Source organism: Pinus tabuliformis, chromosome 5_1 (assembly GCF_031772625.1).
Source record: "Pinus tabuliformis cultivar Carrire ecotype Pingquan chromosome 5_1, CPIR1, whole genome shotgun sequence".
NCBI classification, from domain to species: Eukaryota; Viridiplantae; Streptophyta; class Pinopsida; order Pinales; family Pinaceae; genus Pinus; species Pinus tabuliformis.
Genome location: NC_142305.1, coordinates 303160128 through 303232216, shown reverse-complemented (window position 1 = coordinate 303232216; position 72089 = coordinate 303160128). Strand labels below are relative to the sequence as shown.

Genomic DNA, 72089 nt, shown 5'->3' with positions numbered 1-72089 from the left:
AAGCCTTGGTTGGAACAAATGCTCTGGAAGCCCTGGAAGGCTTGGATGGAGACTAATCTGATGATGGTTTTGTGATTTCCGACTGTGAGGTGGAATCATTATCTGATGGTTGAGGTAGATGGCCTCTAGAAGCCCTGGATGAGTTTTGATTGATGTGTTCTATGAGATCCCACATTCATGATTGGAATATGGCATGGGGGTGAATGGATGAAGAGAGATTTGGCTCACCCATTCTACAGTCAAGTGGAACGTGGAAGTCCCATCCTGGGTTTGGATTTTGCATCATTAACGAAAGATTATTTCTCCTGGTATTTCTATGAGTATTATGATGGATTATATGTGGTGTATATGGCTATGATTTCATTGATATTTCTATCCCTATTATGTTGGTTATGTGTATATTTTATGACAGTAGCTATGAACAAGGTAAACTTTGAAATGAGAATTGATACGATTACCCATTTTTTTGAGGTAGCAAAAAAATCATCCGATCTTGAAAAACGTTGATTCGGAATACATTTTTTTTCGGAGCATATTTTTGACACTTTAAATTTTCTTATGTATCAAATATAATTTTTTTTTTAAATGTTAGTGATTTTCATGTTGATTTTGAAACGTGTTGATGCAACATCAACCCCTTTTTTTAGATAGCTTATTTTTTACACTTAAAATTTTCTAATGTATAAGTGTGGATATTTTTTTTTAAATGTTATATTTTTTTACACTTTAATTTTTTTATGTCCAACTGTTTTTTAAATGTTGATTTCTTAACAAATTTTCTAATTGTCTTATTTCTCTTTTTTAAAATGTTGATTACTTAAAAATATATACATATATGAAAAAAAATAATAATAATAATAAAAGACAAAAAAAAATATTAAAAAAATGTGAAAAGAAATTATAAGGATAAAAAATTAAAAATTAAAAAATTAAAACTATAAAAATAAGTAAATAGAAATACAAAACATTTAAGAACTATTAGAAAAAAACTAAAAAATAAATTAATTAAAAACAAACCTCATTTACCAAAAAAATCCAGAAAAAAACTTTAAAAAACAAAAAAAAAAGCTATTATTATTTTTAGACATAAAAGATAAATCAAATTTAAAAAACAATACATTAATAATTAAAAAATAATAATAATAATAACAAAAACTTGATAAAAAAAATATTCAAGGATCGCCCCCCCGAGGGACCCGGGGGGAGCTGCACGCCCAAGGTCGTGCCCCCGGCCCTTGGGCGGGGCGGAAATCTGATTCTCAGTGCAGCTTCGCCCGCCCAGGTGCTGGGGGGGCATGGCCCTGGGCGGGCGGAGCTGCACGTTTGTTTTAAATTTTGTTTTAAAATTATTTAAAATCATTTTATTTTTTTTGGTTTTTTAAGGTTTTTTTTTAATAGTTTTTAAATTCTTGGTATTTTTATGGTCTTTTCAAATTTTATTTTGTTTTTATTTTTATTTTCAAATTTTTATAGATAATTGTTTTTTACATTTTTTATGTTTTTTTATTTTTGTTGAAAATATGTTTTTGTTATTATTCATTTATATATATAATTTTGTTTTTTTTTAACAATTTTATAATTGATTTTTTTTTTTTTTAAGATTAATTTTGTTTTTGTTTTTTTAATCTTTATGTTTAATTTTGTTTTTGTCTTTTTTATATATTTGATTTTTTTTTCTTATTTTTTGTCATTTTATGTTTTTTTTTAATATATTTTTATTTACTTTTTTTTCATTGTTTTTAAATTTATGTTTTCATTATTCTTTTGAAATTCTAATGTTTTCGGAGTCATGATAAAATCTTTCACACCATTATTTCAAAATGTTGAAAATTTATTCTCGATAATTAAAAAAAAAACAGACGTTATTTCAACATCAACACTTTTCATTTTCACGGTGTTTTTTGCACAAAAAATTGGTTTTCACTGCCATTTTTAAAACATGTTTAAAGTTTACCCTAAAAAAAAAGAAGCATTATTCCAGCATCAACACTCTTCATTTTCGAGTTGATTTTTCATGTTTTTGGGGGATTTTTTGGCTAGAGTTCTCGTTTCAAAGTTTACATTGTTTATGTATGGATCTCATCATGTTTTCACTTGTAAATGAATGAACAATGTATCTATGACCTAGTGGATGGAATGGCAGTTAAAGTGATAAGGAAACAATGCTTCATGGCGAATCTCAGATAAGTATGAGACCCTTATGCTCATATATGTTTTTTACACCTATAGATTACATATTCTAATATGTTTGACAGAATGCCTGTCATGGCTAGTAGGGGTCTAGTCAAGGTCTTAAATAAGTATTTGCTTTAGTACTCTCATTTCCATGTTATTTTATTGTTATGAAGGTATCACGAAATTATAGGCAGTGACCTGGGCTTTGGGCCTGAAAAAGTGGCTCAAATCCTAGGGTCGCTGTCATAACATTGACAAATTTAGTTTCTCGTCACTAACAAGTAAGCCTGTGAGAGTGACTTTGGGTTTTTGAACGATATCATGCCTATAGCAAGAGAACCACTAAGGCCTAAGTTGTCCAAAGTTTAGTGGGACCTAAGGGTAAGTTGTTTGAAGTGTTGGATTGGTTCCCAAGGGTCCTCAAGCTGATGTTCAATGTTTGTATGGTGTGTTTCCATCGGTTCCACTTCCTTAACATGACTTAGGAGGTCGAATCATATCATAGTGGCCTCTCATCGCATGTTTACTCCTGCTAGTTGGTTGCTTAGGTAGATGTGGGAGGAGGGTGTTACATAGTGGTATCATAGCATGGTTCACCCCTCCGACTAGATGGGTTGTGTGTTGATCATGTTTTCATGTTGGTTGCATATGTGTTCCTTATGCATGTAGTCCATGTTTTTGTTGCATTTGCATGGTGTTGATCATGGTTGTAGTGATGTCGCCATGTGAAGGTTGAAGGTGTTGTCGTGGAGTATGTCTTCATGTGTGTATGGTTGATTATGCATTGTTATGCACGTCAATGTTCACATGTTATCAAATGCACGTGAGGTGGTTGTTGTTGTCATGCATGAGGTCATGGTTTGTGTAGTTGATATGGTCATGCATTGATGACTAGACTCTAGCTAGAATGGTGTGTATATGGTTTTGCACTCATGTGTTATATGTCTATATGTAGTTGTTATGCATGTATAGTCTTGGTTATAGTTATGCATGAATAGTAGTAAAAAATGCCTTGTGAAGTCATTGTATGCAAATTTAGGTCATCATGGTGCTATTGCTCGTTATGATGCTAATGTGTTGGCTGGGATAGAACAAAAGATGCAAATCTTTAAAGTGAAGTTGCAACATTGGACCTCGAAGCAAGAGCATATCATCATACATGTATTGTATGTTTGGCATGCAAGTATGTAAGTTAAGGATTGTCATATGCATTAGGTTTATATATATTAGGTTTATGTACATGTTTTTGATGTTATGGTTACATAAATGATAAATGATAGTTCATTAGTATAGTTACATGCACATGTGTCATGAATGATAGTAACCTGTGGTTGCATGCATTGTTATTTTTGTTTTATGTTAGATAACTTGTTGATCATGTTATATGTTGTTGATGAGCATGGTATATGTTAACTTGATGGTTAGGGTTATAACATTAATATCTTGATGTTATATGTATCATGCTAAACTGGATTGGACTATGTAGATGCTTATGGTTACGATATTCAGGTATGAGCTGACATATTTGTGATGACTTTTCACACGTGGTTGTTATGCATGAAAGATAAATACTTATGAGTTTATGATGTGAACATGTTAGTTAGTCAGTGTTATGGATATCGTGATCTTATTTATGTTTGAGTTGACATGTTGTAAAGGTATATCTTGCTAACTATATTGATTGTGCTGACAAGATAGCCACCCCTGAGGTACACTAAGGTATGAGTTTGCTTATGTAGTATACTTGGTGCTTCATTCTTGATTATGTCGTCTATTCGATGTTGAGTGTTTGGTGTATATCATGTCATCTAGTTGATTTATTTAACATGGTATGTTTGCAAGTTGTTTGAATGTTTGATGAACTGCATAATGTGAATATGTGTTCCAATGATCTTGTTTCAAGACGATTGTACTAACATATATGTGTTGAGACAGTTGATATGTACTTGAGTATAGTAGGTGACAGGTAGCATTATGTCTAATGACTTTGAGTTGACTATGGATTATGATATGATTGTTTGTAAAGATTGATTTCAAATTAATAGATATGATTGTCTTAATATTGGAACGTGTGAGTGACATGGGTAAACAATTGCACGAAACATGCTTAGCATTAGTATGGCAAGGTAATAATTGTTGGGCATGGAATCCCCCCAAGGCATGTTTTGGGGCTTGAATCCTAGGTTTTGACCGAATCTTGTTGTAAAAGCTCCGTGAATTGTGGGCGCGGGGCTTGAATGTATAATAGAGTCACAGGGTTGTCCACCCTAGTTTTTGTAATGTAATGTCGACTGGATAGACCTGCGACCATGGAATTGTATAAATAGAGCGAGGCTCTAAGTGTAAAATAGAGTTAACAAAGGGAATAGAAGCATGAGAAGTCTAAGTGATTGAATCGAAATGTAAAGTGTGTCTGTGGGTCGTAGAGTAGGAGAAGGCTCTGCAGCTGAGTGCGCAGACCCCTGTAGCTGAGTGCGTAGGGCGGGTCGAGTCTGTAACCGTTGGAAGAATAAATAAAGAGAAGTTTTGCTATAATTTTGTGTATCTTTTCCTAGTTTAATGCATGATTGGATATAATTTGCAAGTATATTGTTTATTTACTGCGCAAACCTGTATGAATGTTTTATATTGTTAAGTATAACTTAAGACATTTAAGTAGGTGAAGGTGCTTAATTAATACTGGAAGATAAATAAGATCTCGGGTAATAGCGCAAAGTGTGGCACAGCCCCTGGTTAGGGTTGCGCGAAGGTAGGGTATCAGGCCGCGAGGAACGAAAGGTGCACGAAGCCACCTGTGCGTAGGAACAAACAAAGGACCAGTCGAACCTCTCAGACATCTCAAGGGTGCGGAAACCTAGTTCTAGCACCCTCCCATACTACTTTGGGTGAGACCTCAATCCGTGCTCCACAAAATGTTGCCAAAAGGGCCAGTAGTACAGGAATTTGTTTGGATAATTAACTCAGAACCTAGGTCAGGCCCCAACAAGCCAACAAATGGTTCCATTGTCAGGACCGAGATCTGCATAGAGATGTCTAGTGTCGTATCACTAGAATCCAGCAAAGAAAGGAATTGAAGAGTGGTTGGACAGAAAGATTCACAAGTTCGTGACGCAGGAAAACAGGAATCTGCGACTATCAAGGGAAGAGTGGTTAGATTGCTACTCGTATACAAAGATCCACAAAATTTTCTTTACATCCTTCCCTACTGAGTTGTATGAGTGGATCGCGAAGCTAGCAGATATCCAAGGAAGGTGTAAACTCGACAAACCTATTGTGTGGACTCCAGAATTGGTGCGCAGACTAGAAGCATCGGAAGATAAGATCGTGCGCGCGCTTTCAATCATTAGCTCGATTGAATCATAGGAGGGTTCATCACCGAATTCACGATAGATACTTCAATCATCTATCGCGAGGCAAAACAACGCTTCCTCAAGGGACCGCGTGGTAAGTACATTAAATCTTTGAACACTTGGATTAAAATGTTATTGTGTGAAAAATGGGTTATGCGAATAAATTGATGTTTAGGGCTACGCAGAGTGGGAGAATCTACAGAAATGAAGGTAGCACAGAATTAGAAACTAGCCCCTTGATTTCACCTCCGCGAGGGGGCAAAGGAGAGCTTGCCAAGGAGTGCAATCATTCTGATAAGTCAAAGAATTATGTGCATAGCACCCCCACCCACACCACCACCAGTTTCACCATCTTCTCCCCCGACTTCGCCCATACCACCTCCATCACCATGGCAAAGCAGTATGGCTAGCGCGATAAAGCTACCAGCGTTCAAAGGAGTAGGGAATGAAGATCTGGACCAGTTTTGGTTTGTGATAAAAGTTGTATGGGAAGCACAGGGTGTCACTGATGATAATATAAAGAAGGTGACGTTGGTCAGTACTCTATAGGATCTAATGTTGACCTGGTACATTAAGCATTCTAATGATAATTCGAATGCAGGGATATCAGATATCCAAACTGCGCTGAACAAAGAATTTAGCAGGCCAAAATCAGAGGCACATTCAATCATTAGATTCAAGGAAATCACAATGCTACCAGGAAAAACCCCGTGGGAGTTGGATCAAAGACTGAAGTGCACAATTTGCGAAGCGAACATGACATTAACAGATGGGAAACGCCGCGAATGGTTTGTAGCATCGTTAACATCACATCTACGAAACACACTGTCATAACAAAGGCTAACCACTCAGGTTGAGGCTTTGGAGGTCGCAATGAGATTACACGAGACTCCAATACAGGATCCTAACCTGGGAGTTCAGCAGATTCACGTGCAATTGAAAAACTTATGCCTTGAGATGCAGAGTTTGAAACAAGACAGGACGGCTTGCCCCAAAGTGCGTGACGAGTTATGGTGCATAAAATGCAAGGGCCAAGGGCACGACAAGGACCACTGCCTGGTGTTTGCGAATTACCTTGCGGGAGGAGGGCCAATGCCACTAAGACCGGAGGCACAAGCAGGACCAAGCGCGGCACCTGCATTGTGGTGCGCAATTTGTTAGGTAGGAGGGAAGCATGCTACAGATAACTGTCATCTATTACAGAAGTATACGCAGAATTCACAACAGTTGTTCTGTAATTTCTGCAGGTTAGTAGGGCATGATGAGCGCACTTGTAGAAGTTATGGACTGATGATGGATCAAACTCTTACCTACAAAGTTTAGGCCGAAACACAGGTCCTCGACTAAAACACAGGAATGGCGTGCACCGGATTTCAGGAGCGCGGACGAGGCCAAGGTGGAATGGGACTAGGAAGAGGTCGCAAACAACTCATATGTTACAATTGTAGAGGGCTAGGACATTATGCCCGCGATTGTACAAATCCAACGCAACCATCATGCTTGTATCGTACATTGTTTGATCATAAGACAGAAGACTATCCAACACTGATAGCGAGGTTGCATGATAAAGGAGCACTCCAACCTCCCTCAACTCAAAACCTACAAATGATGAGGTCTTAGCCGCGCGAGGAAGACCTTAATGTAAATATCATGCTCCGGAGTGGTATCACGATAGGGGATGACAAAGGCAAGCAACCCTAAGAAAGCACCTGGGTTCGCAAGGCTCCAACGAAGGAACCATAATTTAATTTGGAGCGCGCTAAGGAGACCTTCATGGAAGCTAAGAGGAGCTTCGCTGATGCCTCCACTTCAGGAAGTAAAGACATACTAAAGCCGGAAATGGACCCATCGATGCTCACTACGTTCTTAGAGACATGCATGAAGCTGTTGCACGATAGAAAGGTTGTAAAGGGGCTGCAAGAACTCATAACTAGATGCACTGGTACCGCTCCAGGAGAACCGTGCATAGTCCGAAAGCTTGGGAAGCACACGACACGAATAAGAAGGGAGATGAGATTGACAGTGCAAATCGGGGAATATGAGATGGATCAAGTGATTCTGGACCTAGGATCGGACGCGAACGTCCTGCCAAAGCATACATGGAAGCGCATGGGCAGACCTGCGCTGCAATGGTCTCATATCCAACTATGGATGACAAACCAACAAAAGCTCCTACCTATGGGGGGATTATAGGGAATCACAATAGACATCGAAGGAGCAAGCGCGCTAGTAGATTTCGAAGTGATAGAGATTGTTAATGACAACAATCCCTACCCCGCACTATTGGGAATAGATTGGGCCACTGACATGAATGGAGTGTTAAATCTAAAGAAGCGCAAGATGATCTTTGATAAAAAGTCTTTGCGCTTAGTGGTACCTTTAGACCCGGTAGGAGGATCATGCTACACAAAGCCAGTGCGCGACTACGACAACGAAGATGACTTGGACTGTATCTACAAAATAGCCGCACGGGAGCAGGACTGGGTAAATCCAACCACGGATGGTTGAATATCTTGGGAGCGCGAAAGCTCCTACACATTAGATTCTGACAAGGAGATAGAACGATGGCAGAATCGGTTACACGAGGTAACCACGCTCAACTATAACATGATGACAAGGTCGTTGTGCTGTGTGGCAACAGAGGTAAGAGATCTGCCTACATATGATGGGTTGAGCGAGGTGGACGACTTCCTGAACAAATTTGAAAGAGAAGTACTGGAACAGTTGCATTTCGACGCTCTGAAATGGGTACTACGAGCTACGCCCGCAAGATGGTGGGGTATGCACCAACGGAGTTTTGAGGACTAGAGGGAATGCAAAAGAATGATGCACATGTGGTTTGCGAAGCCTCAGATGCGATTAACAAACAAAATTGTCGGACGAACCAACCTGCGCACCCATCTATCCAGGTGGATACAGGAATATGGTACAAAACCTGCGCGAATGCACACTGTCCTCGCGATAGGAGACACGATCAGTAAACAGGTGCGTGTAAGGCAATGGCGCGAACAACCCCTCCGGTTGGGACCACGAAGTATGGAAAGACCAAGTGCGCAGAAGAATATCCACACAAAAGCTTTTAACGAAGTACGCAAAGCGCTAAACAAGGTCCACAATGTGAAGCGGACGGACTGGGACCTGCGCGTACCAGTGGTTCTATGAGCTTATAGGACAACGTGCAAGAAACTAACGGAACAGACAGCTTTCTGGTTGGTTTAAGGCGTGGAAGTTGTCATGCCAATGGAGTATATTGTACCAAGTCTACGCATAATAGCGCCCACAGGGATGACGGATCGCGAAGCCCTAGAGGAAAGGCTTGCACAATTGGAAGAACTTGAGGAGGAACGGTTCCTGGCTGGCTTTCATCAGCAGGTGCAAAAGCAGCATGAGAAGGCCTGGCACGATCGCCATATTAAGTTGCGCACCTTCAAGGTGAATGATTTAGTGCTGTTGTATGACAGTAAGTTTGATAAATTCTCGAGAAAGTTCAGAATGCATTGGTTGGGACCATACGTTGTTAAGGAGGTCACAGATGGAGGCACGATACAGCTAGTCAAACTAAATGGAGAGCCTTTCCCAAGCAAAGTGAATGGCAGTCGTTTGAAGCCCTACACGGGTGGCCCGACTATCTGACTAATCGGCAGAAGCACAATATTCACGCTCCAAGGATCCGGACAAAGGCGCGGGACTATAAACAAATGCAGGGGATACCGACACAGATGCAGAGAAGTAGTTCTGACACAGAGGTCTCGGAACAACGTATGCAGCAGATCCAGCAAGAAGCAACTCAGTGTGTTGTTGACCTTGCCGCAGTTCGATTTCAATTGGAGGGACTCCACGCAAAGATCTTCATGCCGACAAAGTGACTCGAGGGCGAGTCATGATGTTTGTGTTGGGGGCTTGTTGGGCATGGAATCCCCCAAGGCATGTTTTAGGGCTTAAAGCCCAATTTTTGACTGAATCTTGTTGTAAAAGCTCCGCGAATTGCAGGCGCGGGGCGCGAAAGTATAATAGAGTCATAAGGTTGTCTACCCTAGTTTTTGTAATGTAATGTCGGCTGGATAGACCTACCCATTGTCCGCGGACCATGGAATTGTATAAATAGAGCGAGGCTCTAAGTGTAAAAGAGAGCTAACGAAGGGAATAGAAGCATGAGAAGTCTAAGTGATTGAGTCAAAGTGTAAAGTGTGTCTGTGGGTCGTAGAGCAAGAGAAGGCTCTACAGCTAAGTGTGCAGAGGCCTAGTAGTCCGCAGCTGAGTGTGCAGACCCTTACAACTGAGTGCGCAGGGCGGGTCGAGTCTGTAACTATTGGAAGAATCAACAAAGAGAAGTTTTGATATAATTCTGTGCATCTTTTCCTGGTTTAATGCATGATTGGATATAATTTGCAAGTATATTGTTTATTTATTGCGCGAACCTATATGAATGTTTCATATTGTTAAGTATAACTTAAGACATTTAAGTAGCCGAAGGTTCTTAATTAGTACTAGAAGATAAATAAGATCTCGGGTAATAGCGCAAAGCACTGCACAACCCCTGGTTAGGGTTGCGCAAAGGCAGGGTATCAGGCTGAGAGGAACGGAAGGTGCGTGAAGTCACCTGCGCGCAGGAACAAACAAAGGACCAGTCAAACCTCTCAGACATCTCAAGGGTGCGAAAACCTGGTTTTAAAACCCTCCCATACTACTTGGGTGAGACCTCAGTCTGCGCTCCGCGGACTGTTGCCGAAAGGGCTAGTAGTATAGGGATTTGTTTGGCTAATTAACTTAGAACCTGGATCAGGCCCCAACAAGCCAACAATAATTGATATGTTTATATAACTAATAGTTGGGTGATGTGACAATACACAGTAAGCCTCGATTGCAACAAGGTAAAAAGGGTAAAAGAAAGGAATTAGACAATAATTCCTTTGGCTATGTTTGGAAACCCTAATTCCAAATGAATGAGTGCCTCGCATATAGGAAGTCTTCTTAACCTTGATTTTGTTTGAAATTATGTGGATATGTGTTATAGTCATGAACATGTACTTGACAAGTATATTAGCTAGTCTTTAGTTTCAAGTGGATCTGTTAAGGGAATTGGAGTCCCTTGAGAGATGTCGTGGATGTGTTCAATTGCAAGCAACGTGTTTGGCACAACAAGGTAAGGTAACTAGTATGTCATTATGTTTATTTATGCATTGATAGTTATGTGTTTATGGAAATATGATGCAAGGATTGCATGGCAAAGAAACTACCATGAAATTGTGAAGAAGGCTCGGGTTGAGCCTTCCTTTGGAACCATGGGGATTGCGTCATGGTGTTTATTGTTAGTCTTGTGCTTTTGGTATTTTGCGATTGTTTTGCTTGAATGGCGATTTTGATTGTGTCTGGTGCATAACTATGCCACTTTGTTTGTGGTGTCGTATTGTTGTTGGTTTTCCATGGTTTTCTTCTTGTTTTCTTCTCGGTCTTTCCTTTATTTTTTTGAGTGTCTTGGGAATTAGTTGGGGAAGGAGGAAATTTAATAGAGCTTTGGAAGAGTTGTGTGGTACCCAACAGGTAATGTAAGAATTAGATGAATCTTTGTGCATGAGTAAGTGCAGCGGAAGGTAAGACTATGATAGTCGGTTGGATTGATTGGGTCCATTGTGGTAAATGGACGATGACAAGACAATCATGAGAAAGGTAACCAGGAAGGGTAAAGTAAATGGATCTAAGGTGTCAGGCACGTTGGTTATGTTGGGAACGATTGTTGTAAATGTTGTGCATGCTATGCACAAATAAGTAAGTTCTCTTAATCTTGGCCTTATGTAATTATGTTGGGATCATGATTATGTTGATGTCTATATGCATATACATGTATATATGTATGTCGTTGACTCACTAGACCATTATTATTTTATGTTGATATTTATATGTATGTATGTGTATGTATGCATATTGTTGCATGACAGGATCATTATTGTTTATGCTAATGCTTGTATATGTGTATTTATCTATGTATGTGTGTCACTATCTGACAGGGTCATCAGGAATCGTTCTTATGGAGGAATGATTGCTTATGCAGGCAAATGACATGAAGAGGTTCTTGGTCTTACGATGAATAATTTGGGAAGAGTATTCATGACAAATATATGAGGTCAGTATCATGTGGATATGAATTGATATTGTATGCATGTATTATGCCTATGTTTATGTTATGACAGGTAACGCTGAGGGATGCATCAGCGAAATGAAAGCAGTGTGGTCTGCAACATGTTGGGGCAAGCATGGATAAGACACTGAAAGCAAGGTTGCTTGGTATAGATAATGTGCTTTTGGCTGTGAGGTACTATTGTTGTGCATATGTTGTATATGTTGTACATGTTGCATCTGTGATGTTGTGTGCATGCAATGTTGCATGTATATAGTGTGTGTACATGTTGTTATGCAATAATTATGTACAAGGTGGTACAGATAGTGTTGTGTGCATATGGTTCTCTACGCATGTTGGATATGTTGTGTTGTGTACAGATGATGCTATGTACATGTTGGATATGCAGTGCTATGTGCATGTGGTTTTGTGTGCATGTTGTACATGTGGTTTTATGTACATATGGTGTTGTGTGCATGATTGTACAAGTGGTGTTGTGTACATGTTGTATAAGTGGCATTGTGTGCAGGTGGTGTTGTGTGCATGTCGTGCATGTGGCGCTATGTACAAGTGATGTCGTGTACATGTCATTTATGTGGTACTATGTACACGTTGTATAGGTGGTGCAATGTACATGTGGCGTTGTATACACGTTATGTAGGTGGTGTCGTCTACATGTGATGTTGTGCACACGTTGTGTAGGTAGTTGCGGTGTACAGGTGGTACTGTGTATATATGATACTGGTGTACGTGTGGTATTATGTGCATGTCGTACATGTTGTGTTGTGTACATGCAGTACTATGTACGTGCATTGTGTAGTCGTCGTATTGTGACATGTATATTCATTGTGTTGTACTATGTGTGGGTACATGTATTATGTGGTGTTGTACATCAGGTATAGATGTATGAGTTGTGTTGTATATCGGGTGTATGTGTATGCATTTTGTGCTTGTGTGCGAAATGTATGTCTTATGATGTACACTGTGTACGTATACGTGTTGGGTTGTGTCGTACATCGGACGTAGGAGTATGTATCGTGTTGTGTTGTACATTGGGTGTAGGTGTATGTGTTGTATGTCAGGTGTAGATGCATGTATTGCATGGTGTGGTATGCCATGTGTGGTTGTATGTGTGGGATGTACACTATGTGTGTGTGCACATGGTTGAGGAGAAGGCACTTGGTGTTTGTTGGGTTTGGCAACCGATCCAGAGTGCGTACGAAATAAAGACAAGGTAGAAGCTAAGGATCGACTAAAGGATAAGTATCAATATTTTATTTTAGTTTAATTATGCATGTTATTTATGATTTTGGTCTATGATGATTACATGTGATCTATGATTCTGGTTTATGATGGTTACATGTGAGTTATGATTTTGATCTATGATGGTTGTGTTTCGAGCCAACCTAATGTGACATATTTATACATGATGATTTGGTCAAAGATGCTAGTTTGACTTGTTGTGACAGGAAGTAAACAGGATTGCGAGTGTACCTTATTGACGAGCTACCAATGAGGTATGATTTGAATTTATTTTGAATCTAATGGGAGTTATGTGCTTGGTACAGGAAGCATGGAAATTCTTGGTTGGGTGGTTGAAACCGACTGCAAGTATTAGCAACAACAACAAAATAAATTGGAACATGCAACAATATGTTGGTAAAGCACTTTAAAAGTAGGGCCATTGTGGGACACTGGTACCCAATAGTGACCATTGATTGCCATGAGCATGCTATGACTGGTATGATGGTTTTAAGGCAGGGATATGCCTTGGTTTTTGTATCTGTCGATGAGAGGAAGTCTGAAGAAGGGATGGATTTCCCGAGATGGGCGTGCCAACAGAACTTGGGAGGTGAGTGATTGTACGAAAGGGGTAAACGGATTTCCCGAGGGACTGTGTAGCAGAGAAGGAAAGGTCGTGGATATATTTGTTTTGGTCATTAGCATTTCTAGATGGAATCAGATGCACATTGGGAGTGCGCCATGGAACAATGAGCCGGTAACTATTCACTGAGAGGACAAGTGGCATGGGATTATAGCGTTGGACATTGGATGCAGATTTGACTTTGCAGTGGATTCTGGACTTCCTGGGAAGGAGGTGAATCCTAGTATTACTTTGAGGGTGGAGGTGTGAGCCTCTGTATTCCCTTGTTGCGGATGCAGGCATCGTATCATTTTATTTGTTGGTTGAGAAAATGTGCATATGTGTATATATTTGTATATTATTGTAAATATTGTATCGAGCTAGTTTATAAAGCTCCACAGATAGTATGGTTATTTGTTGGTTGAAGCAAGTGTGTATGTGTATATGTGGTTAGTGTAAATACCGTAATGAGTTGTGTTATAAAGCTCCAGTAAATGGTATGTTTGTTATGTTTCAGTAGTGGTCATTCTAAATACTGCAACGAGCTGTGTTATAAAGCTCCATGGGCAATATGTGTTGTTTTCAACAGTCTTGTTGGATATAGGTGTCACTGAACACCAAGGACAGTGTTCCCACAAGGGGGAGGGTTATGTAACAGCCCTAATGAAAAATCCATGTAGAAAATATTAAGGCCATGGTCGATGGGACATGTATTCCAAGCTGAATGGTGGGGGAAACATCCTAGTGGGTGTTGATTCGATTTATTATGGCTAAGGAAATTGGAAAAAGCAATGGCTAAGGCTTTGGAAAGGAAAAAAGGCATTTTGGCACATTTGTTAATGAAAATAAAAGAAATTAGGAGAAAAGGGAGGTGAAAGGTCACAAGTTGCATGTGAGGAGGAAAATGAAGAAAATAGAGGCCTCGTTCATAAAAGGGCTCATGAGGATCAACTGACAAGCTCTTAGTTAGTGTAAGCTCTTGGCAGAAGCTTTTGACAGGTTTTGGTGGAGCTCTCTTCTATTCTCTCTCTCTCATACTCTTAGACACTTAGAGTTTTCTTGGAGCACTCTTGTAGGGTGTGGCATACTTGGATTCTTGGAGCAAGAAGGAAAAGGAAGAGCAGGAAAGTGCAAGAGGGCATCGGGATCAACAACTACATCATATTTGCTTGTAGGTACCGAGTTGCATGTATGATTTCTTCACTAGTTTTGGCATGCATGGCATATGCATGAGGATTTTTTGTTGTGATTTGTCATTGGCATGGAGGATGATCGAGATTGACAGTGGATTTTCTAGCCTTGCCATTTCATGGATAGCCATGGTGATTGTGGGTTTACTTTCATTATTTGTTTTTGGTTGGTTCTCGTGTTTCCTTAGCTTGGGTTGAGTTATTAGTTCCTGGAAGCCCTGGTTGGACAAACGCTCTGGATGCCCTGTAACATCTTGGGTTGAGTTACTAGTCTTGGAAGCCTTGGTTGGACAAATGCTCTAGAATTCCTTGGTGGGTTGAGTTACTAGTATTGGAAGCCTTGGTTGGAACAAACGCTCTGGAAGCCCTAGAAGGCTTGGATGGAGACCAATATGATGATGGTTTTGTGATGTCCGACTGTGAGGTGGAACCACTGTTTGGTGGGTTGAGGTGGATGGCCTCTAGAAGCCATGGATGATTTTTTATTGATATGTTCTATGAGATCCCACATTCATGCTTGGAATATGGCACGGGGGTGAATGGATGAAGAGAGATTTGGCTAAGCCATTCTACGATTGGGTGGAATGTGGAAGTCCCATCTCGTGTTTAGATTTTGCATCATTAATGAAAGGTTCTTTCTCCTGATATTTCTATGAGTATTATGATGGATTATATGTGGCATATATGGTTGTGATTTCATTGATATTTTTATCCCTATTATGCTGGTCATGTATATGTTTTATGACAACAACTATGTATGGCTCTCATCATGTCTTCACTTGTAAATGAATGAGCAATGTATCTATGGCCTGATGGATGATATGGCAGTTAAAGTGATAAGGACACAATGGTTCATGGTGAATCTGATAAGTATGAGACCCTTATGCTCAGATATGTTATTTACACCTGTAGATTACATATTCGTGATATGTTTGACGAAATGCTTGTCATGGCTAGTAAGGGCCCAATGAAGGTCTTAAACAAGTATTTACTTTAGTACTGTCATTTCCATGTTATTTACTATTCTAAAGGTATCATGAAATTCTAGGCAGTGACCTGGGATCTGGGCCTGAAAAAAGTGGCTCAAATCCCAAGGTCGCTGGCATAACACTGACAAATTTAGTCTCTGGTTGCTGGTAGGTAAGCCCATGAGAGAGAATTCAGGTTTCTGGACGATATCATGCCTATAACATGAGAGCCACTAAGGCCTAAGTTGTCCAAAAGTTTAGTGGGACTCAAGGGTAAGTTGTATGAAGTGTTGGATTGGTTCCTGAGGGTCCTCAAGATGATGTTGAATGTTTGTATGGTGTGTTTCCATCGATTCCACTTCCTTAACGTGACTTAGGAGTTTGACTCATATCATAGTGGCCTCTCGTCGCATGTTTACCCCCGCTGGTCGGTTCCTTGGGTAGATGTGGGAGGAGGGTTTTACATTAATCCTGACCTAGTGGATAAGTGTGGTTTGAATAAAGAAGTGCATGCAGAATCTTGGTTAGTGCAGTTGGCTACATGTACAAATAAGAGAGTTCATCACTAGGTAAGAGCTTGCGCATTTGAGTTGAATGGTGTGCCTACATCAACACATTTGAATGTACTTCCATTGGGATCATATAATATCTTGTTGGGTATGGATTAGTTTTATCTTCATAGAACCAAATTGGATTGTTATGACAAGGCTATTGAGTGCTTGGATGACAATGAAGAACATAAGATCTTACAGGGTAAGAAGAAGGTAACATCAGTTAGAATGGTGATAACCATGCAAGCAAAGCATAGCCGCAGGAAATGGTGTGTGTTATCCACATTGCATATTTCAAGTGACAAAGGTAAGGAATTTGAAGATGTGAATGTCTTGAGCAGGTACCCAGTTCTACAATAGTTTCAAGATGTGTTTCTGGCAAAGATTTCATAGTTGCCGCCTCACAGGGGAGTAGACTTTTCTATTGAGTTGGTACTAGGGGCAGAACTAGCATCAAAGGCACCTTCCAGGATGAGCACACCAGAGTTGGTGGAGTTGAAGTTACAATTGAAGGAAATGCTTAACAAGGGATACATTAGGCCAATTGTGTCGCCTTGGGGTGCACCAATGTTGTTTATGAAGAAGAAGGATGGTACTCTCAAGTTATGCATTGATTACAAGAAGTTGAACAAGGTGACCATCAAGAACATGTATTCGTTGCTGAGGATTGATGACTTGTTTGATCAGTTGAAGGGAGCAACAATGTTCTCAAAGATTGATCTGAGATCATGATATCATCAGGTACACATTAAAGAAGAAGACATCTACAAGACTGCTTTCTGGACCAGGTATGGGCATTATGAGTTTTTTGTAGTTCCATTTGGTTTGACTAATGCTCTAACTACTTTTATGTGCTTGATGAATAGTGTGTTGCGTCCTTATCTGGACAAGTTTGTTATTGTATTCATTGATGATATATTGGTATATTCTAAGAATGAGGAAGAACATGCCAAACATTTAGCAACAGTGTTGAGATTGTTGAGAGAGCATCAATTGTATGTTAAGCTCAGTAAATGCAGTTTCTTTTATAAAAAGGTACATTACTTGGGACATGTGGTTTCCAAGGAAGGCATAGTAGTGGATCTCGAGAAGATAAGGGCTATCATGGAGTGGGCAAATCCTAAGAATGTGGATGAGTTAAGATCATTTATGGGGTTAACAGGTTATTACAAGAGGTTCATCAAGAACTTCTCACAATTTTTTTATCCTATTGCATTGTTGCAAAGGAAAGGTAAGAAATTTGAACGGACAAAGGAATGTGCAGCTAGTTTTGAGCAGTTATTGACAAATGCTCTAGTTCTAAAGATTGCAAATCCAGGCAAAGAGTTTGTAGTGTGTACAAATACTTGCAAGAGAGGACTTGGTGAAGTCTTGATGCAAGATGGACACATGGTATGTTATGAATCAAGGAAACTGAATGAGAACGAGCAAAATTATCCAACACATGATATTGAGTTGGTAGCGTTCATCAATGCTTTGAAGATGTGGAGGCACTATCTTCTTGGTAGATGATTCATATTGATGAGTGATCACAATGGATTAAGTTATCTATTTGACCAACCAAATTTGAATTCTAGGCAAGCCATATGGTTGGCCACAATCAGTGAGTTCGACTTTGAGATTAGGTACATTAAAGGTAAAGAGAACAAGGTTGCATATGATCTTAGTAGGCGGATACAGATAAATCGCATAACAGATATGAGTTCCTATGGGACAAATTTGTAGGATCAGACCTTGCAGGCAGGACAACAGGATATGTATATGGAGCTTATGCACATGTTACAACAAAGTACAGGTGATTAGGATGTGGACTATCATCTCACAGTAGACGACTTGGTCAGATTTAGGGACAGGATATATGTGCCAGACAACAGCGAGCTCAATAAGCTTATCTTGATGGAATTTCATGCTAAGCCATGTTGAGGTCACCCGAGATATCAGAAGACATTGAAAATGGTGAAAACATTCTACTATTGACCGAATTTGAAGAAATAAGTGGCAGAGTTTGTGGCTAAGTGCTTGGATTGTCAACAGGTAAAAGCAGAGGTTAAGCATATGTAACAGCCCCTCCTCCTACATCCACCCAAGCAACCTGCCAGCCGAGGTAAACATGCGACAAGAGAAGCTACTATAAGGGATTCAAATTCCTTGGTGGCCTTAAGGAAATAGAATCGGCAGAACGTATCAAACAACCTCATCCACATCAACAACAACACCCTCAGGAGACATGTTTGCCACTCAGACATCCTGTCCCTGAGTCCCACTACTGATTTAAGCCTTTTAACCCAAATTTTCTCTCATTCTATAGGCATGACAGTGACAAGCAACCCAAAGTTTCTCTCAAAGGCCTATGTGCCAGCGATTGTGGACTTTTCTCAACAGACCTATACCAGAGACCCCAAGATTTGAGCTACTTTTCTAGCCTAGAATCTTGTCCTCTGCCCAGAACTTGCTACAACCTTTAGAATCCATCAAAGACATGATAACAATGTTGATAAATTAAAAATCAACCTCAGGACTAGGCTTGAGAATCCCCAACCGAGCCTGACATTCTATCAAACACTTGGCATCAATGCAACCTACAGGCCTATGATACAAGAGAGAGCATAAATTACTTAAATAACTTATGAAAATAACCAGAAGGATCACCTCCTTCTCCATTGAGCTATTATATCATCAATTAGGTCTTGCATCCATCAATTTAACAATCACAAGTAAATACATGAAATGACCATGACATGAACCAGTCATATAACCATGCTTAAAACCAACATAAAATCATATAAATATGAGAGATATGAAAACCATTAAATCCACATATAAACCAGTGCAAAAGTAAGATAACCAAGCTTTTATTAGTCATAGGTGAATTCGACCAAGTTCGGGACTTCCACGTACCACCCGACCATAAACATGGTTGAACCAAATCTCTCTTTCAGCCAGTCACCCCTATGCCATATTGCAATCATGAATTTGGGATCTCATAGAACAACCAAGGGAATTTAGAGGTTAAACCACCTCCACCCTCACCAAACTGTGATCACAACAAAACCAGTGCTTCGATCACAACCAAACCGAACTTGGAATTCCATCCAAAATCCATCATTATCCTTAAGGAATTTTCAGTCTCCTTGTCTCTCAGGCTTTACCGCTATCCAATCCTAGATCACTAGGCCCTAAATCAAGACCAGTCTCTCAGGATTTACCGCAATTTAAACCCGAATCACTAGGCCCTAAATCGAGACTTCTCCCTCAGGCTTTACCATGTGTCCCGCTAAAATTGGTCAAGGGATTCCTAGGCCTTTGGGAATGAACCTTGAGACCACCTTCGCTCTGGATTCCGAAATCCATTCGGCAAACCAAAGCCCAAAACCGAGATAAACATCCCAACATACCATGGCATCCAGAAAAAGGCAAGACTAGGTTGAAAACCACTATCCTAACCTGGCAAAACCATGCCACTGGTAGCAAGAGAACCATACACCAACATGCAAAGCCATGCATGTCCAAACCAACTAGGAAATCACACATGCAAAAGGTTACCTACAAGTATTCCTGCTGAAGCTGCCTGATCCTTCTCTTCTTCCTTTATCCTTGCTTTCCTTCCTTTCCCTTTGCTTGTTTTTCCTTACTTGATCCAAATCTAGAGTGCTTCCAAAAAAACTCTAAGTGACCAAGAGTGTGAGAGAGAGAGAAAATAATGAGAGAGCTCCAAACTTGAACTCACAAAAGGTTACACTGACCAAGCTTGAGCCAAGAGCCTAACATTAACTAAGAGCATGCCAACTGATCCTCATAAGCCTTTTTATTAATGAGGCCTCTAATTTCTTGTTTTTCTATCATTTTCCTTAAATTTCCTCCTCACATGCAACTTGTGACCTTTCACCTTACTTTTCTCCTAATTTCCTTTATTTTCATAAATAAATGTGCCAAAAATGCATTTTTCCTTTTAATGCCTTTACCTTAGCCTTTTCCAATTTCCTTAGCCAAAAACACACATCCAGTGATGCCCACTAGGATATCTTTGCCCAACATTTAGCTTGGAATACGTGTCCCTTACCCGTGCTCTTATTTTTCCTTTATTTACTTTTATTACATGAAATTTTCACCAGGGCTCTTACAACATCCAGGTGGTCATTTCCATGGACTTCATTACAGGTTTGCTGAGGACATCTAGACAACATGATTATATCATGGTCGTGGTTGACAAAGGTAGCACACTTCATTCCAATAAAGTCTACATACTCAACTAATGATGTAGCACATGTATTCATCAACGATATTGTGAGGTTGCATGGTGTAGCAAAGAAGATTGTATCAAACAGGGATGCCAAGTTCACTTATAGGTTCTAGAAAGAGTTATTTGAAGGTTTGGGTACAAAGTTGGCCTTTAGCACAACTTATCATTCGCAGACAGATGAAAAGGTAGAGAGGGTCAACATGATATAGGAGGATATGTTGAGGATGTATGTGATGCATCAACAACAAAAATTGGAAGAGTATCTTCCACTGGCTGAGTTCTCTTACAACAATGCGTATCAAGAATCTTTGAGGATGAGTCCGTTTGAGGCATTGTATGGGTGGAGTTGTAATACTCCCATCAGTTGGAGTGATCTAGTGAATAGGGTGTTGATTGGACTGAACAAGTCGATAGAGATGGAACAGGAAATGTCGGTAATCAAGAAGAATATGAAGACAACACAAGATAAACAAAATAATTATGCAGATCGAAATAGGTTGTTTAAGGATTTTCAAGTTGGGGAACATATGTACTTGCGCATCAAGCCCAAGAAGAGCTCCTTGAAGATTGGATCATGTGCCAAGTCGACACCTTGGTATTGTGGACCTTTTAATATTCTTGAGAGGATTGGACCATTAGCTTATCAACTTACATTGCCTCCAAGGGTGAAAATCCATGATGTTTTCCATGTGTCATCGCTTAAGAAGTATGTTAGAGATGTTGATCATATGATTGATTGGTCTATATTGAAGGTGGAACCAGAAGGAGAATTCCAGTCGGAACCTCATTTCATTTTGCAGAGAAATATGCTCATGCTTCAAAATCGAGAAATCAAGCAGGTTAAAGTGAAATGGAAGCACTTTGGGCCCGATGAAGCTATGTGGGAGATGGTTGATCAAATGCGAGCTATGTATCCTTCTCTATTCGCCGGTTGAGTGAATGATTTTGGTATATGATTCGGTGTGATGTTTTTGGTATATGTATACATGTATATGGATGTAAATACTGCCATGAGTTGTGTTATAAAGATCCAATAAGTGGTATGGGTGTCATGTCATTATGGTTGTCATGTTGTTATGTTTGTCATGTTGGTTTGCTTTTCAGCAAGTGGTTCATTGTAAATATTGCAACGAGCTAAGTTATAAAGCTCCATGGGCAATATGTTTTGCTTTTCAATGGTCTTATTGGTTGTAGGTGTCATTGAACACCTAGGACAGTGTTCCCCCAAGGGGTGGGGGGGGGGGTTTGTAACAACCCTGGTAAAAAAATCCATGTAATAAAGTTAATAAACGAAAAATAATAACCATGGTCATGGGACACATATTCCAAGATGAATGTTGGGAAAAAACATAGTGATGTGGATCACTCGTGATTAATTAGTGGCTATGGAAATTGACAAAGACAATGGCAAAGGCTTTGGATAAGCATGAGGCGTTAGGCATTTTATTTATAAAAAGAAATGGAAATTAGGAGAAAAGGAAGGTGAAAGGTCAAAAGTTGCATGTGAGGAGGAAAATGAAGGAAAAATAATGGAAAATGAAGAAAATAGAGGCCTCATTAATAAAAAGGCTTATGAAGATTAGACCATGGCTTTTTTCAATTCAAACTTTTGCCAGTTCAGTTGGAGCTCTCTATTATACTCTCTCTCTCATACTGTTGGACACTTAGAGTTTTCCTCGAGCACTCTTGGAGGACTGTGGTATACTTAGAGTTTTGGAGCAAGAAGGGAAAGGAAGAGCAAGAAAGTGCAAGAGGACATAAGGATTAGCAGCTACAACAAGTTTTGCTTGCAGGTACCGAGTTATATATATGATTTCCTTGCTAGTTTTGGCATGCATGGCACATGCATGTGGTTTCTTGGTTATGATCTGTCATTAGCATGGAGGATTCCCTAGATTGACGGTGGATTTGCCTAGACTTGCCATTTACTGGATAACCATGGTGTTGTGGGTGTCTTTCCTTTTGTTTTCTGGTTGGTTCACATGTTCCTAGTTGTTGTGGGTTGAGTTACTAGTTCCTGGAAGTGTTGGTTGGAAAAATTCTCTAGAAGCCCTGTAACATCTTGGTTTGAGTTACTAGTACTGGAAGCCTTGGTTGGAAAAATGCTCTAGAATCCCTTGGTGGGTTGAGTTACTAGTCTTGGAATCCTTGGTTGGACAAACACTCTGGAAGCCCAACAATAGATGTGGGTTGAGTTACTGGTCATGGAAGCTCTGGTTGGAATAAACGCTCTAGAGCCCTAGATAGCTTGGGTAGAGACCAATCTGGTGACGGTTAGTGATGTCCGACGTGAGGTGGAATCATTGGTTGAGGGTTGAGGTGGTTTGGGCTCTGGAATCCCTAGTTTGGTTTTGTTTGATTTGTTCCATGAGATCCCACATTCATGCTTGGAATATGGAACAAGGGTGATTGGCTAAAAGAAAGATTTGGCTCAGCCAATTTATGGTCAGGTGGTACGTGGAAGTCCCAAACCTACTTGCATCTTTCTTATGTTAATAAGAGCTTCAATCCTCTTGTTTTTGGTGCGTAAATATACTTGTTTGTATGTGGTTTTTATGGCTGATATATCCTTTTTATTTATGTTAGTTATATGTTGGTTATGAGCATGTTTTATGACAGACTTGATGTATGGATCCCATCATGTTTTGATATGCAAATGAATGAACAATGAATAGATGATAATGTAGCTATCGTGATAAGGTATCAGTGCTTCCTTACGATTCTCAGATAAGTATGAGACCCCTATGCTCAGATCTGTTGATATGACCTGTATATTGCATATTTGTGACATGTTTGACGAAATGCCCATCATGGCTAGTAGGGGAAAGATCAAGTCTTTGTTTAAGTATTTGCATTAGTATCACTATTTCGATGTTATTTTTCATCTCTAGAAGTTTCATGAAGTTTTGGGCAGTGGCCTTAGACCTAACCCTTAAAAAGTGGCACAAAATTCGAGGTCATTGGCTTAGAACTAGCTGAAAAATTTCCTAGTCATTGGCATGCCCTTGCTGTGGGAGTGACTGGAGGGTCCCAGTCGCATGCATGCCCATGTCATGGGAGCGACTGAGGCTCTAGGTCAGTAAAATGTCAAGTTACCTTAGGGGTTGGTCACTTGGAAGGGTTGGTTGGCTCCTGAAGGTTTTGTAACATGTGTAGAAGGTCAGATTGGTTGTGTTTTGTTGGTTCCACTTCCTTAACTGTACATGGGGAGTTGAATCAGATCATAGTAGCCTCTCGTCACATGTTTACCCCAACGGACCGGTTAACTTGGGTAAATGTGGGAGGAGGGTGTTACAGTCGGGTTGCACCAGTTAAAATGAGTGCTCAGTAGTGTCAATGGACATTGCAGAATGATTAGTAATCTGTTTAGATTACTTGTTTCATTTACTGCATAAGTTTCAACAAAGTTTATAAGGGAAGGAGGACTTGTTGCCATCCCTTGTAGTTACATTCTTGATTAGACATTCATGAGATGATGAACCTAGTTTACTTCTTTGCTCAGTTGATAGGGTTGTTGAGCCAAGAAAATAGGTGTTTCTACTCCATTAATGAGTTGTTACAACTCTCTATATTTTTGGAAGAAAAGGCACTTGAAAGTGCTATTGATTTGAAATCACGCTTATGATTGATTGTTTCTCAAGTTTGTTCATATATTTCTTATGAATTTGTTGGCCATTAGGTGTTGGAAGCAATGCTTAAAAGTTTGAAAAGATAGAAAAACAGAAGCATTGTCAAAGCATTGGAAACTAGTAAAATTTTAAGTTAAAATTGAATTGTTCTGATAGCAAGTAGACAAGGTTAGAGGTCGGGAAGTCAACCAAAAGGGCTGAACCTTCGACGGGCCTTGCCCCTACCCATAGTGGTCCGACCTAGTAGTCATCACTCATAGGTCAGAGGTTGGGAGGGGTCATGCAGTCGGCCAAGTTGGGGGTCGGTACTGTCCCGACCCAAAGTGTTTGTTGTGCTAATGGGAGTTGGCCCAACCTCGACATAGGTCAGAGGTAGGGGGTCGGGCCCGACATTGATAACTAATTTAGTAAGGAAGGGGATAAACCCTGACCTTCCTTGGGATACATGCCTGCCACATGGACTTGTCTATGGTGGTAGTGCAGGTGCCACATGGACCTGTTTTGGTGGGGTACAAACTTATTACTTGTCAGGGGGGATTTTGTGAGGCTGCCACGTGGAGGTCATGATGATGTGGCGGGGTGGAAATTACCAATCTGTAAGGGGCCATAACTTTTGATCCGTAAGTCAGATTGAGATGAAATTTATATCATTGGAATCATCTCGACAAGACAAATGCAACAATGTGGTCCATTTGAAATTTTGAGAAAGGTTTAAAAAGCTGAAAAATTTAGATCCCATTTCCATAATTGTACCTTGGGAGTTGGATCAATAGAGTAACCACCTCCTTCTAACTCTGATTAGGTTTTGGGGAAAGGTAAGGGGGTGTGTTTATAGGGTTATCACAGCTTATGGCAATTGAGGAATTTGTTTTAGTATAATATGGAATTGGACAAGACTATGTTGTTAAGCATGTTATATTTTTATGTTTTTTTTTAAGATTGTATCCATGGTTTGGGATTATTAATCTAATGTGATTAGATAATGTGCTTAATTAAATGTTGTGGCTTGTAAGTTATGATATGGTTATGTATTTGTTGTATTCAACTTGTTCAATTTTATGGGAATATTATTGATATGGGCTACTTCATTATACCTACTATGAACAAGGCAACAAATGACATTATCTTTTAGTTTAATACTTGTGCCTTGTTAAGCATTCTTTCATGGGGATTGCTATAATGTATTGGAGTTATCAAATCTAATACAAACAAAGGAAAGGTAGTTTGCTTTAAACACTTAATATAAGATGACTAATAGAGTTAGGGTACAAATCTCAACTAAGGAAAGGGATTTGATAGCTTTTGCTGATTAAGTTGCATATTTAATTTACTCAATCTCCACCAATATTCTAATCATGTGATTGATTGGTTTGTGCTATAGGTGGAACGAGAGGGAAAATTATAGCCAAAACCACTATGCATCCTAGATGAGCCTCACACTCCAAAATCGAGAAATAGAGCAAGTCAAGGTGCAGTGAAGGCACATTGGGCCTAAGGAAGCCACTTCGGAAATGGTTGATTCCATGAGGGCAACATATCCTTTTTTGTTTGCTGGTTGAAGCAAGTGTATATAAATTGTAAATACAGTACAAAGTTGTGTATGTAAAGCTATATAAATAGTACATTTTTGTTTTTAAGCATGTTTTTGTGTTGCATATGGACAAAGAACACCAAGGACAGTTTTCCCCCAAGGTGGAGGGGTTTGTGATAGCCCTAATTAATTTACAATTATGCATGCAATGTGTTAGTGCGTAGATTTACCTCAGGCTGAAAAGGTAGGATCCAGGGCCAACATCAAACCACGCTCAGCCTAGTAGCTAGCCCTACCAGGTCAGGAGAGGGCTCTCTTCGGGTCAATCTCAACAAATTATGATCGATGAGGGCTTGAGATGAATGAAATATATACTAATCTTAAGCTACGTATAAGTGCAAGAGAGTTTGATTTGATAAAATGGAGTTTTGTTGGCTCAGATGGAAAGGTAGATTTTGGATGTGGGGAATGAGGCTCAGTCTTGCAGAGATCTCAATGGGGCAAGGTAGGCAATTGTTTTTAGCCCTTAAAATTGAATGAGATGGAAGGATTAGACAGGTGAGGAGCTGAAGAGGGCAAGAAAGCTCATGATCCTCTCCAAATAGCTAAAAACATCAAAGACTAAAGCAAACCTCAAGTAGAGCAGTGTAATTTCAATGGATTCTGCTTACACTCTTGTTTGATTTAGCTGAGAAGAAATAAGAGAGATAATGGCATACAATCACATAAATAAATTCATAATTACAAAGGAAAGCACTGTACCAAGACAGATTTCCACATGGATCCCAAAGAGTGCTGCAAATCCTGATCTCAATTCCTTAGCCAAAATGCCGATATGAATGTACAATGAAGCTCTTTTCTTTCTCAAAAGTCCAACCATGCTAATGACTAAAAAACATAAGATATAGGCAAACAACAACTCATCCTAGCCTCTACTGGTCGAGCTCATGAGTTTAGGAGCTGTTCCAACTAATTCTAAACTGTGAACTACAAATTAGGCAGTGGAACAGCTTGCCTCTATAAACTAGGGAACTGATTCATTCAGTTGCAAACTACCTTTTCATGGATGTATCTACCTCCATAATTGAAAATTTGACATATTTACCTCATGATCCATCATTTTTCATCAAATTACATCACAAATTTTCCATTAGGAAAGTGAAAGAGTCAAACTAGACAAAGTTGGGCGAAAAACAGAGCAAAACTTGGTCAAACTGGCAATTTTTCCTCTATGCGTCGCGCCTGATTCTCTATGCGTTGCACCTGTTTGGACCCACTTTTGGAGGCCTTCCCGGTGTCCAAATTTGCTCCGGGTGTGCTTGTTGGAAAGGTCTGCCTGTCTACTTTCTAACCCAAGTGGAATTTTCCAATTTGGCCTCCATTTGACCCTCCAAAAGTCCATTCTCCCAACACTGCTTCCTGTGTGTCAAAATAGGGGCAATGAGGTCATTTTTTGAGTGTTTTTGACCTTTTTAAGGGCTCAAAACCTGCCCAAATTTTTTGCCCATAAGTAGGAAAGCATAATTTTTCATGCCAAATCCAAAAATGCTGAGTTTTTGTGATTTCGAGGCTCCTAGCAAAAGCGAGCGCCACGTGGTGCGACACATAGAGTAGAAATTTCTGTGTTTTAGCCCAAAAATTTCAAAAATGCAAAAAGTGTCCCAAATTTTTTGAAATTTGGGCTGAGTGCTCTCCATCAAGTGTTGTGTTGGGCCAAGGAAGCCTCAACCAAGATCTAAAGTTTATCTTGCGCTTTTTGCCTCCTTGATCTCTTCTTCAACTTTGCTTTCAAACTCCTGATTCTTGCCTTGCACACTTTGTTTCTCGCCAAGTAATGATATGCCATGTTCCTCAATATGTTTTTCTCCTTGTTGGCCTTCTCCAACAATCTCTCTAAGTGGATGTTGGCTCTCTCAAGCCAAGACTCCCAATCGGCATTGATCTCTTGCTCAAGTGAAGTGAGCTCCACCCTCCTCCTTTGGGCAGCTTGGCGATTCTCCCGAATGTTTTGTAACTCCATGATTGCTTGCTGATCTTCAAGCTGCTTATTTCTCTACTCCAGGTATTTTATAATCCACTTAGCCCTCTCCAAGTTGAGGGACAAGGCCTTGATGTCCGCCTGCTGCTCTTGGATGGTTTCTTGATGAGAAGTAGGTGAGCTGTGATGTGTTTTGACTTTTGCCACCAAGGGAAAGAGTGATATGTGGGACTGTGGAGGGTGGAAACAATGAGGGATTTAGGGACTGTTGGGGTAGGGTTTAGTTAAGGGAATAGGGAATTAGAGAACAATTTGGGAACTTTTAGTATAGGACTAGGGTTTGGGAATTTGTATTTGGGACTTTGGGAAATGGGAATTGGGATATGGGATTAGTGAATTTAGGGATACGTGAGTTTAAGGAATAGGAAAATGAGGGAAAATGGAGCAAGGGAGTAGAAGGTGGACTTGATGGCTAAGTAGTCAATACAAACCCTAGGCAGCAATTACCTTTGAGGAAAAATTGCAAGGAGGTAGGGTTTGGAAAATTTCTCACTAAATCACCATAAACACTAAGGTAACTCATTCATTGGTCATGGGAGAAATGTTAACTTACTTGAACACAAGAAGGTCGAGCAAATTTTGCAATTTGGGAGTGTTCCTGAGTGAAATCAGGCTTCCAGCTCTATGCGCCGCGCCAGTGTAAATTTGCACTAGAAATTGTAGCCCAATGCACCGCGCCAGTTGCCCAATGCGTAGTGATTTTTGCAGGAGACTTTTGGAGGTCTTCTCGGTGTCCAAATTGGGCATAGGATAGCTCGTTGGAAAGGTATTTGAGTATACTTTCCAACCCAACTAGAATTTTTCAATTTGGAGTTCATTTGCCCAATCAAAAATCAAATCTCCCAAGACTGGTCAAAATGTGCAAAATGAGGCTGCCTAAAGGCAGAGTGCTGTTGCAGTCAACTTTTGAAGGTCTTCCTCAACTCCAAATTGAGCTCATGATAGCTCATTGGAAATATCTTTATGTCTAGTTATCATTTGACTCATCAAGCAAGTCATTTGGCCAACCAAGCTAGGAGAAAACTTGATTTTCCCAAGGTCACTTCAAAGGTGCATCAATTCTCCCGAGGCAACTGTATTTTTGACATTTCTCTAAAACCATGACACCTGTGTAAAAAGTGAAAGATTTTTTTTCTTCCTTGGCCTATTTTGGAAAAAAACCTCTCTCAATTTTCCCAAATTCATCTTTCCTTGCTCAGAAACATCATTTTAGTAAAACCTATCCCAATGTGTGGAACACGGGATTTGTCGAAATGAAGGGAAATGAAGAAGACAAGAGGCTTCTAAATTCTTGAGAAAATTTTGGGAAGTAAGGAGGGATGTTAGGAGGCAGGGGAAAGTGGAATTTCAAAGTTTGAGTGAGGGTAAGGGGTCCAAAAGGGCTGAACACTGGTCCAACCTAGAAAATTGTCAAGTTGTAGCAAGAAACTAGGGTTTGTGGAAAAATGAGGAATTTGGGGGATATCAATGATGGGAAGTGTTTAATAAGGTACATTAAAGATAGGGGAAGGTGTATGAACATCAGGATACAAGTTTTTCTGATGATTTGACCATCCAAGAGAAATTACCTTCAAAACCCTAGGAGAGGGAAATGAACTTTACCTAAACGCAACTGAAGCAAGAACAAGGTGTAAAATGACCCATTGGAACTTGACATGATGATTGCAACTCTCTAAATGATGGTACACTCAACTGAATGGTGACATGGACCGAAATTTGGACAACTTTGAAAGGAGTGAAAGCAAACCCTAGACCTAATACCTAGTGACCAAATTTTACTTGAAGACTCACTGAAATAACAAAATTTGACCTTGACACCTTAAAATCACTTTGTAAGAGCATGTTTGATCACTGGAGGAAGGCTGCAAAGACTGACACTAACACAATGTAAATATTTTTGAAAAAAAAATGGGCTGAGTAATGGGACACAAATTCCATAGGGATGGGGTGGTTGTTTGTTGGGGATGATATTAAAGTACAAGAAAATTTAAAATGAATAATGGGTAGACTGTCATATGGCAAGATGTGCAGGCCACTCACTGCATAAAACAAAAACTGCATTTAAAACAACCTGGGGAACGACTGGATAAATGACATATTTTTCATTGAATGACAAGATTTGCTAGCAGGAGCTACTGTCTGGAGGAGACAATCCAAACAACAAGGAAAATGTCAGGATACAGGAGGACAATGTGGCATCAGGAAAGATAACCCATTCAAATTGTTGGGGCAGTGCAAGAGATAGAGGAAAAGGAAAACCAGACTGCTGGAAAAAGACAACACAAGGGAGAGGAATTCAAATTGATCAAGAGAAGGGTAGATAAGGGAATGTAAAGTAAAAAAGAAGGGTAGAGGAATTAAAATTGATCAAGAGAAGGGAATGTAGAGTAAAAAAGAGGTAAGGTAGAACTTAACAAAATTGCAAGCAACACCAGAGGAAGAAAAATTGAATGGTGAACAAAATTGTAGAATAACAAAAAGAATGATGTTTTGGTTGGCAAGGGAGTAGGAAGAAATCACCAGGTAAGGAATTAATTGCCTCTCAAGTCTCCTTTAGACAAGAGGGTGGAGATGGTGTTTCTCATAAAATCCCCGAGGGATATGGTGGAGAATTTATCCCTAGAAAATTCCTGGAAGATTTATGGATGTTTCCTTGTTGTAGCTTGATTTGATTGTGGGTTTTGGAATCCGTGAATTGGGTGGAACCACGGCTTTGAGTTCTGAAGGGTGGAGACAACTAGTCTCTAGACTCCTTGTGCACTTTGTGACTGCAAATCAGTTGGTGGGTGGAGGTGGAAGAATCTCTATAGTCATTGGTTCAACTAGAGGTTGTGTTTAATCCCTGAGCAAAAGATCCGTCAAACTTTGGAATCTGGATCAGGGGTGACAACTACAAGTGAGATTTGGTTACAATTGTCTATGATTGGGTTGAGAGTCATTGTCTGAGACTCAATTTCCCATTACTTTTTGAGATGACTATCTTTCATGAAACAAGGATTATGTGTGTGTGTGTGTGTGTGTACATTGTCGGTCTAAAATGGTGGTATTGATGGAATGGTTTATGAATTCATTATTTACATGATTGATCAATGTGTTGTTATCACTGTTTTAAAGGTACTAGAACAACATGTGGTTGTAATGGTAATGTTCTTGTAGTAACAAACATGGAGTTCTTTTCTTATTGCAATGAAATGATTTTGTCTTACTATAACCTCTCACCAACACTATGCATGTTTGATGTGTGTAAATTGATGATTACAATCTACATGAGGATTTGAAAGCATGATTGCATGAGACACTAACATCTTGGATGCAGGGATTATTTCATTGTGATGGTGTTGGGTTGCATTGGTTAAAAAGAGTGCTCAATAGTGTCAATGGAAATTGTGGAATGATTAGTAATCTGTTTACATTGCATGTTTGATTTACTACATAGGTTTCAACAAAGTTTTATAAGGGAAGGAGGCCTTGTTTCCATCCCTTGTAGTTACATTTTTGATTAGACATGGATGAGATGATGAGCCTAATTTACTTCTTTCCTCACTTGATAGGGTTGTTGAGCCAAGAAAACAGGTATTTCTACTTCGTTAATGAGTTGTTACAAATCTCTATATTTTTGGAAGAAAATGCACTTAAAAGTGCTATTGATTTGCTATCATGCTTATGATATATTGTTTCTCAAGTTTTTTTATAAATTTATTATGAATTTGTTGGCCATTAGGTGTTGGAAGGAGTGCTTAAAAGTTAGAAAAATAGAAGTATTGTCAAAGCGCTGGAAATTGGTAAAATTTTAAGTTAAAATCGAATTGTTTTGACATTAGGTCAGCCAGGTCGGAGGTCGGGCGGTCGAACCTTTGACAGGCCTTGCCCCAACCCATAACAGGGCAACCTAATAGTCGTGACCTCTAGATTGGAGGTTGGGAGGGGTTGAGCGGTCGGCCAAGTTGGGGGTCAGCTAGTCCTGACCTAATGCGTTTGCAGCGCTAATGGGAGTTGGGCCAACCTCGACCTAGGTCGGAGGTCGAGGTTGGGCCCAATGTTGATAACCAATTCAGATTGTAGTAAGGAAGGGGCCAACCTCGACCTTCCTTGGGCTACCTGCCTGCTACGTGGACCTATCTATGGTGGCAGTGTAGGTGCCATGTGGACTCGCTGTGGTGGGGTACAAAGTTATCACCTGCCACATGGGCTACTTTGAGGCTGCCACGTGGAGGTCATGATGAAGTGGAGGGGTAGAAATGACCAATCTTTAAAGGGCCATAACTGTTTATTTATAAGTCGGACTGAGATGAAATATATATCATTGGAATCATCCCGATGAGACAAATGCAATGATGTGGTCCATTTGAAATTTTGAGAAAGGTTTAAAAAAGTCAAAAAATTTAGATCTCATTCCCATAACTATACCTTGGGAGTTGGATCAATAGAGTAACCACCTCCTTTTAACTCTGATTGGGTTTTGGGGTAAGGGGGAGGGTGTGTTTACAAGGTTATCACAACTTATGGAAATTGAGGAATTTGTTTTAGTATAATATGGAATTGGACAAGGCTATGTTGTTAAGCATGTTATATTTTTATGGTTTTTGGAAGATTGTATCCTAGTTTGGACTTATTAATCTAATGTGATTAGATAATGTGTTTAATTGAATGTTGTGGCTTGTAGGTTATGTATTTGTTGTATTCAACTTGTTCCCTTTTATGAGAAGATTGTTGATATGGGCTACTTCATTATACCTATTGCGAACAAGGCAACAAATGGTAGTTGTTGCATTATCTTTTAGTTTAATACTTGTGCCTTGTTGAGCATTCCTTCATGAGGATTGTTATAATGTATTGGAGTTATCAAATCTAATACAAATAACGGAAAGGAGATTTGCTTTAAACACTTAATACATGACTACTAATAGAGTTAGGATATGAATCACAACTAAGGAAAGGGATTTGGTAGCCTTTGGTGATTAAGTTTCCTATTTAACTTACTCAATCTCCATCAACAAGTATATGTACTTATGTTTATAACTATTTACTTCCTTCTCAAAGGATTGTTACTGTGCATTGTAGTCATCAAATGTGATCTGAATATCAATTGTTGGTCTTTATGTTATTGTGGCTTTTAAGCCATAATGCAATTATGTAATTTATGGATCTCATATTGTTATTTCCACGAGAAGATTGTATTTAGAGACTAGATTCATCAAATTTGTTGAGAATGGGGAAGATAGGAATTTTGTTGTGGTGGATATTTAGGATTTTTTTTGGAACAAAAATGAATCTAATTTGGGGAAAGGATTGACAATATTTAAGATTGCTTGTAGGCCTTAGGGGATTGGACCAATGAGCTAATTTGGTTGTATATTCAATTAATTTTCTTTAATGTTATTACAAGTATATGTAAAACGTGACCTTTTTATATCTAATAAAAATACCTTTTTTTCCTTTTGGAATAAAATTAAGGATTTGATAATAATTAAATAAATCAATAAAAATGATTAAACAATAATAATTAAATAAAGGGGTTTGGAGTATACCCTAAAACTACTTCTCCTTGACTAAGAGACCATCTTCTTTAGACATAAGGAAACATGTTAATGACCCAAGATCCATAGGCATTTGACAGGAGTGAAAGCTTGCCCCCTTACAGACCACGAGTGGGTAATTCTAGGTGGTGTGGTTTTCCTTGAATAACGATGATGAGTCAACTTGCATATGCGGATAGTGGCTAATGACCACTGTCCCCACTGCTAGTTTGACAAATGAGTTATGATAGGTTTTCCCACTATGTATATATGTTTTTAATTAGTTAAATAAATAAAACAACAACAACAATAATAATTAATAGTAATTATGTCATAATTTTGATGCTAACACAATGCAATTTGAGTTAATATGATGCAACATGACACAATAATTGATGTAAGTGTGAACATACTATGATGCAAATTAATGTAACATGATGCAAATGTTCCTAAAAGACTAAATTGATTTGGATTTTGATGCAACTATGACACAACTACGATGCCTTTGAAGTCAACCTTGATGTAATACAATGCTAATATGATGCAAAATTCATGGGTTTGATGCCAAAAAGACATACAAGCAATGTTGACGGTGGTTTTCCCAAGCATATTTGTTAGATTGAGGATGTTGCGTCAAATTCAACAACATCCATACCATTGCTAAATGATGGTAGAAAATGCACAAATAAGAAAATATGACATTGGAAATGCTCACTGAAATGCAAATGTGAGCAAAACATAACACCTTGGAATGCATCATGTTCGTATCATCAACACTTCAATTTTTTTCCAAAAAGTACACTACATTATTATGCTAGAGATGATGCCATAACAACGTATTATAGTAATGTTGAATGTTTGTTCATCATCCCTTCAAGACATTCCCGTGCATGTGTGCTACTAAACACTTTCTTGCTTGTCAACTAGATGCCTAACTCCTTGTACAATCTTGTGTTATTCATTGATACTTATGATTCCATTTTGTCTTTCATTATCACCCATGAAAAAAAGGCATGAACACATATGCACAAAGCATGAAAATGCATTAAACCTTAAAAATTGATAAGCCATTAATCAATCACATGCTTTAAAGAGTCAGGGCAATCTCACTGAAGAAACACAAGTTAGCAGGAAAGATATGCATTGAACAAGTGTAAGTGAAATTGTCATCAAGGTGAAAATGAGAATTCAATTAACGCAACTAGTCAACCTCAAACATAATAAAAAGCATAATATTTTGTGTTCAATCACAAAGCATTAATGTCTATGCAATCATTTGATATAATTAACAAAAAATAATCAAAAGTAAGATAATTCAAGAAATGCATACTTGAAAATGACATTGGAGGTATGAAGTTTTGGGGAAAAAAAAGTAGGGTCCATGCTAACTTGAACCTAGTTGATGCCTCAACACACTCTTGTTGTGCACTTCATTTTTGGATGCCTTGTCTATTATGAGATCAGAGGAAGGTTCCATTGCTTGTTCAAAGATTCTTGGACCCTTGTCGACTTTTTCAGGTATCCCGATTAGAGATGTTTGGCCCTATATATGCAGGAGGCTCTCAAGTTCCGAGCGCATATTCTTTAGCCTCCCATCAGAATAGACCTCACACAGAGGATCATGACATTTTTTAGGGTACTACCTTCAGGCAGGGGCACTAAGAGCTCGATTGATACCAGTACATATCCAGACTCTAGATCAGTGAAGATCCATAGGACCTCACCCCTCCACACGAGATCTCAATAGCATATCGGTCTTAGATTCGTTCCTAGGAGACGGACTAGGTGCTCTAGACCTCAACAGCGCACGAACTCCCCCAGGTAATGATTTAGTGGACAATCCGCACCTTCCACCGACTCTTCATCAGGCCAACAAACTTTGTAGAGTCGGGCCAACAAACTTTGTTGAGTTTCTTCAGTGTTCTTCATTCAACCTTCGATGTTAGGAGAGATGGGTCTGATCCTCAGACCTATTAGCTCTTGGATCTTCTCTGCGAGGGCCAAATGTTGATTTACTTCATGCATTGTATCTTTTATAGGAGACCGTTTGGTTCTCCCGCTTTAGATGGACATCATTGTACTCAACAGTCCCTTTGAGCTACTTTGTGGTCATTAGTTGGATATCTTATTATCTTATGTTATCTCATCTCCTCCTATTCCCATCTCAATCTCTTAGCTTCATTTCAGCTAACTTGTAATTTAGACTAATACCTTCTCTTGGCCTCACTTAGATTGACCTATAACTTAAACTAATATGGAAAGAGAAGATTTCATTTGCAACCAATAACTAAGGTACAATTTTATTTATTTTCAATATTTGAGGAATTGATAATTTGTAGGGATTACCTAGATGAGGCCCATGTTCAAATATGGTTGATTTCCACTATAACCCCTAAACTAATGCCAATAACCCATATATGAGTGCTTAGCTAGTAACTTATAACTTAGCAAGGATTGAGATGTCTAGAAACACACTCAGAAGAAGGGCACCATCATGGGGACATATCTCCTTCTAACATTACAATGAGCCAAAGTATCATAAAAAATTTGGTTGCGATTACCTAAACGAAGCTCATGTTCAAATATAGTTGATTGGTACTATAACCCCTAAGCTAATGCCAATAAGCCACATGAATGCTTAACTAATAACTTATAACTTAATAAAGATTGAGATATCTAAAAACACACTCACTAGAAAAACCCCTCATAAAGAAATATCTCCTTCTCACCTTACAATGAGCTAAACTATCATAACAAACAAAATACAAAACTTACCTCCCAACCATTCGAGCATGACACAACTTTCAATAAAAAGTATACTGAACGCCAAAGAACCTTATAGGGGTGGGAGGACACTCTACGGCGTTAGCTTTTCTTCACCCTTTCAATTTCTAAGTGCACAATGGGGGTTCACATGGTTTTCCAACGTTTGCTTTGACTAGGGTTTTATTTTCATATTTATTTTGCTTTGACGGTAAATGCGCACAGATTTGCGAGATTAGGGTTTCGGTTCAAAACCCTACAGACGAAATTAGGGTTTCGCTTAAAAACCCTACAAACGACCGAATAAAGCTATATTGTGGGAGGACGAAGAGGCGGAGGCGAAGAAGAGGAAGGAGAGGCCGAGCAGGATGACGACCAGACTGAAGAAGAACAGGAAGAAGAGAGGGCATGTGAGCGCAGGCCACGGGCGTATCGGCAAGCACAGGAAGCATCCAGGTGGTAGGGGTAACGCCGGAGGTATGCACCACCATCGCATTCTCTTCGACAAATACCATCCCGGCTACTTTGGTAAGGTTGGTATGAGGCATTTCCACAAGCTGAGGAACCATTATCACTGTCCTATCGTTAATATTGACAAGCTGTGGTCTCTGGTACCCGAGGACGTCAAGGCCAAGGCCACCCCCGACAGTGTTCCTTTAATAGATGTCACTCAGTTTGGGTTTTTTAAAGTATTGGGTAAGGGCGAGCTGCCCTCGCAACCCATCGTCGTGAAGGCCAAGCTTATTTCTAAGCTGGCTGAGAAGAAGATCAAGGAGGCAGGCGGGGCAGTCATGCTGACCGCCTGATCGGAGTTTTAGGGTTTTTTGCATTTGATTTCAGAATTTTAACCTGTGTCGGTGTTTTGGGTATTAAAGGACAAATTTGTTAAGGATATATTATTTATGATTCTCATTGGGAATCCTTTTTCTAAATGCTCATGATATTATGTTATATATTTGTTTCTCAATGGTTTGTTATTTTGAGACCTTTTAAATGTTATGATCATTTTTCTTCATTGCTTATATTATTGATCTCAATTACTTTGAACGTGTTCGTTGGGTAGGTAAATAGAGCTTCTATTAATATGCTGCATAGAACACAAAGAAGAAGAAAGATGGGGTCCGGATCAATGTTTTGACTTAGTCTTGGTGTGCCATCCTCGTTTTCCAAAGCTATTCGGGTTGATTTTGCTAATATCATCTGATGCCCCTACAAAAATTCTGACAGAAAGAACATCAATAATATTTTGTCTGATCTTAATCTCCATAGCAAAAATATATGGTCTGATCTAGTCTTTGTGTGCCATCCATAATGTTTTGGGTGTCGATGGAAAAATTGATGAGGGATTGTTTTATTTCTGTTGCTCACTCTGAATCCTTGGGTTATAATCTATATTTGTTTCAAGATGGTTTGCGATTTTGAGTCCTACTTTCAGTGCTGTCATAGTTTTTCCATGGTGCTAACATTCTTCTGATCGAGTCTTTGTGTTCCATTTTGAACATCTAAAGCTTATCTAACAACCTTTATTATCCATAAAAAATGTAACGGAAGGAACAATGAAAACATTAGTCTGATCCTAACCCGCACTAAACTGAGATTTTGACCATGAAGGCTTACCTCAAATATTGCCCTTAAAGTCGGATGTTGTTCATCTCCCAAGATACTATAGTTAAATGTTGTAAGACTGAGTTGTCCAACTTTAGCAGGACAAAAGTTCTGTCCTTTTCATGACTTGATCATTATCTCGTGAGCAGCATTTGATGAACCTGGTGAGTATGCATTTGATCATTGTGTTGTTTTCCACGATACCGAACTCTATTGCAGTGTACCTATCCTGCTTAACCCATGCTGGTGAGGGGTTTGACAGATTTTCTACTCCCACTACATGGCTGGTTTTAGCCACGAAAATTTAGTATTGTACGTCTTTCAGCAAAACCAAAAGCCATGTATCATTTCTGGTTTTTCTATCTTCTTTGTAGAATCAGCTGCTCCATAATAGATGCCTCTAATCCAACCCCATCAATATTATCAGTATTACTTTCTACAATGTCTTGGATGGTCCAGTCCACATCTGTAGATGCTCTGAAACAGATATCCCACTTTGGGTGGTCTTTGAGGTGGAGTAGATTGAAGTCGTTTGCAGCTCTTGCCCGTCTTGTGCTGTTTTTAACATGGCCCCCATCTGGAAAACTTTGCTTGCTGTAATTGGGGGTTGCACGGACGAGTGTGGTTTCTTGCCTTTTGGTTGTTCTCACACTGCTCTTGCTTGATTTTGGTTGAGACCCTGTTGTTGCAGTGTGTGGGTAGACATCCCTTCACCCTTGTTGGTTTCCTTTCTTGTTGGCTGCTGCATTCAGCGTTTAGGGCTGTTGATCTGCTGGACATCTTATTCTCCTGTTCTCTTTCACAGTTCTGAAGCCTTAAATCTTATTAAAATCCAAATGTGGGGTACTTTCTACAATGTCTTGGATGGTCCATTCCACATCTGTAGATGTTCTGAAACAGATATCCCACTTTGGGTGGTCTTAGAATCTGAGGTGGAGTAGATTGAAGCCGTCTGCAGCTCTTGCCCATCTTGTGCTGTTCCTTCCATGGCCACCATCTGGAAAACTTTGCTTGCTGTAATTGGGGGTAGCAAGGACGAGTGTGGTATCTTGCCTTTTGGTTGTGTTCTCACACTTCTCTTGCTTGATTTTGGTTGAGACCCTGTTGCTGCAGTGTGTGGGTAGACATCCTTTCACCCTTGTTGGTTTCATGTCTTGTTGGCTGCTGCATTCAGCGTTTAGGGCTGTTGATCTGTTGGACATCTTATTCTCCTGTTCTATTTCACTGCTCTGAAGCCTTAAATCCCATTAAAATCCAAATGTAGGGTACTTCTAAGGTGTTCATTGGGAGAAATTTGTTCCATTTGCTGCTGCTTCCTCTCTGCCTCTCAGCTATGGCTGTTGATGCTCTCTCTCCAGTTCAGTTGTGATTTCATGACTACCTTACTTGTCGTTCATGTCAGTGTCTGCTGTTGTGAAACTGATGGCTTGCTTATTCTTTCCACCTCTTTCTTGTAGACAATTTCTGTTCGTTTCCATCTCAATTATCCTGTCATTTATGTTTGTTAACCAGTAGTACCTCTATTCTATGTCTCAAGGTTCGTCCAACTTTAACTTTGAGGTTTGAATTTTGGTGAACCTTAATTTTTTTTTGAGATTTGGTGAACTTCATCAAACCCCATAGCCATTGACCAAGTCCATAGATCAAAACTCATAACCTCATGTCACAACTCAAGCTTGCAATTTATCCTTGCAGTTCTGAGTCTGTGATAGTATTTTTTATGTTTCTCATGTTGATTTTAACTATTTGATCCTATAATTGATTATATATACAAGAACCTAATGGCGAACCCCATCCCAACCTCTCATCAAAAGATTCGAACTCAAATTGAACCTAGTAATTGCCAACCCAAACTCGAAGCTGAACCATTTGACATAGCCTCTATTTGTACCCATCTCAATCATCATTATGCCATCATCTTTATGTGTAGTGACCACTCATGCCTTCATCCATATTGCACATCATTACCTTGTCATCTTATGTGCAGTGAGTGATCATCATTGACCTGTCAGCATCCTTTTGCAATGAACCTCCCATCGGTCCTGTTTGTCTGCAATCAGTCTCCTATCACTCGTTTTCTTTATACAATCTCCCTCTGGTATTACATGTCTTATAGGTCCAGAAGATGGGAGATGGAGCTTGCAGAAAGAAATCTGTATATGGGTGTTTTCTGGAAGACTCCCAGGTTGTCTCGATTCTTGAATGAAGTACGCAATTGAAGCTGCCATGAAAGGTGTTTTTTATTGAAATGACTCTACAGGCCCACAGACAGTTTTCACGGTTATTTTCTGTGTTTTTCTTGAAGAATGTCATGACAAGTTGCAAAATTACAGTATTTTATGTTCTACCTCTTCCAATGTAATGGGAAGGAGGATAATAAGATGATTTGATATTTTGTCTTTTATTTTTGTTTTACGACACCTGCATAGTTACTTTTGCTGTTGTTTTATCTGGTTTTGTTTTGCTGTTGTTTTCTCTGTTTTTGTTTAAGCATTGCATGGATAATTTAAGAAATCATCATCTTTTATGAGTAACTCTTGTAAAATGTGTCAGTATATTGTTTTTATGAGTAACTCTTTTGGAATTGAGAACTTTTGTATACTTTTCAGCACCATTACTGAAAAAATGAAATGCTCAAGAATGCACATCCTTTTATGCACATATTTTTTGTGAGGTCTTTGTCTGAGAGGTTTTTACAAAGATAAACCAGGGGGCTAGAAAAAGTCAGATATGCTGAATTTAATTTATTCTTTGGCTGTTTTCAAAGGTGGAGGCATATTATAACATGAGGAAGGTGAAGGAACTTGAATGAATGATGATAACATATTTGTTTGAATGTCTAAATCTTTTGACATTTCCCAGTTTTCTCTTTGCATCCAAGCTTTCTTGCTCTATCAAATGATTATTAGCACCATTTTCTTAATTTTTGTTCCTGGCAGAGAGGCAAACTTGATTACCATGGCTTGAATACTATCTTGAGAACTAACTGTTATCACATTGCATGTTGTACTTCAAATACACATTGAATTTTTCTTCAGCAGTGGGCTCTGTCTATCATGGTAAAAGTATTGTTAGTTATGCTGATCCTCAATCCGACTGAAACATTTGCCTGCACCATTTGACGAGACCTCAAAGTTACTGCCTTAAGTTAACTTTTGATATTCTAGTGATTTCCTCTCAGAAATTTGACATCCAAAAAGTTTATCTCTACCAAGGTCAATGGCATCACCTGCCAACGTAACACCATTGTCAAGATCTTCTGCAGACAGTAGAACCACTGAACTTTGATCATCTTGCATATTGAATTTTAGTGTACTCTTATGTATCCTTTCCAGTTGGATGCTTCTTAGAGTTATTCAATCTGGGTAGCTTATCTAGAGCAATGGAACCAGGGTCCAGCAATGATGCATCATTTTTGAATAATCAAATTGAGACATTACTTTATACTTACAATCATGACTCAGAATGAGGGTGGAATTAAAATCTCATCAGACTTGATAGCTTTGGACTTTAGATTACTAGATTGGCTTCCTACTTCTCACATGAAATCCCTATTTCCTGCAATCGAAGCAATTCAAAGCAGGGGAGCTAATATTTAATGTTCATATGTGCTTCAGCTAAAATAATTAGACGTTAGACGTTTCAAAAACACAAGTTCTTTGGTTCCATGAATACATTTTATGATATGCTAGGCCATAGAAATAGTGATTTGTTTACCCTTAGTAACCATCTTGATAGCAAAGGCCTTTGCCTCAAGGGAAGAATGCCAGACAATGGTAATAATAAATGTGCTGAGATTGATAAACTCTAAAATTGCGACAGCTAAAGTGTCTTGCAAACAAAACAAAGCAGGGTCAAGGATTTTTGTGAATGTTATCCTCGAACCTTTTCCCACTTCTGATGTCAATATATTGGGACCTATTATTAAAGGCATAAGAGCAGGGAAATCATTGTCGAAAGAGAAACCAGATTTTTAACTTTCATTGCCTGCCCCTCTTTTTGCAAAGTTATGATTTGGGAACGACCCATAAACTAAAAACACTGCCTCTATGAATTCCTTTTATAGTAGCAGATGACTTTTACAAAGGTTTGGCAGCATTTGGACACTGATTTAAAACTATCACTTGTATGTCAACAGAGACGGGCTTGTTCACTATGTCAACAAAGGGGCCTGCATATGGTGTAATTTTTTGATTCTCAAGTACATGTTCCTTGGTAGAACATGTGTCCATGATATACCAAACAAGCTGTGCATCCCTCTATGAAAACCTATAGTTATGAAATCCATGTTAATTTCTTAATTAGTACTCATAAAATAAATAAAGAACTCGCGTGCCCAGGACACGTCCTGAACTGATTATTATTTATGTAAATTGTCAACAACTTTGATTCTTGTTACTAAATCTCACATGCTCATTTTTTAGCATAAGGTTACATTTTTTGTAACTGTAAATATCTTCTTTAGTAGAACATTGTCCTTGATATTACCGACAGATCAACAAGCTTAATACTTGTATCACATTCTCATCTCTGAGCATATGGTGGTTTTTCTTTTGAAGCTTAAGTTGATCTCCTTGGTAGAACATGTCCTCTATATTCCCAACATGCTGTACGTATGAAAATCTGAAGTTGGGAGATCCAAGTTTTGTTAATTACAACTCAGTAGAATAAGTATAAGAATTTGTGAGTCCAGGATACATCTTGAACTGAACTGATTATAATTTCGCAAATGTAGCATCCACAGTTATGCTTTCATTTATTCCATGACCATGACTTTCAGCACTACTGCTTTCTGGTTTAAGCACAGATTATCATGTTATATTCAACATAGTATTGTTAAGCGGTCATCAAGCTCTGACCGATAGTTCACAGCAGACTGGGCAGAACAAACAGTTCTTCCCCATATAACGAGTAAACATAACAAACAGTTCTTCCCCATATAACGAGGAAACCCATTTGATGTCCTTGTTGCTAGATTTTGTGCAACTTCATGGAGTAGAGAGGTTGCATGGGAACGCTTAAGCGGCGTCGAAGGGAATGATCAAATGGAGTGACGAATGGGGCTTTTGAATTTTCTTCCGTTCTTTCTTTCATTGACCTCCCACTGCTCGTTCCCTGTCCAACGACCAACGTGCTACATCATATCTAAAGTAGAGAGGTTATCCCATTTGATAGATTTCAGACTAGAGAGGTTATCCCATTTGATAGATTTCAGTGGTAATGTTAATTGCATCGAGAGTGCTTTTCTCTATTTAGGGCGGGGTTGAAGGGAAGAATTTATTTATTCTATGTAGTAAATGTTAATCGCGTCGAGAGAGTGCTTCCCTGCCGCCTCGGTGTGGTGGGATGGATCTTGATTCTTCTTTGCGAACAAAATGGAAATAAATTTACGTCCAATTCTTTAGAAAATGAACTTTAAGAAGGTCAACCTTAAAAAAAACGCTTAAATTTATCTTAAGTCATAATTTTAAAGCTTATAAAGATTTGTAATTTTAATAATTGTTCATAGTTATACTAATTTACATACATCATAAAATTCCCAACATTTTGTGCTTGTTATAATGTATCTTTGATCATTAAAATCTTGGAAAAACACTAGTACTATAAAATTCCCAGTATTGGATATTATCTTCAAATCGACTTAAAACTGTGGTTCATACACGATTATATCGAAAATGCTATTGACAAGTATTTGTTTGCATTACATTGTTTTCGGGTAATTTATTATAATTCGATTTTCTTTTCACTGAAAGGACTGTCTGTGAACGAAAAGCCCTCTGAGAGAAGTGGTAAGCCCTCGAAGAGAAGTGGTAACCAGTAGAGACCAGGGTTATGACTTGACATAATTTTATTTTTATTTTTAGTTAGCTTAAAAAAATTAGCCTTAGCCCATGGGATAGTCAATAGACAGTGATGGGGTGTACTGTTAAGACATTACATGATCTGTAGTCAATAAACAGTGATGGGGTGTACTGTTAAGACATTACATGCTCTGAAGGTCACTGGTTTGAAATTCTTTTGGCAAAATCCAGCCATGTTAATGGCCGGTGTGGCCAGATTGGGGTGATCCCTGGTTGATTTTGATGATTTAGATGCCCTTGAGTTATGGTTTGTCAAAAGGGATAGTCAATAGACAGTGATGGGGTGTACTGTTAAGACATTACATGATCTGTAGTCAATAAACAGTGATGGGGTGTACTGTTAAGACATTACATGATCTGAAGGTCACTGGTTTGAAATTCTTTTGGCAAAATCCAGCCATGTTAATGGCCGGTGTGGCCAGATTGGGGTGATCCCTGGTTGATTTTGATGATTTAGATGCCCTTGAGTTATGGTTTGTCAAAGCCAAAAATTAAACATACAATCATTACAGGAGTCACTATTTAGCAAACAAAAAAAACCATAACCTTTGCTTCTGTTTGTAAAGGCCATAACAAATTATATATCCATTTATTTAATGAAACACAAATATCATCTCAGAAATTTTCACTGGTTTGAAATTCAGTTGGCAAAAATCCAGTCATGTTAATGGCCGGTGTGGCCCAGATCGGGGGTGATCCCTGGTTGATTTTGATGGCTTAGATGCCCTTGAGTTATGGTTTGTCAAAGCCAAAAATTAAAAATGCAATCATTTCAGGAGTCATTATTTCGCTGACAAAAAAACCATAACCTTTGCTTCTATTTGTAAAGGCCATAACAAATTATATATCTATTTATTTAATGAAACAACACAAATATCATCTCCAGAGATCCTTCCCTCGTAAGGGGATATTGATTAATGATCGGAATGCATTATAGACTGGTCTTTCTATTACGAGCTACCCCAGATGTCTAATTGATCGATGTGTATTTTCGCTCTAACAATTAGATTGAATCGAATTAGAGAACCCCTTCTCAAATCACAAAATAAGTTTCATCAGAAGTTTTATTCTATGAATCGACGGCTTTGAAGAGGGCCAAGGTATCACCAAGATTCCCACAGGATTTGAAGTAATAACCAGATGAAAACTAAATCCACACTACCTTTAATTTGTGATCTTCTTCATTGTTAAGTGGCATTCAATTCGAAGAGGCTTGAGATCCCAAGTCTCATCTTCTTCATTGAAAAGTTACATTCAATTCCAAGAGGCTTGAGATTCCAAGGCTTATCTTCTTCATTGAAAAGTTACATTCAATTTAAATCGGTTTGAGATCTTATGACATTTTATTTTTTAATTTTTTTGCTTGTCGCCCCGTGGCTTGAGATCTCGAGATATTTTATTTTTTATTTTTTTCTCTCTCGCCCCGTAAATTGTAGCATTATATTCCGCTTATCATATCTTGAGTAACAACATAAGCTCCATTTGAATGTTTTTTTCATTTCACTGGAGTTTTTCTTCAGAGACGGATTGATGTAGGCAAAGCTGATTTTTCTTTTGTTTTCACAGGCCTTATGTGGATCGAACTCAGCGTTTTTTTATGTGCCTTTCCTTTTCAGTTGGTGTTTTTCTGTGCCTTCCAAATGCCTCGTCATCTAATTAGTGATGCCCTTTGAATGGATTAACGAGTTTTCCACTGCCCCCTATCTACTATCTAGCGAAACCATAGCCAAGGGAACGGGCTGGGCGGAAAACTTAGAACTGGTACTATCTACTATCTAGTGAAACCATAGCGAATCCCTGGGCTTGGCAGAAAACTTAGAACTGGTACAGACTTGGGTATCCAACTGTTTAATTTAAACAAAACATTGTGATGGTCCCTGCGGACGCTGATGCATTGTGATTTCTGGCCCGTGCTTTAAATGTCAAAGTGAAAGAATTCAACCAAGTGCGGGTAAACAGCGGGAATGACTATTAGATATTAGAATTTTGATCGTGGTCCTAGGATTTGTCTGTCTCTCAAGAGAGTAGTCAACCAAATGATCGCCAAATTACTCAGCTAGCGAGGGTGTGTTCTTCTTTATTGGTTCCTCGACACGTTGCAGTTCTTCATGAATCTAAATATTTCCGTACTCCCTCGAAGATTGAGAAAGGGGTGAGGTTTTGCTTTGTTGAAAGGTCCCCAAAATTAAAATAAAGATCTTGTATAAGCTTGTTGGGCTAAGATTGTATCATTTTTATTTACTTGGAATGAAAGCATAAGAAATCCTGGAGTATTCCCAGCTCTGATTACTGGGTCTCACTCTGGGTCTCACTCTAAGAGAGTTGAAGGGTCGGGTCTCACTCTAAGAGAGTTGAAGAGAGTAAAACTTGTGATTAGCAATCATTAGCAATAATATCAAAGAACTTAGCAATAATATCAAATAACTTGAGCCAACCTTTGACATTAAGATTATATCATTTTTTTTACCAATATTAAATTTTTATTTTTCTAAAAATAATTGATTTGAGTGAATATGATTTATAATTAAATTTTACATCTAAATAAGATTAAAATTTAAATTAAATTTTTTAAAAATTTGATATGAAGAAACACTTAGAATAATGCATCTTCCCTCAACATGGGTGATTTTGAAATTAAGGAGAGTGAAGCTGTATCATATTAAGAGAAGACATCCAATTTGTATCATATAGCTTTTTCTATCAATTTATTTTGGTGCATCCACTAGTTTCTTTGCGTCATCTCTAAACTTTCAGCCACGTATTAGAAGCACTTCACTGAATGGATTATAGAGTTGATAGAGTTGGTTTGCAGTAAAAATAATTTGTTACTCCTATTTTGCTTAACGCAAGAATAGTTTGAGTAGGGTTTGGATATTCTGAAAGACAATGATAAATGAATGTCTTTGATCTTTCAAACAGCTTTCCCTCCAGAAGGGAACTATTCATAATAATTTGAACTATTCGACACTTATTTGTAAGAACCAAATCTTTCTACACGCTAATCAACAAAAACTAGAACATTCACCATTTACATCTTCACTCTACACATTAGAAATCAATCAGAAGCATCACAATGGTTAGGTAGAATTTGCTATCTTGATTGGCCATGGTAGCAACAGAGTCTTGAAATTTTCCAGATCCGAAGTATAATTTAATGAGATTCGTCCAAGTGTTGCATATCTAGTCTGATGTTTTGTGAAAGTCCCAAAATATGCCGACCTAACATACCTTAACTAATCAAATCAAATCCGATTACTTTGCCTAACCGGAGCGATTATCAAATCAAATTCCCAGAGCAAGGATCTGTTATGCGATTACGTTGCCGATGATGTGTTTGATAAGGTTGTTAGAATCTCTAACAAATAATGAGCGATTTGATCGAGAGAGTTGGTTAAGGATAATCCTTGGAGAAGTTTGGTTATTAGTCGTTAGACCAAGTCTTTAGGAAAATGTTTCTTTAATTTGTCATTCAGGGGTATAAAGATCACTTCCACATTTGCCACACTAATAAATGTTTTATATTTTTATGCAAAGATAATAAATGAATTTATGTGCACATGAGATGACAAAAATATTTTAACATCCTCTCAAATTGATATTGTTATCAGGAATAATATTCCTATCTTTTTATATTCTTGTGCGCAAAATAAACTTGTAGGTTACATAATATGTTACCATCTTCACTAATTGATATTGTTGTCAAGAATGATATTCATTTTTTTTTTAAATAGGAAATAAATAGATGCAAAATATGGGTGTATGAAACCAAACTTTGATATTGTTGTCAAGAATGATATTCATTTTTTTTTTAAATAGGAAATAAATAGGTGCAAAATATGGGTGTATGAAACCAAACTTTCTTCCTGTCAACATAGATATTCCTATTTTTTCAAAATAGGAATAAATATCTTCAAAAAGAAGTCCAACTTTCTTTCTAACTATGTAAAAGAGCTTGGGAAAGAGATCATAGAAAAAATAAATTTCTAGGGTTTAAAAAATGCAAAAATGGGTGAGATAAAATAATAGGGAAAAATTACAATTTTTATTAATATAAATTTTATTACAAAATATATTGTTGTTTGGTTATTCCAAATATTTTATTCAATATTTTAGTCTTAAAGGTTAGTTCAATAAGGTAACTCTGAATAAGTTAGTATCATTATTGCCAAGATATTGTTAGACATTATTGATTATTTGGTGCATTAAGATATTGTTGGACATTATTGATTATGTGGTGCATTAGGTAGGTCCTTGATTTAGTTTGTACGAGATGAAATGCATTAATTCTATGTGTTTTACATTCAATACCCATCTTTGATTTGTAAATGGTAGGCCTATCGCCTATCCATTTTGTCAACATGAATCCTTTGCAAAAATAACAATGCTTTTTTGTTATTTCTTTACTCATTGAAAACTCTAATTAGTCTATTTTTGAGATTGGCTCTAATTAGTCTATTTTTGAGATTGGTTTTACAAGCTTGTACCACGAACTGTGTTGCTAAATCTAATGCTTGTCCACTTTAAAGGTCTACACTCAACAATTAATCCTCTTTGTTTTATTGAACAATGACTACTTTGCAATGCTTAATAAAACCTAGTTTAGTGGACTCACGCTTGTTCTTAACAAAAGTTGCAAAACCTAGTTTAGTGGACTCACGTTTGTTCTTAACAAAAGTTGTTGTATAGGATACACTATCAAATAATGAAACGAAAGTGAGGACTTAAAACCTAGTTTAGTGGATTCACACTTGTTTCTTAATAAAAGTTGCTATGTACAGGATGCATGTCAAATAATGAAACAAAAGTGAGGATGTTCTTAGTGACACTGTGTATTAGCCTATAGGGACATGTGTAGTCTCGAGATGGTTTGCTGGAGTAAATATAGTCTTAAGATGAGGTGAGTATAGCCTCTTTTAGCCTTTGGGATAAAAAAAATGATGATTAATACATGGTTGTTCACATTCATATTATTAATGGGTAAATAATGAGTGAAATGAGAATTCATTTTAAGATGAGGTGAGTATAGCCTCTTTTAGCCTTTGGGATAAAAAAAATGATGATTAATACATGGTTGTTCACATTCATATTATTAATGGGTAAATAATGAGTGAAATGAGAATTCATTTTAAAATAGGGAAACATAATAAATACATAAACAAGTTTTTATAAAGTGTATAAATAGAGTTTAACATGGTTTATAGAGAAATTCATCACATAAAAATAGAGTCTTTACATTTGAAATCCAAATTGGAAAATTAGTATTCAATGGGAGTTATATTATGTTTAAGAAATGCATATAATGGTAAATTGGTATTCAATGGGAGTTATATTATGCTTAAGAAATGCATATAATGGTGAGCCACATTCTTAAGTAGAGATGCATTTTGACTCTTTGTCAATATTACAAATAACTTGGCTCCAGATACCCATCTTTGAGGTAAGAAGTGTGTCACTATGTTACTATTTCAATTTTTTTCAAAATCTCTCTCTTCCTTCTATATATATATCCACAACCTTTTGTTTTTGCCATGATTCTTTTCAACTTCCAAATAATACTTTTTTGAATATTCTAAAACTATAAAAAAAATTCTTATTACAAAATTTATAAAGAAATACTTTAAAATTTAATTGAATTAATTTCAAAAAAGTATTATTAAATATTTTATAATAATTATTTATTTATTAAATTGTATAATACTTTATAATAAAATATTATTCTTAATATATTAAATTATTTAACATTATATATTGATATTAAATTATTTAACATTATATAATAATTAAAACATTACATTATCCATGTTTAATAAAATTTAGAAAATAAATATAATATAAAATATTATTCTCACACTTAATAAATTTAATATATCATAACTTCTTTATTTAGGGATTGACATATTTTAATACCATTTTTTTTTAATGTTGCAGAGTTATTTTATATAACATTTCTTTTATATTAATTATATCTTCTTACATTACTCTTTTTTTTGTTTTTGTTTTTGTTTTTTTTTCTTTTTATTTTGTATGTTTTCTTATTATTTTCTTTAATCTTTTTTTTTGTTATCATCTTATTCGATATTTAGTTTCATCTATTTCCCATTTAGTTGACTGGGCATTAATTAAACTCTTATTCCCAAAGTAAATGTTATGTAAACCATTTAAATTATTTTTTAAAAATAATTTATTTTATTTATGTTGGATTTCATTGGCCTTGGCCTTGGCCTTGTTCCTCTTATTTTGTAATCATTACTAATATGTACTCCTCTTATGGACCGCTGTACAACCCAACTTGTACTTAGAATCATGGAAGTTGAGATGTCCAAAATTGGAGTCTCGCGACAATCTTATGTACAAGTTTTATTTGAAAATTTGTCCAATGAATGCATTGATAGATGGGCTTTTCGGAAAGATCATGAAAGTCATATGGTACAACATTGTAGGCTGCACGGATGTGCCCATCCCAATTCTTTCTTTTAATCAATCAATCCATGCATTAAGTCCATCAATCAATCATTGCATTTAAATCAATCCATGCGTTTTAAAAACAATGAAGGTTACGAGTTCGTGACAAATCATCTTACAATGGCAGTGAAAAGAGTGCATTGGGGAGAGCAAGCTACACATGTAAGTGGAGCTTCATGCATGACCATTACCCATTACCCATGTGACCCATCCTTTATTGTTGCCTGCATTCATATCCCAATGGTGAAAGTCATGTGCAACTTGAGTGAGTTGTATTGTTGATAAATCTGCAATTTTTTACCACTTATTTTGTTTCTAAATTTAGTTTTATTGTGTGCTTGAGTATGCGTATGACTGGGGAACATGAAGTCTTTGTGATTGATATATTTCAACAACAATGATATGTTTCAGCTGAACGCTGAATGATTGTAGTTGAGTTGGTCCGCACCCACCCTAAATTGATTTGAGAACTTCTTTGCATTCAATCAATCTTCAATTCCTCTGTATTATGTGCTCTCCATTTACATAAATTTGTATAACATCTATGTAACTTTGAGTATTATGTCACAGGAGTCGTGAACGAATTTAGATTCTCAGTGGACAAGTAGCCAAGCTAGGACTTTTGAGGTGTAGAATTTTGTTTTCAAGGATCCAGACTTGTGGGTACAATGTGTTGTGACATACCAAGTTGTATACCATTTGTGGTGAAGCCCAAATAATTCAGCACTTCGTTCATAAACAATGTATGACCCATCTCAATGCCAACAATGTCTGCATACTTCAAAATTTGAACCATGTAATTGAACATAACAACTCTAATCTCTTTTACATAATTTGCCAAAGTCAAAAATGGATGGTGGTAATCTCATAACTATTCGAATCAGGGCGTTATTAATTTCTAATGTGAATATAAAGAAAATTATATTTTGAAGTCGTTATGGCCATGACTTCAAGCAACAAGAGCAATAAACTAAACTATATATATATATATTTTGTTTCATTGGACTTCAAGCAACATGCATAATAAACAATTTTCTTTTATTTAGGTTTTTTTATTTCCATTAATTTTTAAAATTTGCATTGGACTTCAGCGACATGAGCAATAAACAAACATAACAACTCTAATCTCTTTTACATAATTTGCCAAAGTCAAAAATGGATGGTGGTAATCTCATAACTATTCGAATCAGGGCGTTATTAATTTCTAATGTGAATATAAAGAAAATTATATTTTGAAGTCGTTATGGCCATGACTTCAAGCAACAAGAGCAATAAACTAAACTATATATATATATATATATATTGTTTCATTGGACTTCAAGCAACAGGCGTAATAAACAATTTTCTTTTATTTAGGTTTTTTCATTTCCATTAATTTTTAAAATTTGCATTGGACTTCAGCGACATGAGCAATAAACAATTTTCTTTTATTTAGATTTTTATTTCCATTAATTTTTAAAATTTGCATTGTGCCTTAGAAACCCCTCCAACCTTAACTCCCTGGCGATCAAAACCTTCAGCGAAGGCCCTGGCAACACTGTCGTGGTAATTTGTATGTTGGAAGAAAAGTTCATCCCATCTCACCTCTCGAAAACACTGTAATTTCTGGATATGCCACGAGTAGCTCGGGTCCTTTGGGCTCTCCTCCATGTATTTTTCCACTCTTCCCTGTAATTTCCATTGTCAAAGACACTTTCACCGGAAATGGGAGTGGAGTTTGACCTTAGATTTTGGGATACTCACTTATTTGCTTTCGGAGAATGAAACATACAAAGGATTAACCACACACTCAATTGACTTTCACCATTCAAAACAAATAAGTTTAAAGCATGACCAATAAATTACACAATGAAATAATTCTTCACATCATTGGTGGTTACGAAAAATTATTCTGTGAAATCATTTACCATAAGATTACCTCTTAACGACGAAAAAATGTCATGCAAAATCATAATATGTCATGTCACCCTCTGCTCAATCAACGCTCGCTTGATCGATTACCACTTTTCTATTGACGTGTTCCCTGTCAACCCCTGTTGATATTGACCTCCAAAACTTTAAAATTCAAATGAGCACTGATGCTGGAGTTGTCGGTGTTTAACTTTAAAATTTAAAACTAGCGTTGATTCACTAATTGTCAGCGCATTTTATTTTACAAATCTACAACAAACGTTGATTTTTTTCCACTGGAAAAATCAGTAATTTTCATTAAGATTAGAAAATTACATATAGTAGATGCCCTTGGCATTGCTGTAATGTTCATAATATCAAAACTTGTCCTGTTAATCAGGAGCTAATGTCAAAAAACTAGCTAATCTAGACTTTCCTACCCTTCTTTTTTTCCACTTTCCGCCAACCTTCATTGTTAGGCGGAGCAGTTACAATAATCATTTGTGTTTCATTTGTGGCAGCCATGATATCCTTTTCAGAATCTGTACTTGTTGGCGAGTAAGCACGCTTGCTGCCTCCAATTTCCTGCCTGGTGTTCTCATCTTGCTGCTGTGGGTTACCTGCATTTGTGTCTATTGCTCCTTCGATCAGATATTCGTTGTTCTGTAGGTGGTGTGGATAGCTTGCATTGCTGATTTCTGTATTTATCTTTCCGTCTTCATCTTCTTGTATATTGTTGTTGGTTCCCTCATTCCTTTCCTCTTCTTTTTCCTCTTCTGCATCCTCTGTCCATGTGGCTGAAAATTGCCATCCTTTCGGTTTCGGTGGTTGTCTCCTTTTCCTGTCTTTTTTGTTTTGTGGGCATGTACTCTGTAGATGACCTGTTTGTCGACATATGCGGCAACGGAAGGCGGTGTTTTCATAATCCAATGGCTGTGCCCATTGTTTTCCATTGTGAATTAGGATAATGTGCTCTGGTAGACCTTGACTGAGGTCTACCTCCACACATATCCTGGCGAATGTGTAGATATCCTTAGATAGGCGCTCATGATCTGCTTTTAAAAAGGATCCCAGGGTATTGCCTATTCCTTCCAGTACTTTGTAGTGCCAGAAGTGTATAGGAAGATTAAACAGTTTTACCCATACTGGCATTTTGGTGACCACCATGCTGTTTGGATCGAAATCCGGGAACCAAGATTTCACGAACAGGCCAGCGTTACCCCAGAACCATGGCCCTTCGTTCAAAGCATAATCTTTGTCCTTTATGGTGTCAAATTTGACAATAAAGAATCCCTTTGAACAGAGATGGATATCACAGTTTTCTGTCCATATGGAGTAGATCCATTGACGAAGGGCTTCCGGTTTGGGCCAAAATCCATTGAACCTGCATATCACTGCTTTAGTCAAATAATCAGATTGTATTTCATTTACCTCTGGTATGGAGATTACTAATGCAGGATTCTGTGTTGTCTGCTCAACAATGTATGCCCCTGGTGCTGTATCTTGCTGTTCTGGTTTCTTTTGTGATTCCATCTTCCCTTTGAATGCATCTTTGAAGGAAATAGGTCCTTTTGAACTTGAGCCGGGGCAGCCTCCGCGCAATCTTGAGCTGAGACAGATTGTAGAGTCTTTTGCTATACCGTAATCCATTAGTTTAAACCCCTCCTGCATTACCTTCCCTGCGTAGAGGAGGAGTTGTTTGTATGGTGGGATTCCCGTCTTTTCATGTATCCTCTGTTTGAGGATTTCTGTTGCCTCCCATAGCCCTATTTCAATGCATATTGTGTGCCCTCCCATAGATCTGATAAAGAGAGAGCTTATTTTGCCCTGAATCTTCTTTTCCGATGGGTGTGTTTCCAGATCTGATCTGCATGGGGTTAGATCTGCTCTACAGAGGTCTAGATCTGGAAGTTTATGTCCCGATCTGAGTCCGAGTACTGTGTCTGGCAGGGGATCCAAAGCCAAGGTCTCGTCCCATGCTTGATCTGCAATCAAATTAATTGCCGGCAGCCAGAATGTGATAGATCGGACTCGCTGCTCTCCGAGAGGGGGTATAGGGACAGCCTGCCAAACATATTTCCCATACCTGAGCATGTATTGCTGCAACGATGTGATATATGCCCAGATCTGCGCTGCAGGGGCCATTAAAGTTTCCATACGCCGTAGTTCCAGGGTTCTACTTCCATCCTCAGCCTGATCTGCATCTTTTCCTTCTAAGAATCGACCTCGGACGACAGATCGAATCCCCAGGATTCCTGGATGGCCCATGAAAGTTAACAGCTGTCCTTTCTTTTCATACTCGCTATCAAATTTTCCATACCTGCACGATGGCGAATCAAGTCGCGTCAGGGTAAAAACTATTTGTTTTGGGGCCGAACATAAAATTTCTGAAGCCGCCGTGAAGACTGTCTGCACCCTGAAGGCGGGGGAGCGCAGATTGCTGAGGTTTGATGTGTGTAACTCCTTGCCATCCGCCAATACAATCCAGTACTCAATGGGGGCTCCGAGCTCAGAGAAACCATCGGCCAATCCTCTATCTGATCCGAGGCAGAGCAGAGTTTTCAGATCCGCGGCGGCGCAGAGATAGTTTTCTGAAACCCTAGGACCAAAGACCGCCTCCATCGCTCTCTCCACAAAAATTATCCTCAACACAAGAGATTGATCTTCTCAATAAACCTACAACAAACGTTGATATTCTATATGTCAGCGCTTTTATTCAACTTTTTACAATTGGTGCTCACAATCCCACTATCAACGCCTAGAAAACTTATCAATAATAAAAATTACATTGTTGAAATTAAACCAATGAAGCAAAACTGAGATAACACAAAGAACCCTCAAAAGTAAGCACTAATGAACCTATCAAACTTACAAAGCCAAACATTCCTATATATGCAAAGACCCAATGCTTTATTGATAAGACTACACAGGTCACATGGAGCAAGATGTACAACACATTCATACAGGAAAGGTTTGCTGAGGACTTATAAGATGTGCATGTGTACATCAACATCAAGAAGTCCATGATGCATAGGATCACATGCAGATTCCCGATCATGTTGTGAAGAGGTGATTGAATGGATCATCACACATATGGATGACTCTCACCTTGTGCTTTGCATTAAGAGCGGTGGTCAACTCGCTACCTATTATGGTAAATATATGTAAACATATTATAAGATGCTCAAGCCCATTAAATATACAAAATGATAGCTTTTACACAAGATGTGTCGATCTTGCCACACGTGACGTTATCAAATCATGGTGTTGAGAGTCTGCCAAGTTTCACCATCGCCCATCCATGGTCTATCCGACAAAGATTATGAGGGATGTATATCAATATTTGATAGCCATGTATTGTCAGTTGTATGGGCCCAAGAATGCTGAGGTGTTCGAGGAGAGTTGGATATATACGCTCAATATAGTGGTAACACGTCATTGAGTTTTCAATTGGGTGGATATATTATCATTTGAATTGCAGCGACATGTGGGGCACGCAAAAGCATCTTTAAGGGCGAATTAGGCACCAAAATTCTATATGTATGCATTCCTATTGGATGGGATCTGTGCAAATTATGCGTTCCCGAGAATGAAATGGATCTGGACCCATGAGGAGAAGTTCCTGTTTTACTTCCACCGTAGAGTGTTATAAAAACTAAGTTTCAGAGCCATGTATGACAAATTGGTTGAGCACTTCTTTGTAGTTATCTTTCAGATGATATTCAAAATTGATTCTCCTTGTATGACCGATCAGGGGAGGGAGTCACTCTAAGATATCGCGGACTGGTTTGCAACGCCTAAGGGTACACACATCAGAGGTTTCGGTTGTCAGATATCCCCTCGTCTTATGCCATGATGTGTGACCAACAAGGTGGTCATGCAAGAAGTAGAAAATTAGCTGCACAAGGGATTGTCAAGAATTTTTCACAGGAGGTCACATGGAGCAAGATATACAACACATTCATACAGGAAAGGTTTGCTGAGGACTTATAAGATGTGCATGTGTACATCAACATCAAGAAGTCCATGATGCATAGGATCACATGCAGATTCCCAATCATGTCATGTGTAGAGGTGATTGAATGGATCATTACACATATGGATGACTCTCACCTTGTGCTTTGCATTAAGAGCGGTGGTCAACTATTATGGTAAATATATGTAGACATATTATAAGATGCTCAAGCCCATTAAATATACAAAATGATAGCTTTTACGCAAGGTGTGTCAATCTTGCCACACGTGACGTTATCAAATCATGGTGTTGAGAGTTTGCCAAGTTTCACCATCGCCCATCCGTGGTCTATCCGACAAAGATTATGAGGGATGTATATCAATATTTGATAGCCATGTATTGTCAGTTGTATGGGCCCAAGAATGCTGAGGTGTTCGAGGAGAATTGGATATATACGCTCAATATAGTGGTAACACGTCACTGAGTTTTCAATTGGGTGGATATATTATCATTTGAATTGCAGCGACATGTGGGGCACGCAAAAGCATCTTTAAGGGCAAATTAGGCACCAAAATTCTATATGTATGCATTCCTATTGGATGGGATCTGTGCAAATTATGCGTTCCCGGGAATGAAATGGATCTGGACCCATGAGGAGAAGTTCCTGTTTTACTTCCACTGTAGAGTGTTATAAAAACTAAGTTTTAGAGGCATGTATGACAAACTGGTTGAGCACTTCTTTGTAGTTATCTTTCAGATGATATTCAAAATTGATTCTCCTTGTATGACCGATCAGGGGAGGGAGTCACTCTAAGATCTCGCAGACTGGTTTGCAGCACCTAAGGGTACACACATCAGATGTTTCGATTGTCAGATATCCCCTCATCTTATGCCATGATGTGTGACCAACAAGGTGGTCATGCAAGAAGTAGAAAATCAGCTGCACAAGGGATTGTCAAGAATTCTTCACAGGAGGAAGAAAGCCCCTTTGCCCATTTTTCCATTGAGGGTCAGATTATATGATTTAAATAGCCACAAAGTGACAATAACATAGATATAAGAGCTGGACTTCCTGCACTTCGCCACTAAATATTTTCATGGATATGATCCCAGATGAGTGGTCAAGAAACATTGTGAAAGGATAAGTAGTAATACGTGGTACTCATCAATGTCTATAGCAGAAGATGAGAAGATAAATAATTGGTACAACACAAACATGAAGGAGCATCCAAGGATGGAACCCAGTTCACCCCATGATCCACCAGCGCAAGACTTGCAGGTACAGGAGGAGGAACATATAACCCCTCAAATAAGGAAGTTAGTTCCTAAGAAAAGGATTGGATATGATTTGGCAGGGGAGAGCAGAAAAAATGGAAAGTCGATCCTTCAAACACAGGATCTATTTAACCAGAGTAGGAGATGAGAGAAGCAGAAGAAGAAGAAGAGAAGATGAAGCAGGACAAGTTGCTCCAGTGGCAACAAGAAGAAGAAGAAGGAAGGAAGGAAAAAGATAGAAGAAGAACAACAGAGGCAATCCCAAGAGGAAGAAGCAACACAAAGGTTAGAAGAAGAATAGTTGACTCAAGAGTTGGAAGAGGAATAGTTTGAGGAAGAAGATATCATCTAGCCAATGGAGGAAGAACCAAATACTCCACAAGAACATCCTCTCACAGGTGGTCATCTTCCATTCGGAGAGATGGGAATCACACCTCCATCAACAATCAAAGTCATGGATGTACGCAGTGTAATGTTCGATCAACTTAAGAAGAGGATCGTGCAAATGAGCTCCATGTAGAAGCAAATGAGTTATCAATTTGATGAGTCTTTGTTCCATTATTATTTTGTCTTATGTAATAAATGATATGTAATGAATTCCAAGGGACACGTGGAATGTGAAAAGCCACACATTGGAATGTAATGAGTCATGTATAGAATATGAACAACCATAGAAGTCAAAGAGTCATAAGGAAGCTCAAAGGTCATTGTTACTTGTTACAAATAGCTCCTCATAACTCAAGCAAGGGGCATTTTGGAGGGCTTTGATTCTAGAGGTCTTGCCTTGGCTTATCTTGTAAAACATAGGAGATATATCATTCTTTAGAGAAACAAGTTGTGGCTTCGTGTTATACTATTGGCTATAGCGTTTCATCTATGTAATAGTGTACTTGGGATCTTGCACTTTTAATCAGAATCTCAATGAATGGGCACTTCTTCATACATGTATCGTAGATGTAGTTGGACTACTTTGGTTATGTTTATGATATATGTTGATTTAATCACATACAAGTTAATGAACTAATTTGTTTCTTAGTTATGACTATTATAGAATGAGTGTTGTTATGCTTTAACGATTGTTGTTATTATGTGTACTAATTTGCAAGTATTCAATAAGCCTTTTTTTTTTCTTCCTAGGTCCCCCTTTAGGATAGCATTATTACTTTTCTAACCAATGGCTCGTTTCCCCCACTAGTCATGGAAGTCTCCCTCGTACACCTTACATAGGGTGTCTCACAAAGCTCACATTCTTGCTGCCACAAAGTGGTGTTGTGTTCTCTTGTGTTGGATTGTAACCAAGGCATATATTTGAATCCTTTTTAATGGTGGCCAGACCGTATGATCAGATGAGACTCCTACATCAAACAGTGTGAGGTCTAATTAGAACTTCACATTGGGGAGATCCCTTTCCAATGTTGGCGACATCCAGCACCGTCAACATCTTTGGCACTAAAAGGAGAGTCAGATGACAAGCTAATCTTGTGAAGTTTGTTTAAATCTCCTACTTCTAATGGCTTCATCCCAAATCATAATCCAGAGTGTTTTTGTTGAAAATTGTGTAACTAGGTTTGGTTTTCATTGGTATGAAATGTATTCTTGTAAATGTAAAATGAAAAAAATAATAATAATATTATTATTATTGAAGCATGGGTTTTATGCTCAAGTTCTTTTATTTTATAGGTCAAGTAGCCATTGAGTGCTTCTAGGGTTTGTCCTAGGTATAAGATTCATTGTCATATATGGAAGACCCTATGGGTGCATTGTAAATTGTAAAAGAAAATTTATTTTGTCTTGAAAGTGTCAAAATACCTCCAAGATCAAGTTGGCCTAATGAGCTATCAAGTTGGCCTAAATGAAGAGACACGTCCACCTTTGAAGAAGCCTATATATAAGAAGAACTTGTCCTCAATTTGGATCATTCATTCACTCATCTCTCATGCGAATAAGGCAGAAGAAAGAGGTCGAAGAGGGAAGTGCGAAGAAGAGAAGGACGAAGAATGTTGAAGTGTTTCGGTCTCTTTATATTCTTTTGGAAGTGCGAAGTTAGGTTTTCTGCGCTGGGCTAGTTTGAGGTTTGGTTTTTGAAGCAAGAGATGAGGTTTTCTAGGGAATCTTATTATCCCTAGGAGTCAAGTAAAGGCAAGCGAGGTCAAGGGGAAGGCAGTGAGAGGGAGATCGAAGTCTCCTAGAGGAGCAACAACAATTGCAGTGGTTGCCGGGGAGCAGAATTTCGAATCTACTGGGAGGTCGAAGATATTTCAGCAGGACGTCGAGGAAGACTTGATCTTGGAGGGTATTTCTCTGATTCTAGGTCATGGTATTCATCAATTGAAATATCTGAAAGATAAGAAGAGATTTTCGGGCTTTCCCCTCAAGAGGAGGGGTTTTGGCCCTCGCTTGCAGGCTATATACTGTCATTGTTCTTACTGTTTTGGTAGTTGTTTTATATATTGCACATTGGAATAAGAAATATCAAAGCTAATAAGTAAAAAGGTAACACAAACAATTATCAAGTGAAGAGAATTAACATATACATTCCCTATTGAATTCTCAACATGGTATCATAGCTTTGATTCTCTAAGGGCATCATGAAGATCTCTACAATGGAGGTCATCAAAGATATTTCAAGCCATTTCAAGAAAGGAATCAAGGAAGTATGGAGTCTCATATTCTCTTCTAATAAGGTATCACTCAAAGAAAGGGATGAAGGACTCTTCTCGACTCTCTCTAGGACATTCCAAGACGAAGACATCTCGGTAATTGATAGCGATGCATTAAGGCACATGATTGGTCACTCCCACCAATTGAAGACCTTATCAAAAGGAAAATCTACATACTCTATGGAACATGGAGGCAACAAAATCTATCTAGTGAAAGGCATTGGATCATCATATATAAGGCTCGAAGATGGAAGCAACATCCACCTCAACAACATTCTGTTTGTTCCAAGTTTGCACAAAAATATACTTTCTATTTGAAGCTTAGAAGATAAAAGAGATAAGAGTAGCCTTCATTTATGGTAAATTAGTTGTATGGGAAAAAGGCTCAAGCATAGAACAAGCAAAAGTGATTGGTATTTGAGAAGGAAGTATCTATAGATTAATATCTCTCATAAACCATGCCCTAGTTCACACTGAGATTAGCTCATGTGAACTTTGGCATCGAAGGTTTGAACATGTGCATTTCAAAATACTTCCAACTCTAAATTCCATAGTAGATGGAAACCAAGTCTAAATGAAGATCATGAAGGTGTCTGCAAAGGATGTGCATTGGGCAAGAATACAAAGAAACCATTTGGAAATAGTGATTCACGGTCAAAAGAAATCTTGGATCTCATTCACTCTGATGTGTGTGGCCCAATGACTCCAAAATCACTTGGAGGACATCTTTATTATGTCACATTCATAGATGATCACTCAAGAAAGACCTGTGTTTACTTAATGAAAACCAAGGATGATGTATTTACTGAATTTCAAGAATTCAAAGTTGAAGTGGAGAACCTTACAGAAAGAAGAATCAAGATACTAAGATCTGATAATGGAGGAGAATATACATCCAAAGAGATTATAACATTCTGTAAGGAATCTGGGATTAAGAGGGAGATGATAGTTCCATACAATCCCGAACAAAATGGAGTTGCAGAAAGAAAGAACAGATCCTTTGAAGAAAGTGTAAAAGTGATGATACACGATCAAGATCTACCTAAGTTTCTGTGGGCTGAGGCAACAAAGACAACAATTTACATACAAAATCAATGTCCTTGTTAGAGTCGGTTTGGTCATCCCTCCGTCGGAGATCAGAACTCTTTTTGCATTTCATGTTTAGGTGTTCCATTTCGTTCGATCAGTTGCATTCCGTTAGGAGCATGCCATAAATCTTTCGGAAGGGCTTTGACATTCATACCTCTCATGCTTTGCACTGTTGGCTTAGGTCTGTCCATTAAAATCAAGTTTTAAAAGTCATTTGCAGTCCTGTTTCAGTTTCTAGGTCATAACAATCATTTTAGTCATTAGGTCGAGGGTTAGTCAATTTGGTCTTCGACAAGGTCTAATAAAGCCAGCAGGCCAGAGGGAGGTCCTTGATAAGTTGTTATTTCAAAGATTTTTATCGTCATATGGATGGATTATGACTTTTCTTCAAAACTTTGTTTTGAAGACAAGTCGACATTTCGTTTTTTGTAATAATTTTCCAAAATTTCTAGTTCTTGAATTCTCCAGCGCAACCCTGGTCTCCTTTGCCAACTCCCATGTCAGCTATTCCTGCAAAAATTTGCCAAAAAATTCATCATTTCAACCAAAAATCAATGAGGAAACAAAAAGTCAGAGTTCTATTAATTATCAAAAAGTGCCAGATTCAAAACATTACAAAATGGGTTTTGAAGAAGTAAAAATCAAAACCATCTCTTGTCAAGATATTTCTCAAAGCTATTTATTCCTTTGCAACAAGTGTGCTTCAGAATCCAAGGGAGAAATCGTGTTTTGAAAGTGTAAGAGAAAAACTGTGTTTGAAAGAGGCCGACTATGTGAGTTTAAGGTAGCGCAGCACACATAACAGGTGGCGCGGCGCACTGGGAGGTTTTGCTCAGTGTTATTCTGAACGGGCGTGGCACATAGAGAGCGCGCGGCGCACTGGGTTCTTAGCGCGGCGCATATAGCCTAAAACCCGAAATTGCTTGAAACTTCACCAATTTGCTCATACCTTGCGTGAATTTTCCAGGTAGGCCCTTCTTCTTGCTGTTGCATAAAATTTTATGATAAGAGATGGTGATTTAGGGGTGATAAAGGTTGAAACAAAAATTCAAACCCTCTTTCTATAAACACAAGCAAACTTGCTGCCAGGGTTTCAGAACTCACAGTTTTGCCACCAAAATAATTTCTCCTTCCCCTTTCCCTTGTTTTCACCGATCCCTAATTCCCTATCACCTAAATTCATTATTCCCCTCTCTTACATGCTCTATCCCAAATCCTCCAACCTCACACCTCAAAACCTATACAATAAGCCCAAACCCTAAACCCTATTCCCATACATTAATCCCTCAAACCCTCTCCCATATTTCCCTATTAAATTTTTCCAAATAATTCCCATTCCTCACTACTGTTTCCCCTTCCTAACAATCCCTGTTGCATTGGTTTTTTTCCTTTGGTGGAAGACTTCGCGGGCAGACTTTGCACCCTAAAGAGCAGTCAAAACAATTTTCATATACAGTGGCATCTTTCATTCAAGGTATTTTGTACAGTAGTGATGGCATCTGAGCATTCATCAGACTATGAGGTGGAAACCCAAAGTGACTCTCCCTTGGAAGAACAGGAACCCCGTAGACCTCATAGAAGTGGCAGACATGTTAGGGAAAAACCGATCACCCTTACAGAATTGTAGGCCTGCCCTCTTGCTATGCAGTGTTTTCAGCATCAGTCATGCTATGAGTTTTGTCAAAAGGTGGCAAGTGTCCAATTTCATCATGAGTTGGCTCATCTTTTTGTGCTGCAGTTGCACGAAGATCAAGCTATCTTGGCTGGTGTCACCTTCACACTTACACCAAAATCTGTCTCATTGGCAACCGGTATACCGAACATTGGTGAACCATGGCACAAGAAACAAAAGATTGACCGGCAACATTATGAGCCCTACATCAAAACCAGTTTCTTGAGGCAGCTCAAGAGAGTGTTCCCGTTCCGATATCTGAAAGATGAATATGCTCCGCTAATGAGATTGATTATGAAATATTTCAGCTGTGAGGGACGGTTCTCTCGTCTTTATGCTTACCACATCAGGTTGCTCATGCATTTCACCAGGGTACGGATGATGAACATTCCGTATTTCATTTGCCGGAACATAGAAAGGATGACCACCTTTATACAACATAAAACCCCTCAACAACAACTTAACAATGTCTATCATTTTGCTCTTATTAAGATTTTGGTGGTTCATGAGCTTGGATTGCAGGGCATCACTTGGGATGATTTCATCTCTCATGACTTCTTTAGAGCTTCACGAAGATTATCAGAGGTTAGGCATGAAGGTGAACCTTCTCATCGGTATGAGTGTCATGAGACTGCTAGTGTGCCAGTGTTCATCACATATCAGAAATGCACCAGATGTTTGTTTGCAGCAGCAAAGCGAGTGTTATCTCCACCCGGGGTGGAAGGGGCCTCGCTTCCTCCATCAGCATCACATGTACAGGACAAAGACAAGGGGCCAATGTAGGATGAGGGGCCTTCAGGTGAGCTATCAGGTGAACGAGAGACCGACTTCATTCTCATTCATGATACAGATACAGATACGGGTCCACAAAGTGCCAAACTTAGAGAGATCATTCAGGAGTAGCAATCAGAAATCGAAGCCTTATGCCTTGAATTGGAGAGGGCTAAGTGGACCATGAAGTACTTGGAGCAGAGGAACAAACAACGTGAGGATTAACAAGCGATCATGGAGCTACAAAACATTCGCGAGGATCGTCAAGCTGCACAAAGGAGAAGAATTGAGTTCACGTCTTTGGAGCAAGAGATTAATGAGGATTGGGAGGCCAATCTTGAGAGAGTTAACATGCACTTAGAGAGGCTGTTGGACAAGGCTGAAAAAGACCATGCATTGCTGAGACACATGGATTTCCACTACATGGCGCGAAACAAAGTGTGCAAGGCCCGAATCAGGAATTTGAAGGCGAAATTGAGGAAGGCAATCAAGAAGCAAAAGAGGCAAAGGGAGCTCGATCGTCTTCAGATATCGACCGAAGCCTCTTTAGCCCAGCATAACACTTAATGAGGAAGATCGAGCCCAAATTTCAAGGAATTTGGGCATTTTTGTAAATTTTTGTGCAAAAAACAGGGTTTTTCTCCTTGTGCGCCGTGCCACGTGGCGCGTGCTTACGATTGGAGGCTCCAAATGCAAAAAAGTTTATAGTTTTGGATTTGCCATGAAAAATCATGACTGTTGGTGCATGGCCAAGAAGTTTGGGCAAGTTTTGAGTCCTCAGGAAGTCAAAAACACCCTAAAAATGACCTCTCTGCCCCTATTTTCACACACAGGAAGCAGTCTTGGGAGATTGAGGTTTTAGAGAGGCAAATGGGCACCAAATTCAGAAATTCCACTGGGGTTGGAAAGTAGACAGGTAGGGCTTTCCAAACAGAACACTTGGGCTCAATTTGGACTTCAGTAAGTGCCTCAAAATCAGCAGCAAAGTGGCGCGACACATACAAAAATTGGCGCGGTGCACAAAGGTTTTTTGACCAATTTTCCACCTTCCAGCTCAGAAATTCGGCCAGTTTGACTAGTTTTGCTTTGTGATGTAATTTTTTATTTATCTTGATGTAATTGGGTGAACATGATGTAATTTTGCTTAGTTACTTGTTCTAGAGGATTTATTCTCTAAAAAGTGAAAATTTAATGAATGAATCAGTTTCCTACCTTATAGAGACAAGTTGTTTTGACTGCCTAGATTTTAGTGCTTCGTTTAGAATTGGTTGAAATAGCTACTAGAATGATGAGCTCGACCCCCAGAGGCAAGGGAATGGGTTGAGCTAGTCTATATCATGTAATTTCTAAGTCATTTTCAGGGTTGGACTCTTGGGAAAAGTTTGGCACTCTATTGTACATTCACTTCTGCATTTTTGGCTAAGGAAAGACCAGGGTTTTGCAGCACTGTTTGGGATCCATGTGGCTTTATGTTTTGATGGTGTGCTTCTATGAGTAATTGTAAGTTTATCTAGTGTTATGTGTATCATTTTCAAAGCTTTCTTCTTCTGAATTTGAACAAATGAGTGATTAAGGTAGAATCCATAACTGTTATGCTCTGCCTTTGAATTTGTTTAAATTTTCATGTTTTCATCTGTTTAAGGAGAATTCTTGAGACTCTCTTGCTCTCCTTAGCTCCTCACCAGTCTGATCTATCCATCTCACTCACTTTAAAGCATCAAAACGATTGCCTTCCTTGCCCCAATCGGAACTCTGCAGAAACTGTGCCTCATCCTCGAGCCCAAATTTGCCTTTCCCATTTTTTCAACAAAACCCATAAAAACTCGAATCAAACCCTGTGCACTTAATACCTAGCCTAAGATCAGTTGAAAATTTAGTCATCTCGAGCCTCATCGCTTATATTTTGCCGAGATCGACCTGGAGAGAGCCCTCTCCTGTTCTCGTAGGGCTAGCTACGAGGCTGAGCGTGGTTTGATGTGGACTTAGAACCTTGTCTTTTCAGCTTGAGACAAATCTAGGCTCTAACAGTCCTCTTAGATCTCTAGATAACAAGACTCTAAAAGAAGTGTTCACTGGGAAGAAGCCATCTGTCAATCATTTTTGAATCTTTGGATGTCCTATGTATATTCATATACCAAAGGACAAAAGAAAGAAGATGGATCCTTCCAGTGTGAAGGGCATATTTGTTGGGTATAGTAACTCATCGAAAGCCTATAGAATCTATGAAAGATGGATATCACATTGAAGTTATTCATGACGTCATATTTGACGAGAGCATAGCATTCAAGAAATCAAAATAACTTTCTATAGGTTTTGATGATGAAGAACTTCGTATATTTGAGGAAGAAGTTGAAAAGAAAGGAGAATGATTTCACCATGAGGAATAAGGACCTAATGAACTTGTTCAACCCATGGTCATTTAAGAAACAAGGAAAACACCTAACTGGTTGAAGTCTACACTACTTGATGTAGAAGGTCATGTGGCAACTCAAGGATCATTTAGAGAGTAAAAGACCCAATAGATATTCTGGATATGTTGCATACATGACTCAATTAATAGAAGCAAAACCATCCACCTTTGAAGAGGTTGTAGAACACCGAGAATGGAAAGATGCCATGAATGAAGAATATCAATCTATAATGGAGAATGGAGTCTGGAAGATCGTACGTAGGTCCGAAGACAAATATGTAGTTACTTCCAAATGCATCTATAAGATCAAGCATGTAGCTGATGGAAGTATAGATAAGTATAAAGCAATATTTGTGGCAAGAGGGCTCTCTCAACTTGAAGGCATCGACTATGAAGAAACATTTGCTCCAACAAAAAGACATACAACGATTCAATCCTTAGTCTCTCTAGCAACATCAATGGGATGGAACATCTGCCAAATGGCTGTCAAGACTGCGTTTTTGAATGACACTATAGATGAAGAAGTCTACATAGAACAATCCTTGGGATTCAAAATCAAATATAGAAAGGCATATGTTTGCACATTAAAGAAAGCATTATATGGCCTCAAGAAAGCACCGAGGGCATGGTATGCTAGGATGGATGCATACCTACAAAGATTAGGCTTCACGAAAAGTTCCATTGAGTCAAACCTCTATACTAAGGTTGTAAACAATGAACATGTAATTATTCTTCTATATCTAGATGATCTTCTCTTGACAGGTGTAGAAGGTCGAATTGAAGAATGTAAGAAACAATTGGCAACAAAATTTGACATGAAGGATCTTGGGTTGATACATTAATATTTGGGACTAGAAGCTTGGCAGGAACCTAATGAAGTCTAGTTAGGTCAAGGAAAGTATATGATCTAGTTACTAAAGAAGTTTGACATGATGGACTGTACAACTGTGACCACTCCGATGATCACAAGTTTGAAAAGACTAAGAAGTTCTGAATCAAGCCCTGCGGATCCCTCTAGATAAAGAAAATTGATTGGCTCATTAATGTACTTGGTGAATACTCGACCAAACATATGTTTTGCAATAAATATACTCAGTCAATTCCAAGTGGAGCCGAAGCATGATCATTGGATATCAAAAAAACATATTATGAGATATTTACGAGGAACCATCAACTAATGCCTAAAATATGATAGAATGAATGATGTTCGATTAGATGGTTATACAGAATCCGACTGGGGAGGCAATGAACAGGATGGAAGAAACACTACAGGAGGATGTTTCAGTTTGGGATCATCTATGGTCTCATGGATGAAAACAAAACAAAACACCATTGCTTTGAGTAGTGCTGAAGCCGAATATGTTGTAGCATGCAAAGTTATCCAGGAAGTATTTTGGTTAAGGAAGTTTCTATCTGACTTATTTGAAGGACCGATGAACCCTACAACGATACGTTGTGATAACACCAATTATATTCTTTTGTCTAAGGACCCAACATTTCATGGGAAGACAAAGCATATCAACAAGAAGTATCACTATATACGAGAGCTAGTACAAAATGGTGTGGTGCAACTACATTCTATATCCACTGAGTAGGTAGTTGACATATTGACGAAATCACTTCCAAACAAGAAGCTTGTATACTTAAGGGACAAGCCTGGTTTACTGGATTTGTCCTCCCGTATTGAGAGGAGAGAGAGACACAATATTCTTGTCTTCACTTGGGAAGAAAGAATGGAGGATTGGGTAACCATATAACATTCGATACTCTTTGAGAATGTGATAGGGAATTCAAGATAAGAGTAGTCGTAGACCAATATTATTTGAGAATTAGCTACCCAAGATAAGAATAGTCCAATGGGAGGTCATACTCTGTAAACACCTGGGTGGGGTATGTACCTTGGAGAGACAATGATGATAGTGTCTAAACATCACTGGTCTCGCCAACATTGTGATTTGATCTTGTGGAGAGATAGCGCTGTTTTTCAAGGATTTTCTTTATGAAAAATGATGGGTATTATGATGCTAGAAAGATGGGTTACTAATCTAACTCTTCTTATGAGATATCTTTAGATTGAGGACCATGTACCTCTAATGAATCCCTGCCTAGTTAAGATGGAGTATTGAAAAATGTGTAACTAGGTTTGATATTCATTAGTATGCAATTTATTCTTGTAAATATAAAATGAAAAAGAAATTATTACTATTATTGAAGCATGGGTTTCATGCTCAAGTTCTTTTATTTTATAGATTAAGCACCCATTGAGTGCTTCTAGGATTTGTCTTAGGTATAAGAGTCATTGTCATATATTGAAGACCCTATGGGCACATTGTAAATTGTAAAAGAAAATTTATTTTGTCTTGAAAGTGTCAAAATACCTCCAAGATCAAGTTGCCGCATGAGCTATCAAGTCAACCTACATGAAGAGACACGTCCACCCTTGAAGAAGCCTATATATAAGAAGAACTCGTCCTCAATTTGGATCATTCATTCACTCATATCTCATGCGAAGAAGGCAAAAGAAAGAGGTTGAAGAAGGAAGTGCGAAGAAGAGAAGGAAAAAGAAAGTCGAAGTGTTTGGGTATCTCTATACTCTTTTGGAAGTGCGAAGTTAGGGTTTCTGCACTGGGCTAGTCTGAGGTTTGATTTTTGAAGCAAGAGAGAAGGAAGGCAAGCGAAGGTATTCTAGGGCATCTTATTAGCCCTATGACTCAATTCAAGGCAAGCGAGGTCAAGGGGAAGGCAGTTAGAAGGAGATAAAAGTCTCCTAGAGGAGAAATAATAGTTGTAATAGTTGTTGGGGAGCAAAATTTCAGATCTACTAGGAGTTCGAAGATATTTCAGCGGTAGGCTGAGGAAGACTTGATCTTGGAGGGTATTTGTCTAAGTCTAGGTCATGGTACTCGTCAATTGAAATATATGAAAGATAAGAACAGATTTTCGGGTTTTCCCCTCAAGAGGAGGAGTTTTGACCCTGGCTTGCAGCGTATATACTGTGTCATTGTTCTTACTATTTTGGTAGTTGTTTGATGTATTGCACATTGGAATAAGAAAGACCAAAGATAATAAGTAAAAAGATAACACAAACACTTATCAAGTTAAGAGAATTAACATATACATTTCCCTATTGAATTCTCAACAATTTTTTTGAAGCTTTATATCTTTCAATCCCCACAAAATTTTTACGTAACTTGTCATATTTTAAATTCAATTGCAAGGGTACAATAACTGTCCTTTATTACGTAGTTGAATTAATTCATTTTTTTTTCAAGTGGTGTTTATTCTGAACAAATCCTCATGCGATTATTTTCCCTTACATTAGATGGTCGTGTGAAGCAATGGTGTTATTCTCTTTCCATTGCTTCTATTTAATCTTTCAAGAATTTAGTTAACGAGCTTCGTCGCGTTTTTGACAAATATGAGTATCAAGATGTTATTGATGAAATTGATCATCTTAGAATGGAATTGCATGAATCTCTTGAACACTTTGCTGATCGATTCCTTTATCTTTGCTATCAATTTCTGGATGAGGATGTGGACTAGCGGTTCTTAGATGAGAAGTTTCGTTTCTTAGTCAGGATGTCAAGGAAATATTTTGAATCAGACTCTTCATGTCCCCCCGATCAAGAATAATTTCAGCACCCTGAGGAAGAATCATATATGATTTTTGTTCCATGTCCTCCTTTTTATGTTCCATATGTTGGACCTGAACTAGTCACTAAACTGGAAGATCAATTAGTTTATGAAGAATTATTTTTTCTCTCACATATTTCCCTTGATGGTGATTCATCTGACCTTACTAATCAACCATCTTATAATCTTGATATTCCACCAGTCGATCCTTCACCCGTTGATCGAATTGAACCCTTGGATGATCATGACCCCGATGACAGTTGGAATTGTAGTGTTGGCATTGATGTCAATGGGGTCATGGTGTTGCTTGTTATATGCATTATTTCAACCTGATGATGTTATTAGTGCTCTTAACGTGTGATGAGTGTTTGGCTTGTTGGTCTTGTTGGTTGGAATTGATGTCAACTTGATTGTGGCATGACTTAGTGCAAGAATAGGAGGCTAAGTAGAGATGGCTTCAAGACATGTGTTGGTTGAAGATGTTGCTGCTGTAGGTGGTTGGATTGCTGCTACAAGTGTTACATATGCTTCTACATGTGTTGGAAGCATTGGAGATGTTGCTACATGTGTTGGAGGTGCCTCTATCGAAATTGGAGTCAGTTAGATATTAGAGGCAGTTGGATGACTTGATGTTGTTGCTGCAGGTGTTGGAGATGTTGCTATAGGTGTTGGAGGTGTTTGGACATGTTTTCATTGCTGCTTGAGGAGCTGGAGGTGTTGGTCTTGATGAGGAGTTTGGAAAACTAGGGACTGCATGTCACTAACTTGTTGCAAAGGTTCTTGTCTTATGTCATCAATTGTAGACTTGTCACAGAGGCTTGGAGGTGTGTTTAGGAGTTGATGAAGGTATCCAAGAAGTTTGGTAGAGTTCTGAGCTAAGTTGAGTAAATTTTCCTTATGCTCTACCCCAGTCGCTCCCATGCAATCTTATACATGCATCTGAGAGGCTCCTGTCACAGGGAAGCAAGCTTGTGCACGAATCTAATCGAAATTAGCTAGTGTTGTGCCTGCGACTGAGGCTTAAAACGAGTTTTTCTTTGGATTCCTTATGCATTTCAGCGAATTTTTGTATTGTGACGATGTTCTTAATCATAACTTTTAGGTATATGGTCAGAAAGGTAATGGAGCTTCTATAAGTTGGTTAAACTTGAGAATATCCATCAATTAGTGTATTTAGTGGCTTGATCAAGTCAATGAGTTGAATTTGGATCAAATCAAGCATATGAACAAAATTTGTGGAGCTCAATAGTTTTTGGTAATTATTGAGTTGAGAACCTCAGTGCATCCATATATTCGAGGAAGCTCAATGATATTATGGTTTATTCTCTTGAGGTTTTTAGTGAGTGAGAGATCAGAGGATTGTGTTCAAGCTGTAAGAGTTGAGTGATGCAGAATTTCTGAAGCAGTTCGCATGTGTTGCATCAGATAACTAGAGCATGTTTCAGCCAACATTTTGAGCAGAGAATGAGGAGATGAAGAAGATATTTCTTGTATGTCTTGTTGGTGGTTGGTAGTAGCTTGTTTATCCTCTTGGTTGTGTGCAACATTTGTTTGTGATAAAATTTACTTGATGCAAAGAGGGCTTTTGTTGACGTATTCTTTAGATTATCTTATGTAGTGTTGAAGAGATTGTGTTACAGATTTGGTTTTTGATTGTGTGCTTTGAAGATATGTTGTTGTGGTGTTCACGTTGAGAAATTCTCGGTTCTAGTATGAAAATGTATGAAATGAGAACCACATATAGGAGTGGAGTTGGAGAAACTTGGTGAAATCAATGTAAGTGAGCAGTTTTCTCAATCCAATGGTAGTTCGATAGTTCAAAAGAAACTGGGTGAAGCTCATTGGTCGTGGTGGCTTCCAACAGATTGGAGTCTGTAGAGTCGATTGATAGTTTATGAGTAACTGAGTGAGAATCATTGGTCGTGGTGGCTTCCAACAGATGGTAGTCCATACATCCGCATGAGAAAGAGATATTCATTTGATAGTAGCCAGTGATAACGCTATGTAAAGAATTTTCTTTACATAATGAATATTTGTGCAATGCAGTAGCCACAAGTGGTTTTTTTTACTTGGAGAGAGTTTTCCATCAGAAATTATCTAGATTGGATCATTAAATTTTTTTCATCCATTTCGATGCATTTGGAGCGAAAAAAGTGGAGGAATCAACTCACGTGACCGTTTTTACTGAGGAGACCTAATTTGGAAAAATGGAGTCTCAAACCTTTCGAGAGATTTTGAGGCACCACACGACATTTTTTTGGGGGTAAAATTTTGTTGCTTTATTGTGTCACAATTTCATGTTATTATACACAAATATCTTTCCAACGACGCAAGAAGCGTGTTAATCAGAGTCCGTATGCAAAAAATATGCCACTCAGAAGTTGACCTTCTTGTTTTCAGACCTATAGTTCAGGAAGATGCCGTGTTAGCCCCCATTATTCATGGAAATGGGGCTAGCCACATGATTATGATGTAAAAGAATTTATAAGAGTCTATATTATAACTCTAGTTATGTTGGGTGTGTGTTATATTCTTTCCACGATTAGTTGCATGCGTGGGGGGTTATCGCCCCCCTCTCTTTGTTGCATCAGACACAAGAGGGGGGTCATGGGGGGGCGTAGCCCCCCTTGTCGGGGGGTTTCAAGGGGGTGGCAGCCCCCCTATACAGGGTTTGGGGCAGAGCCCCACGAATATTTTTTTGTGGACCCTAGATTAGGTGGGAGGACCTACCTATGGTTTTGTGCATAGGTTTTGCACATGGTTTTGGGCATGATGGTTTCTGCCCATGGTATTTTGTAGATCCAAGGGAACCAAGGTTATTTTCTAATCTAGGGTTAATGGATTGGGGTTTATGAATGCTTAGACATGTATTATAA

General features: G+C 38.4%; 1 protein-coding gene across 1 annotated transcript; it reads left to right on the top strand.

The window, feature by feature from the left end:
- The first annotated feature begins 36165 nt into the window (after nt 1–36165).
- Nucleotides 36166–36883, top strand: LOC149164574 (large ribosomal subunit protein uL15x). The gene has a single exon (XM_089432104.1). The coding sequence runs from the start codon at nt 36299–36301 to the stop codon at nt 36734–36736; it is 438 nt and encodes a 145-aa protein (XP_089288230.1). The 5' UTR covers nt 36166–36298; the 3' UTR covers nt 36737–36883.
- Nucleotides 36884–72089: the final 35206 nt, after the last annotated feature.

Coding starts and splice junctions, on each gene's coding strand:
- LOC149164574 (XM_089432104.1), top strand. CDS start 36,299: ATGACGACCAGACTGAAGAAGAACAGGAAGAAGAGAGGGCATGTGAGC.